The 72,089-nt window shown below is 31.1% G+C and overlaps 2 protein-coding genes across 3 annotated transcripts; one reads left to right on the top strand and one right to left on the bottom strand.

Moving 5' to 3' along the window:
- Positions 1-19,372: 19,372 nt before the first annotated feature.
- On the bottom strand, positions 19,373-57,005 carry LOC122502973 (cyclin-dependent-like kinase 5). 2 transcript variants are annotated; one of them, XM_043613341.1, is made up of 7 exons: positions 56,839-57,005; positions 50,543-50,631; positions 37,686-37,879; positions 37,525-37,612; positions 37,236-37,407; positions 20,131-20,342; positions 19,373-19,721 (listed from the first exon to the last, which is right to left on the bottom strand). In XM_043613341.1, exons 1-7 carry the CDS (start codon positions 56,873-56,875, stop codon positions 19,617-19,619), a joined length of 897 nt encoding a protein of 298 aa, XP_043469276.1. In that variant the 5' UTR covers positions 56,876-57,005; the 3' UTR covers positions 19,373-19,616. The 2 variants fall into 2 exon arrangements, with proteins under 2 accessions (XP_043469276.1, XP_043469277.1); XM_043613342.1 differs by lacking the exon at positions 56,839-57,005 and adding an exon at positions 51,745-51,781.
- A 2,214-nt stretch (positions 57,006-59,219) lies between these two features.
- LOC122502971 (T-cell immunomodulatory protein) lies at positions 59,220-67,889 on the top strand. The gene is made up of 3 exons (XM_043613338.1): positions 59,220-59,742; positions 65,845-67,382; positions 67,570-67,889. Exons 2-3 carry the CDS (start codon positions 65,865-65,867, stop codon positions 67,831-67,833), a joined length of 1,782 nt encoding a protein of 593 aa, XP_043469273.1. The 5' UTR covers positions 59,220-59,742; positions 65,845-65,864; the 3' UTR covers positions 67,834-67,889.
- Positions 67,890-72,089: the final 4,200 nt, after the last annotated feature.

Here is a 72,089-nt window from a genome sequence, read left to right as displayed (position 1 = left end):
ATTTTATTTTCATTTTATTATTACTTTGAAACAAATAAAGATAATTAAGTAATTTTTTTTTAAATTAAAGCTTAAAGTCTATACTTTAAAGATGAAATAAAGCGATTGCTAAAAAATGAAAATTTATAATTGTTATTAACAATTCTTTTAAACAATTGCAAATTGTAGAATGTTCTCAATGTTTTTGAAAGATTAAATTACGATATATTGATGCGCAAAACTATAAGGATTCATTTAAAAAAAAGAAAAATGAGTAACTTCCAATATTATAGAAATTATGTAAATTTTGCTGACAAAATGCAAGCAAAAATTGACTCAAGTTCCTGGAAAAAGATAAAATTGCAAACGAATAAATAAGATCTTCTTTTGTTTTGTTAGAAACTTCACGCTTTCAAGCGGATTTTTAAGATTAAAAATAGATTTTGGCCTGCATTTTGGCAGAAAAATCTACACAATTTCTATAATATTGGAGGTTACTCATTTTTCTTTTTTTTAAATGAATCCTTATAGTTTTGCGCATCAATATATCGTAATTTAATCTTTCAAAAACATTGAGAACATTCTTCAATTTGCAATTGTTTAAAAGAATTGTTAATAACAATTATAAATTTTCATTTTTTAGCAATCGCTTTATTTCATCTTTAAAGTATAGACTTTAAGCTTTAATTTAAAAAAAAAATTACTTAATTATCTTTATTTGTTTCAAAGTAATAATAAAATGAAAATAAAATGACCTAAAACTTCAATACCTGATTACTTCAAAAATAAAATTTTTTTTTGAAAAATATTTTAGGGGGAAAAAGTGTACTCATATATCTACTAAAAATCATAGATAACTTAAAAATTGGAGATAAAAATTTTTCAAGTGGCCGGTTTCACTTATTTTGACCCTTTATTTTACAATTACCTGCATTCAGCTATATACCCAGGAACAACGACGTGGACGTAGGAGGCTTCTGTTACCATTGGGGTGCTTGTTTATAGTGAGTCCCCTTGCCTCTCACTATTCTTAAAGGGGGATTGACTAGGTCCTTCGTGGAGGATTGGTCAACAAAAAGGCTGATTCGCTTGTATTAATTTATTTATTTAATAGTAGCGAGTTTTTTTAGTTTCAAATGATCTTCGTAGTGCTTTTCTTTTATGTGGATTTGAAGTCTCTCTTTTTAGTGACCAACAGTAATCTGCTAGCATGTGGTCATTCCATACCCCCTGATATCTCTTTTCCATCTCTTGTAAATCCTGGTGGAATCTTTCGCCCTGCTCTTCACTAGTCACCCAAATTTTCAGGAAAATATTCGACGTGTGAATGAAGAAAGTGCAGTTTTAGATTCATTAGGCATCCCAATTTTTCATAATTCTTTAACATTTTCTTGACAATATTTGCGTAATTAGGATCTTTTGTATTCCCCAAAAATTTTTGTGTCACTTCTCTGAAACTTTGTCAGGCTTTTTTTCCACCGTAGTCATTCTTTTTTCAAATTCAGTATCCTTCAAAAGCTCTCTTATCTGTGAACCATTCAAAACGCCTTCTTTTATTTTTGCTTCTGACAATTTGGGAAACTTTTTGAAGAGGTACATATAAGCTTTGCTTTGCGCATTTTTTATTGCTTTAATAAATTGTTTTACAAGACCCAGTTTTACATGGAGTGGTGGTACTAAGATTTTACGTCTTGGAATTAGACTCTCCTTTATAACTGTCGCGTCACAGGTTATATTTTACGTAAATTTCCGTTGGATTCACTAATAACCAATGGCTGGATTCTTTTTACTGTTATAACCGATTGAAAGCGGGCACTGAATTTAAATTTGAATTTATTATTCAGATTAAAGGTGGGATAAATAAATGTACACTTATAATTGATTGGAAAAACCCCTTTCGGGTAAAAAACCAATTTTATTTAAGTTCAAATATTGTTTCTTTTAAATATACACTTCACAATTCTGTTTTACAAATAATTGTTTTTATTGTTAAATATTAATTTAACAATTAAATATTGTCTAATTTAGTTATTCACAAATTATAAGATTCGCTGATTTAACAATAATACTTTTAAAGATATGCACTACTAATTAGTGGTCTCTTCTCAAGTCTTGAAAATTGTCTGTGTCTTTGGGTCTCAGGCGCTCTCTTTATATACCCAACTAAAAGGGGGGAGGTTTACCCTCCCCTCTTTGTTTAACCAATCAGAGCGCTGATGACGTGGCACTTGACCAATAAGCGTTGAACATTCAAGGTCAAGTTATTGCGCATTTTCCAAATGACCAAAATAATGACACGTGTCAAGGTTAAATTATTACGCATTTAACAGATCTCAAGGTCAGATTATTACGCATCCTACAAATGACTCATTATTGTCATTTATTCTACTGCGCAATAAAATAATCGTCATACGAAGATTTACAATATAATTTCACAGTTTTTCTTGTCAATAATAAGAAGTACAATTTCAGTATTTCATAATCATAATTTCGTTTGATTTTTAAATTATAAGTAAAATATTTAATGCATATTCCTTAATTAATTAAACACTAATAAACTTAAATTAATATTAATATTATATCTAATTACAGTTTTATATAATTATTTATAATAATAGTTTTACAATATCTTTAAATAATACGATGATTACACGATAGAGAGAGAGAAAATAAAATTAAATGTCGATATTAAAGTTTTCCTATATTTTAAGAATATTAATAATATTATTATCAATATTGTATAATGTATTATTTATATTTAAATTTAAATCTCTCAAGATTACAATAGAAAAATTTAGTTTATTTATTAAGGATTTAAAATTCCCTGGAAAATTTACTAGGCACTGATGCCAGATGCCACAATAACATTTTTAGAGCCTGGAATTAATTTTTTCCTTAATGGCCAATCCTTTTGCACATACACAAGAAAAAAAAAAGTCTGACTCCGTTTACACCTTAAATTCAGCCTCAAAAATAGGCTGAAAGTAAAACTTTTTTTTAGTGTGTAATGCTTATCACGCGCTGGACTGTCCCACTCACATAAAAAGCATGGGTATTTTATAAAACCGCTTTGTTGACCCAGTAAAATTGTTATTATCTTCAAATCACCACACAATTGCCACTGATGTTTATTATATTGTAGTTTTTCTAGTAAGAAATGGAGGTTGTAGTATTCCTCATTTAACACTACAGAATGAGCAACTGGTAACGAAGCATAAGGGAAGTGTTCCATTTGTGGGCACCCTTTTGTTTTTGCCTCATAACATTTGTCCATGTGCATATTATACAAATATATGTGTACGAATTTAAAGCTAGAGGTCTAAGGTGACTGTCAGTGAAGGAATTAAATTGATTCCTTTAAATAAAAAAGTTTTATTAGAAATTTAGTGAAATGGGAATTTTTTGACAAAAAAAATTTTGTACCCGGTTGTGGGCACCCTTGAAAAATCCGCTAAAAATGGAAAAATATTAAAGGAAACCAACACAAATAAAGAAGAAATGAAAGTTTCTTTATTTTAAGAGAATTTGCCGGGATAAAGAACAAAAATGATGACACGTTTTCACACTATGCTCATCGCTAACAAAAGCATAATGCTTGCATGTGAAGTAGCTAGTTTGCATACCATAACGCACTTCTAATGCACTGAACGACTATATTCAGCGCATTTAATGGAGTTTGCGTCTGTCACTTTCCTTGGCAGAAAGTTTAGATAGATGAGACAGTAGTCCTCATCATTGTCAGATGGTAAAGCCTCCTTAACATAAAGGTGCCCACAACCGGGAATGACAGTCATTTTTTAGAAAGACCAACACATTTTGTGATGCAGGATTTTGGTTAAACACGAAGGTAAATCACAAAATATAATGACAATACTGCAAAAAAAAATTAAACCCCTTTTTTCTGAACGAATCTACACCCATATGTTGCTCTTCGAAAACAATACAAAATTACTTTTTTATTCATTTAATGCAAATTTTTTTTATTATGCTCACAGCTATTACACAAATGCATATATTTGTTTCGTTATCAATACGAAAAGTCCGTATTGTCAACGAACACGACTTGCAATACTTAGATCAGTAAAATCTGCTTGCTATCAAAGTTTACGTAGGGGTGCCCACAACCGGCGCACTTCCCCTACTGGTTACCATTGTGCAGTAAGACTGCTTTTAAACTTCGTGTCGAAAGTCAATAAATAGGCGCCAGTCGCTAGTTTCATATGGAATATCATATTCGTTTATTAGTCCTTCAATATCGCTGCAGTACACTAAATCATCAATGTTTGTAAAATACTTCCTAAATTCAATGTCTCGATTGCGATAGTAACTTATATGAGTCCCTGGAGCTAGACAATTTTTTTCTTTCAATCTTGACGCTATTAGCTCAGAAATTTCTTTCGAAAGTCCTGCGTCTCGGACCAGGTCATTTAACTCTGCCTGAGTGAAACCTTCAGGATTTTTATCAGTCTCAGCATCTGATTCTTCTGAGGCATCTTCATCCATCTCTATATCCTCAGTGTCAGCAGAAACTAGATCTTCGCCAATAGAAATATTGCTTTCATCATTCTGTTCAGGAGAAAGAAGGATGGAAAAAGTCACAGAATTGACAGAAGGACAAGAGATGGCAGATTTTGTTTTAGAGTTGTGCCCAAAAACACTCGTTAAACAAAAATAGCAATCCCTCTCATGATTTGTTGGTCTGCGCCAGATCATTGGAGAAGCAAACGTTTGTTTCTTGCGTTTCTTCAGTTGCAATGAACATCTTAGGCATATCTCTTTTGGAGTCCAATCATTGACGATGTCACTAGTTTCTATGCCGAAAACTTCCGTATAGCTAGATTTTAGTGTATCTGTAAAATATTTTCGGATCTTACTTACAACGTATTCTCCACAAACGACACAGAAATTGTCTTTCATTTTGCAAAATATTTTTCTTGTAGCATTATACTCATCAAAGGCCAAGTCACCCACCAATGTAGAGCTGCGGTTGCTTGATGACGATGCCTGCGGGCCCGCTTTCTTACCCTGTCCAGCCGCCGATACTGGGGTTCCGACTCCCTGCATCGTGCTTTTTTTCGTGTGCCTACCATGACGGCGTAAAGGTGAGTCTAAAATGAGATTAGGGTCACGTACACGTACAACTAAACCCATTGCAGACTCACCTTAAGTCCCTGGAGCGTGATCCAGGGACTCTGCCGGATCACGGAACAACTCCGTTGCCCGCCGTCACCACGTGGAGGTGCCCTGGATGCAGGCACACGATATAATTTGTGGGCAGCGGCCCTAAAAACTTCTAGATATGACGGGTTCCACGTTAAGTGACCCAGGTCAAAATTTTAAATGTTTGGGATCGGGTTAAAATTTTGCAGAAACAGTAGTCCTATTAGATACAATTAAAAATACCAAATATTATTAATTTATTTAAACAAATATTAAAACTGGAGGGGGTCAAAGTTTAAATTTTTGGTCTAACATGGAATATTTGAAAAATTTGTAGTTTCTTTAAAACAAAACGAAAATACGTTTTCTATTTTGGGTTTTTCTGCTGTTTTTCAACACTCTCTAATGGTGTAAACAAATGTAGAGAAAAAAAATGTTAGACCTTGAAAAATTAAATTAAAAAATAAAATTTCATTTTTTCATCAAATGGACAGTTTTTATTTTTTAAAAAAAAATTTTATCATAAAGGTGACGTTTTTTCCTAAAAAAAATGTATTGAAAATCGAATTTTGAAAAACTGACATCGGATTCGTAATCAGCGACCCTACAAATTCCCGAGTAACGATTTTTAAGTTAATTAATTAATTTCTTAAAAAAGTCGTTCGCCATTTTGAATCTGCCATTTTGAAGTTTGAAAAACTAACATCAAATTTGTAATCTGCCACCTCAAAAACCCCTGAGTAACATGTTTCAAACAAATTAATTCATAATTAAAAATTTTTTTACCCCTATTTTTGACCAATTTTTTTATACAAAACCCTTATTATTTAGGGGTTAATATGCTCCAAAACCCATCATTTATAAATGATGCGGCTTTTTTATTGCGAACGAGTGACGCTATTGGTGATTATAAAAAAACAAATTTCTAACGCATAAATATCGTAAGAAATAAACGGGTTATAGGAATTGGTGGCTGTAGGAGAAAAGAAATGCCTAATACAAAACCTAATTCAAAAACAAGTGACAAGCTATGATTGACAATCAAACAAGAAACAAAAGCCTAACGGAAAAATAGAATTATAAACGAACGAGTGACGCTATTGGCGACTACAGAAAGAAACTAATTGCTAACGCTAAAATATCGTCAGAAACGAAAAAGTGATTGTGAGAAAAAAAATACCTTGTGAGAAATCTTGTTCAGAAACAAGTGACAAGCTAATATTGACATTCAAAAACTGAAAGAAAAGACACAAAACTTTCTGAGTAGTAAGCAAAAAACAGTGCCTAGCTTAATTTTCAAATTTTCCCGTCCGCCATTTTGAATTTTGAAAAACGAATATCAAATTCGTAATCAGCTACCCCAAAAACCCCCAATGGTAATTTTCATGAGTCTAGCTCAATTTTCAAATATTTTCGTCCGCCATAGTGGATCCGCCATTTTGAGTTTTTAAAAAATAACATCAGATTCGTAATCAGCGACTCCGAAAACCCCTGAGTAGTCATTTTTATGAGCCTCGTTCAATTTTCAAATTTGTCCGTCCGCCATATTGGATCCGCCATTTTGAATTTTGACAAAATAACATCAGATTCGTAATCAGCGACCCCGAAAACCCCCGAGTAGTCATTTTCATGAGATTTACTTGAAGTGATTTAACAATTTTTAATTTCTTTAACAACCCTTAGCAAAAACATTTTTTTTAATATAGTTATAATTATAAGATTGTTGTAAATTTATTGCACTATAATTTTTTTTAAAAAGTAATATATATTCGTGGAGCTTTGGCGTTTAGAACTGAAAAATTGATTAATTTTTGACAAAGTTATGAATGTTTGAACACAAAAGTGGTTTCAATCGAAACCGCTGGGCCTTAAAGGGTCCTTCGGAGAACACACCTCTTTTTTAGGTCATTTTTTAATGCTCAACCAATTTTGAACTGTTCATCTGCTTAACCTAAGGATTTTTTTAAAATATAGTTTAAACTCTGTAAAATAAGCCTGTGTATTTTAAAATCCTTATAAAAAATATTAAACAATAGATAAAAAGCTTTTCGCAAAAAATCGTGGGGTCAAAATGACCCCATGTGTTCAGGGACCCGTCAAAACCCCTCTATCCCAAAATTAAGCTAAATCCGTTAATATTTTTAAATTTTTTTCTGTCACGCAAAATCCGACATGTATTTTGAGGTTAGGAAAAAATCCTGACGTGATTAAGCAAAACGGACTTCAGATTCGGTTTCAGCGGCCCAAAATACATATAATACACCATGTTTGGTCAAAGGAACCTTTCATCGATTTTTTTTGTGGACCTGTGTAATTAATATATGTAACTTGTATAATTATTTTTTTATTAACATTCACTAAATTGTCCGGACTAATTTTTGACAGTTTCGGACTAATTCCGGATTCACTAGTTAAAATTAACTGATTCATTTCGGACTTCATCGGACCAACTCCGGTTTTACTATGTAGTTGTTCACAAACCGTATAGAGTTCCGATTTTTCCGGATTAATTTCGGGTGACAAAAACCTGACCATAAACCGCATTGTTTCGGACAAATTTCGAATTAGTCCGAAGTCTGCCCGGTTTCTTAACCAGGGGTCCTTCTAAAATAAATTTTGAATGGGTAATGGAAATCTACTTGTATATTCTCTCCCATTATATCTGAGGGTTAAAAGTTGCACAGAAAATGTGTACGATCTGATGCGCGCGAACTTATTTTTGTGACATTTTAATATGTACAGTAGAACCCGGTTAAACGCTCCCGTTTAATACGATTTCCCGTTTAAAACGCTCATTTATAGTGGTCCCTGCAATTAAAGACATACATTTTATTTCCCGCTTAATACGTTTTCCCGCATAAGACGCATTCTTAGCGCGGTCCCTACAGAATCGTATTAACCGGGTTCTACTGTATATTGTTCGCCATATTGGATCCGCCATTTTGAATTTTGATAAACTAACACCGTGTGGCGGTAGGCTTAAAGTTCGCCTTTGCCCACGTTGAAATCGGGCTTTAGTTTTTGTTCCCCCTCTCGTGAGTATGAGAATGCGAGCTGGAGAGTGCATGAGTTGAGCGACGACGGACACTTGAGATCCGTACTCGAAAAGAAATACATGTAAAGTTGGGTGGTCAGCCAGATGGCAATTTATTAAATAAATATTGTTAAAAGTTATTGATGCCTTATTTAATTTTATTTGGTAAATGGGAAAACGCCAACCTAAATTTCCCACACTGGTGACTACTGACGCGAGTTATTTTAGTCACATTTTTCTGTGATTCTAAAACACGCAATTAATGGCATCATTTTATATCCAACAAAATCGGATTTTTATAAATGCATCCGATGTGTATTTTAAATAATTTCGAACGAGAAAATTTTTTCTCACTTTATTCCGTGAAAAGTTCGCGATTTTAAACATTTTTCGCCGACTTATGGATTATTTCCATGCCACCACGTTTTTCGCACGTGTTGACGCCATTTTCAACACACCGACATTGTGCCACCCCGAGTAATTTTCAACCGCAATTTCTACACTGACTTTGATGGATGCGGCTTTCCTTACCGGATCTCAACCACTCAACAATTTTGCTGCTTCTGACGATGATCTTGGTGTGACGTCAACGCAGGCAACAGATTCCAGAGACAACTTTGAAATTAAACGCTTCTTTTTGTATGCATGGGCCCATTAATTTGAGCTCATGCAACAGGTATGTTATTTTTTCATGCCTAGTTAATATAAATTTTTACCGTTTCAATCTGAAACTTTTTCCTCGCCTAATGAGAGCCCCTTTTTTCATGCTCTCAACCTGCGGAGAAATTGTCTGGTGTCGAGCTTTCCGTCCAATTCAAGGATTATTACGGGATATTTTGCTGTTCAACGCCTTCTTTTTCTACGAAACGAGTATAAGAGTTTAATTCAACATTCGAGTGACCTGTCATGGATTCCTGCATCTACGAGTTTTCAACGTTCATCACACTTCGCATCGTCGTCGAGAGAAGACTTATTGCATACGGTATATTCGTGTTTAGTCTATGCGTGATAACTTATATTTTATCATAATTCAGAATACTTTTTACTTTTTTGACAAAAATTTTTTTTTTTGTGAAATAACGGATACTTTTCGAGAAAACTTATTATTATTATAATATTAAGGGTAAACCTACAAGGTCAAAATTCTAAACATTCTCTATCCAAAACAAGTTTTATTTTGATTGCGGATTTTACGTTTATTTATCAGCTTGTCGTGTCTTGGGAGAGTTCGACCGGATTTTGAATGTTAAGATTTATTATTAAAATTAAATTTTCCTTTTCGCATTATTCGTTTAAAAATTTTTACGATAATATTTCTCAATTTTCGTTTTTGGTGAGTGACAGGTGCCCCGTTTCTTTCGATTTTTCTTTGTAAATTCTTTTTTATTATTTTCTTTTTTTTTTTTTTACATCTTGTTGAATAACATGGATACTTCCTCGGGCACACACACCTCCGACGAACGATTGGATCAGTTGCAACAGCAACTTAATCGCGTTTCTGAGGGCGTAAATAACCTGCAGGATTTGCCCCGGGTCGATAGTTTGCGAAAGTTACCTCGTTTTGTTTCGAACGATCCCGCTTTTTGGTTTATGCAGATTGAGTCAGTTTTTAATAATCATCGTATAACTACGGAAATAACCAAAGCTCATCATGTCATTGCTAACCTCGATCCTGAGATTTTGATTTGCGCTCGCGACATTATTTCAGCTGACCCTGCACCTGCGAATATTTTTACCAAAATTAAAGATCGGCTAATTTCGACTTATTCTGTTTCAACGGAAACTCGTCTTCGACAACTCCTTAAGGGAGAAATCTCGACCGATGGTAAACCATCTTTGATTTTAACTCGGTTACGAAGTTTGGGCGACGCGCATTGTAGCGTGGAAGTACTTAAATCGGTTTTTCTCGATCAATTACCTGCTTCATCGCGCGCCATTTTGGCTGCTTCTAACGTAACGGATCTTCAAGATCTGGCAAATCTTGCCGATAAAGTTTTCGAGGCTTCTAATATTGCTAGTTCTTGTTCTGCTGTCAATATGACATCCGCTACATCGAATTTTCAAACTGCTTCAGTTTTCGAATCTCAAATCAGGGAACTTTCCGCTCAGGTTAGTGCATTGAGTACACAATTGTCGCATAGCAAGAATGATCGTTCTCGGTCTAGATCTCGTAACAATCGAAACAATGATAGAGGTCGTTCTTCTTCTTCTTCGGGTGCAAAACCCAATTGCTGGTATCATCACAAATTTGGTGAAAAAGCAACTAAATGCAAACAACCATGTTCATTTTCGACTAAAACAAATCATCACAATAACAAAAATTCGGGAAACTAGATACGCCTCCCCGTTCGGAGACCATCGGTTTCGGCGTAAGTTCCAGACGTCTCCACATTCGCGATCGCAGATCAGGACTCCTCTTTTTGATTGATACTGGCTCTGACGTGTCCCTTCTTCCCGTTCAGCTAAATTCTAAACTCAAACCAACTAAAACTTTTTTATATGCTGCTAATAATTCGAAAATTCCAACATTCGGAGAAAAACGCATGATGTTGGATATCGGACTCAGACGAGATATCAATTGGAATTTTTATTTGGCTGCAGTGCCTTACCCTATTATCGGGGCAGATCTGCTCGCCAATAATGGTATCCTTGTTGACCTTTCCAAACGTAAATTGGTAGACTCAATGACCAACTTGATAGCGGGATGCGAGATTCACAAAGTGTCTTCATGCAGCGTGAGTACTGTCAATCATCAAGTTCCTTTTGCTGAGATTTTGGCTAAATACCCGGAAGTTACCGGACCTGAGCAGGGCATTTTAAATAAAACTCGTGACGTTTATCATCACATTTTGACCATTGGCCCTCCCCTTGCCGAACGCGCTCGTCGCCTCTCCCCAGAGAAATTAGTTGCTGCAAAAGCTAAATTCCAAACATGGATGGAGCTCGGAGTATGTCGACCTTCTAATAGTTCTTGGGCAGCGCCACTTAACATGGTCCTCAAAAAGAATGGCGAATGGCGTCCTTGTGGCGACTTTCGCCGTCTTAATTCCGTCACCGAACCCGATCGATACCCGGTTCCTCATTTGCACGATTTTTCCGCGAATCTTGCTGGTAAGACAATTTTTAGTAAATTAGATCTATACATGGCTTATAATCAAATCCCTGTCGCTCCTGAAGACATCGCTAAAACGGCCATTATAACTCCCTTCGGGTTGTTCGAGTTCCCGATGATGATTTTCGGCTTGCGAAATGCCAGTCAGACGTTTCAGCGATACATATCTCAAGCACTTCACGGCTTGGATTATGTATTCGCTTACATTGACGATGTTCTTATCGCCTCAAGGAACCCTTTGGAGCATGAGGAGCATCTCAATGAGGTTTTATCCCGTCTGAGGGATTTCGGATTGCGTGTTAACGTCGGGAAGTGCGAATTCGGACGAAGTGAGTTAGAGTTCCTTGGTCATATTATTAACAGTCAGGGTACTCGACCTACACCCGAAAAAGTCCAAGCGATCCTTACCTATCCTAAGCCTCAAACAATAACCGAAATGCGACGATTTCTGGGATTTCCGAATTTTTACCGGCGAAGTATTCGTAACGCTGCCGAGATTTTAGCCCCTCTAAATAAATTTCTTACCAGCTCCAAAAAAAACGACAAAACTCCAATCATCTGGGATCCGGAAGCGGACTCAGCTTTCGAACAAATAAAAAACGAAATAACAAACGCGATTCTTCTTTCGCATCCTGAACCCAACGCCACCACCCGGCTTGTTACCGATGCTTCGAATTTTGCAATGGGTGCTGCTCTCGAACAATATATTTCTGGTTCATGGAAGCCCTTAGCTTTTTTCTCTAGAAAGTTGACACCTGCTCAAAGAAATTATAGCACATACGATCGTGAGTTGACCGCCATTTTCGAATCAATTAAATATTTCAAGTATTTTCTCGGAGATCGTAACTTTCGGATCGTTACCGATCATAAACCCTTGATTTTCGCATTCAAACAAAAGTCCGAAAAGGCATCACCTCGTCAACAAAATCAACTTTCTTTTATCTCGCAATATTCTACGGCAATCGAATATTTGCCCGGTCCCGAGAACATCGTCGCTGACGCACTGTCAAGAATCGAATCAGTATCGCTCTCTTCCGAAATTGATCTTGTTGAACTATCTAATGCACAGATAGCAGACGAAAGTCTAAAGAAAGCAATCTTAAATTCTGAATGGTCCATTCGCCTAAAAAAAATCGTTTTCGGTCCGGAAAATATCGAATTATACTGTGACACATCTGGTGACAATTTACGTCCTTTCATTCCGAGTTCTCTTCGAGAAAAAGTAATGAAATCGTTTCATTTATTGTCTCACCCGAGTGCACGTATTATGGATCGAACCATCCGAAAGCGATACATTTGGCCTGAAATGCATAAGCAAATCTCTCAGTTTTGTAAAACTTGCATCAACTGCCAAAAGTCAAAAATTTCGAGACACAACATCCTTTTTCCTGCTCAGTTTGTATGTCCTGAATCTCGTTTCGATCATATTCACATGGACATAGTTGGTCCCTTGCCTGTCGATCAAGAATACCGATACTGTTTGACCATGATAGACCGTTTTTCTCGCTGGCCCGAGGCGGTCCCTATCATAAACATCGAAGCCATAACTGTTGCTCGTGCATTTGTCGATACATGGATTTCTCGATTTGGAACGCCCCAAACGGTGACGACCGATCAAGGCACACAATTCGAGTCCAGGTTGTTTTCCGCCTTGCTTCAGTTATCAGGATCCTATAGAGTCCGGTCCTCCGCCTATCATCCCGCATCCAACGGTATGGTAGAACGTTGGCACAGGACTCTAAAGGCATCAATCATGTGTCATTCCGACTCAAATTGGACTCGTGTTCTTTCCACAGTTCTTTTGGGACTTAGGACCGCTGTTATGGATTGTGGGGCTTCTTCTGCAGAGTTTGTGTATGGGAAGGTTTTGCGTATACCGGGTGAGTTTGTGTTGCCGGAGAATTTAGTTCCTGAGCCTTGTTCATTTTTAAGTGAATTTAAAAATCACATGCGCGAAGTTAAACCGGTTCCTGTCGCTCACCATCACAAGCGAAAAGTTTTTGTGTATAAAGATATGTTAACTTGTTCTCATGTTTTTGTCAGAATTGTCAGAGTATTAAAAAAACCCTTGCAGTGTCCGTATCTCGGACCTTACAAAATTATTAATCGAACTTCTGATCGCGTTTACGAAATCGATGTCGACGGGATACACAAGCAAATTTCTGTTGAAAATCTCAAACCGGCATATATTGCACGTGATCCCTCCGAAATTAATAAACTCGAGTTACCTTTGACAATTCCTACAAATATTGAATTTAAATCTGGAAATCCACCAGTTTTGCAAAAATCTCAAGATTCGGCAGCTCCCTCGCGATTTGATGAGCCTGTCGGTATTTGCAAGCAATCTAAGCTGGTAGTCAATTTAGAAAACGATTTTCTCGAACAAACAAAAGTTTCGACTCATGTTGAACCTCCAGTCGTGGAGCCAACTTCCGTGATTCCTACTAGACGTAAGAAATTTATTCCTAATATTTTAAAACGTAAAAAAGTATCATTTAATATTTAAGTGTATATATATTTTTTTCTTATCAGAAAGAAAAGTATTATATCGAAGGAAAAGTATTATATTAAAAGAAAAGTATGATATCAAAGATAGAAGTATTATATTAAAAGAAAAGTATTATATCAAAAAGAAAAAATATTATATGTATTTTTTTTATTAAACTGTATGCAGTGTGTATGACTTTACTCTATAAAATAATTAGACTATTTTATCACAACCGTCGCTCAAAAAATTATTTTATTGTTAAATCAAATATATATGTAGTTAATTTTTCTTTTTATTTTATTTTATTTTATTTTATCGTTAACACTAGGAGGGGAGTGTGTGGCGGTAGGCTTAAAGTTCGCCTTTGCCCACGTTGAAATCGGGCTTTAGTTTTTGTTCCCCCTCTCGTGAGTATGAGAATGCGAGCTGGAGAGTGCATGAGTTGAGCGACGACGGACACTTGAGATCCGTACTCGAAAAGAAATACATGTAAAGTTGGGTGGTCAGCCAGATGGCAATTTATTAAATAAATATTGTTAAAAGTTATTGATGCCTTATTTAATTTTATTTGGTAAATGGGAAAACGCCAACCTAAATTTCCCACAACCGGCTTCGTAATCAGCAGTCATAAAAACACCTAAGTTGTAACTTTCATGAGCTTACATAATTTTTATTGCGCTGTGAATTGTATCATTTGTTTGTTTGGAATCTTAGATGTGTTTTTGAGGTTAGGTTCGATATATTTAATATTTTATATAAATTTTCAATTGAAAAGCTTATGGAATAGTTTATTTAAATTAAGGAATCTGAGAAAATTATCAATATGCGGTTAGATTCAATTTTGATAATTCAAAAGTGACCATTTTAACGATTTTAGGGTATTTTTTGAGGTTAGGGCGAAACCAGGACCCATTGGCCAAATTCTGAGGGCGGATTCGGATTCAGCGCATCGAAATACATCGAAATACATATGTCTCGACCCCAGATCAAGACACGTTATTTTTTTTGTGTGGCTGTGTAATTAATTCTCCGCCCTAAAGATATTTTCGTGAAACTCTGGAAAATTTCTAAAGAGTTAATTCCTTAAAATTTTTCAAGGAATCCCTGAATTCCCGAAAATCACCTTTTTTTGGTACTTTTCCGGAAATCAGTCATGGAAAAATTCCCTATGATTACAACACATTTTTCATAGTTAATTAGTCTCCAATTTAGATTTTACAGTTCAAATAGTTTTAAAATTCAAAAAAATTTAATATTTTATTTCAGATACAAACATTAGGATTCATGAGTGGAAGGAATTCCAAAAGCGATTTATCATTCACGCTAAATGCTTTTTAAAAAAAATTGTTTATTTTATATAATACGTTAGGAATGAAGCCATGACCAGCAAGTCGATCACCTGAATCTTACAGAATCGATAATAATTAGCGACATAAATTTATAGTTAAAATTTCTAATTGTGAATTAGTAGATTTCCAATAATTATATAATTAACAGGGAGCTATTAAATTTACTTTAGTTGATTTTTAATAAAAATCACAGTTTCTTTGAAAAAGGATTTCAAAATACAATCTTCTTTGTAAAAATTCTGTAATATTTCAACAATGTATAAAAATAATATTTCAACAATATTTCACTGTAACATTCCTGAGACATTTAAGTAATTTGTTTTGTAAAGTTTTATTGAAATATTGCTGGAATATTATTTTGTAATATTCCATGAGTCGGACATAACAATATTCCTGAAATATTATTGCAATGTTACATGGGAATATTTTAAATGTTGCAAAAAAATGTAAAAAAAATGTAAAAAAAAGAAATTTTAATTTAAAATTTAAAAAATTTAAAATTTAAAGAAAATTTAAAAAAAAATGTTTTTAAAATTTTTTAATGTTGCTGCAATATTATGTGTTATGTGGACAGGAGTTAAACCAAAGAGAACGAGGAAAACAGCCATAATTTAAATTATAACTCGCATAATCCATTTTTCTCCTTGCAATTCAAAATAAATTTGAATTATAATTAACCAAGAGTTTAATTGATATCTAATAGATGTCACAATTAGCTGGTAAAGTCAGAATCTTCTTTCATTATTATAATTCTCAATCAGTTAAATATTCTAACATTACAAAAAATAAGAAATACAAGTATTTTTTCTCTTGCGCTTGACACAAACTAAGTTGAGTTTCGGCGTTTAAATATCGTTGATTTTGAGGTTGTCCAATAAATAGTTCATTTATATTTCAGGATAAACTGTAGTGACTCATCATAATCTATAAATAATTAGAAATAAAAGTTGCTTCGCAATTGAGTAAATAGGAGGGAAATAATTCACACAGGGTGTGTCTTTTACAGTGCCCTTCCTTGCTTTCTTGTAACGTCAAAAGAACTTTGACAAACATACTTCATACTCTAACCACATAAGCCAATCAGTCATTTAAAAAATATAACTAAATTAGTGTACATTACTTGTCACAATTTTTTTTGAGTAGTCAAATACGTCAAAGAGTTGACGAATTATAAACGAACTTATATGTCACTAACTAACAACAGTTTGATAGATATGTTACGACTTTTTAAAACGCCGACAAAACCAAAAGGAAGGCATTAAAGCATCAGGGTGTACTTAAATTTGTTACACTAATTGTGTATACTTCAAGTCATTGTACAATTTAAAGTGATATTAAAATGAAAATAAAAGTAATCATCCATATAGTATTAATTCTGTTTCACGTTACGAAAATCAAATGCAGTGACATAAAATGGATCGAGAGTCTAAAGGAAAGTATTGATACTGATGGACACATCTATCAGGTAATATTTATGATGGATAAATCTATCGAGGATTCTGTAGCCTACAATCTAATACAGTAGAACCCGGTTAATACGATTCTGTAGGGACCGCGCTAAGAATTCGTCTTATGCGGGAAAACGTATTAAGCGGGAAATAAAATGTATGTCTTTAATTGCAGGGACCACTATAAATGAGCGTTTTAAACGGGAAATCGTATTAAACGGGAGCGTATTAACCGGGTTCTACTGTATTCAAAGAGATACTCAAGGAACTATCGAGCAGTATTCCAGTTAACAAGATTATCTTACCTCATCATGATGAACCCACAAAGTCGGATTTCATTACCTACAATCCTCGAATTTCGCTATTTGTTCTCATGAGCACTGACAGCAATAGCAAAATTACTAGATCATTTGAATTCTTAACCCGACTTTCAGAATCAAGGCGTCGACCAAAATGTTTGCTACTACTTGCCAAGAGACTTTTAAACTATCGACAATTTTTCAAAAAACTCTGGAGTCAACAATTTCTTGATGTTACTGTTATCGAAATAGGAAGAGATAAGGCAAGTTTAAATAATAGTAAAGAAGATTTTAAGGTAATTCAGTACAATCCTTTTCTTGATTTGATTACTAATGCTTCAGCCTCTTCGAAAACAATTTGGTTTCCTAAGAAACTCGAATCTCTGCATAGTTATCCATTGGTAGCAAGTTTTCTTCACTCACCTCCAGATGTATTTGTTCCAGAGAATAAATCAGAAAAGATATTTGGATTCGCAATCAACAAAATTGAAAGTATGAAAGACGTTATAAATTTTTCTATTGTGGAATCAACAACTAAGAGTTGGGGAATAATTCAATGCACGAAGGAGAATAGTTCAGGAATCCTCAAAGATCTCTTCGCCAACCAAATTCAGATAATAAGTAAGGAAATAGGGATGGAAACTTGTTCAAGGCCAAATTGGGAAATAAGTAAAGGTTTACAAAAACTTCAATTCGGATTGATAGTGCCACTTATCAGTAAGGATGTAAAGTCCTTAACATTTAAGTTGCAAGTGATTAATTTGGCTATGATAATACTTCTACCCATCTTCATTTGGATTGTTTTACGACTCATGCACTTCAACAAAGACAATTGGAAAATCGACTACCTGCTCCGAATTAATTTAGGATCAGTTGTTCCTAAAGAGCCCAAAAGAATTCCGGAGCGAGTAATGTTTCAAACTTTCCTTCTCGTATGCTTTATGTTTACCTCACAGATTTACACTTCGATTACTAGTGCTCAACTGCAAACAAAAAAAGAATTCAAATACGAAACTTTGGAAGATGTTGTCTCCTCTAATTTACAAATATTCATTAGACATTATGGATTTTTAACTTTGAAAAACACAACCCATCCTCTTGTGCGAAAAATTGTATGGAAAGCCAATTTGACGGTTATGAAGCATGAAGATTGTTTAGACAGTATATTAAAATCCAAAAACGTGTAATGTATTTTGGAAATACCAAGAGCAGAATTATTCCTGTCAAATAAACGAGATAAATGTGGACATTTACCTGTCAAAATTTTCACCGACAATTTTGAAAGTGGTACAAGTATAACACTTCTTGGTGTAGGTGTTCCTTACGCAAAGCGATTTGATCAAGTATTGCAAAGAATTATCGAATCAGGACTCTCAAAAAAATGGATGGAACCTTATTCTATAAAGAAAACGTCTTCTATGCAAGCTGATAAAACCTGCAGTTCTAGAGATTTCAAAGTAGTGTTGACGATTCACCAACTAATTTTCGTTGCAATCACTGGATTTCTTTGTTCATTTTGTGTTTTTCTTTTGGAATTATTTATTTACCGTTTTAAAAATTGGAGAAGAATCGGGCAACAACTTAAAGACATACAGTATCGTCATCTGTACTACAGCATACGACGTAAACTTAATAACTTGTTGAGAAAACAATAATAATTATTTAAAGAAATACACCTTTTAATTTTGTGTAAAATGTTTCGAAATTGAATATAAAACTTAAATATCTGTACTGAGTTGATATGCATTAAGAAATCAAATATTTTATAGATTATATAAACACTAGTTAATGCACAAAGAAATGTTCTGTGGTACTCATTTTTACTTTATAATATTGAAAAAAATTCAAATTACAAAACTGACAAAAATAAATACATATTTAAGATTTCTTAAAAATTGTAAGTCCAAAATAAAGCTAAAATATTACGAAAAAAGAATTTTAATAAATGTTTATCTTATCTTTATGCAAGCTCTAATGAAAAATTGTAGAATTATATTAACCCCTTAAGGACGGGAAGGTCAGATTTTTTAATGAAGATTGAATGTCACCGTTCCCTGAATTCACGTATGGCAAAAATTTTATCAGTATTATTCCTTATGGCTTTTTTCGGCATCTTTCAGAATCTGACATTTGAATTGCAAAAAAATACAAATTTCAAGTGCTATTATAATTATAATAATTATCAATAGTTTTACATTCGTAAAAAATTGTTTCAATTCCTTGAAAATTTCTAAAGACTTAATTATGAAAATTATTACAAATAATATTTTAAATGAAATTATGATGTAGAATTATTAAAACATTTTTGAAGTAATTTATAAAACACTAATACGGTTAATTTTAGAGAAAATTACTGTAATCGAAGGATAATCCATAATTATAAGGTGTAAATTATGAGTTGTGTCAATGCTTCTAATCCAATCATTAAAAGGGCCTCCTGAAAATACTCTGCCTTTTAGGATATAAACGAGAAGTCGATAAATGAAAATTCGTTTAAACAAGATTTTAATGTAATTAAATTATTATTCTTGCTTAATCATCAGACAATTTCAAGAAATATGTAGATACATAAACTGTCGTAAAAGTACAGAATAACTATAAAAAGAGATTGACTCAAAAATTAATACTATTAATTAGAACTTGAAATATCATATATTTATCCAGATAAAGAAGAAGAATATGTTTCTCTTTAATAAATAATAAAATTCTTGTCCAGTAATAATAGTACACTTTTAATATTATAAATATTAATATCTATCGTTTTTAATTGTAGGACTTAAATCATTAAAATAAGAATGCAGCATGGCTTCCTCCGCTGAAATCCGAAGTACTGGATTGCATACTAGTAACCTCTGAAAACGATAAATAAACTACATTAAGAACAACATAAAAATAAACAAAAAATTTATCAAATTAAATTTTTATTAATGTTATCACTAAAAAGCTTTAAATAATTCGAGTCTAAAATCTCATTTTTGACACTTTTTACTGCACTATAAAAAAACGCAACGTGATAAACAGCTCAATGTGGTTGAAATGAAAACTCATTTTTGCTCTACGGCAAAAATTGTATAAAAATAACTATCGTTTACTTTTTTTACAAAAAAATCTAATTTTTGGAGACCAGTGTAGGTAAGTACTTTTTAAAAAATATTACCTACTTTATTCTTGATCTTCAAAAAAGGGATCGAAGGTCCCTTTTAACTTACTAGGTGATATGATATATGAATACATGTGTACTATAAATTTGAATAAACGTACTTGTAGCAAATCTTTGCCTCTAGCTGTGAGTTTTGGAGTAACTTGAGGTAAGCCTTGAGTCGGGTGATACTGAGGAAATGGTTTATAGTCAGGAAGAGTTGTAAGATCTGGCCACGTTTCCTCTGTGGGTGTACCCAACATTTTAAATATTCGTTTTAGTTGGTCATCTACATCTGATCCTGGAAACAGTGGTCTACCTGCATTCGCTAACTCTATAAAGAGAATACAAACTTATATAACTTCCGTATCAATATCGAAGAATTATAATTAATTAGTATGATTATTGTTTTTATTATTTTATATTTTCATACACACGGGAAGAAAAGACATAGTTGTATCAGGGGAAGAGCTTCCTTGTGCATATATGCGGATGTGATTTCCGAAAATGCAAGAGCAACAGAAAGACAAAAAGTATTCTTTGTTGTGGTCTTGCCAAAACACTGCAAGCGACCATATTGAATTAAAGGCCCGATAAGAAGTGATTGCGACTGTGGATAAGTTGCACTAATCTATATACTACCTGGATGGTGTACGTCATGCAATGTCGAATCCACTGTCTGTGATTATTAGAGCGTTATTATCGTTAATCACGACTGTACTTCGTAAACTTGCTCGGCAATCACGGTGATGAAAATAAAATAGTAGAATATGGGCCAGTTTCACCAATTCCGATTAAAAATTAATCAATGATTATATCCTTAACCGACCAATCATGGGCGGTTAAACTGACTTTAACCATTGATTAACTTTTAATCAGATTTGGTGAATCTGGCCCTATATTTAATACCAGGAGTCAAGTAATAAACTGAATAATATAGAATTTTGTACCCTTCACAATTTAGCGGTATGTACAGCCGCTGAGGACTGAAACGAATGTTTCTGAACACTCACGAACAATTTTTGGCAGCCCATCCGCCATCCAGTTAATATATAGATCAGTGATAAGTTGGCGTACCGACGCGTTCATTCTCGTATTGATAGTATTAAGCAGCATACCACGCTAATGTTAAATTAATCTTTTTTACTTAACCCCTTGGCTGTCAACGAGATTTCCACTGTTTGGGCCAAACAATAAGGGTCGCTGATTACGAATCTAACATTAGTTTTCCAAAATTCAAAATGGCGGATCCAATATGGTTATTTGGGGGTTTATAGGATCGCTAATAACGAATCTGACATTAGTTAATGTAGGAAATTATTTGCTGATTAAGAATTTTTAATTATGAAAGATTTCGACTATATCAGCAATTAGTGACATCTATTAGATGTCGATTAAACTCTTTGGTTTAGAGTTAGGTGTTTTTCTTAAGATAATTATTCCGATATGGTTATCGGTAAATAATTATATTTTTGAATTTAATTTTTGATCTAAAAAATACCTAGTTAATAGCTGCCTATAGCGGGACTTAAGCCTATCAATAACTATACAGCTCTTCCACTAGTGTATGGGCTTGATTTGAGAATATAAGAAACGTGTATGTCCAGGCTGTGTTGGCAAGGTGCATTGATAGGCTTAAGTCCCGCGATAGGCAGATATTAACTGGGGTTCGAGTCCTCACAGATGCATAGTGCAGTCGTTCACGCAGCTTATTTTTTCAGATCAAAAAGTTAAATTCAAAAAAATAATTATTTACCGACAACCATATCGGAATAATTACCTTAAGAAAAACACCTAACTCTAAACCAAAGAGTTCAATCGACGTCTAATAGATGTCACTAATTGCTGATATAGTCGAAATCTTTCATAATTAAAGAATCTGACATTAGTTTTCCAAAATTCGAAATGGCGGACAACGAAATAAAAAAAAGATCAGTTTGACTTGAAATTGAATACTTGGGGATTTTCAGGGTTGCTGATAACGAATCTGAAATCAGTTTTTTAAAATTTTAAATATCTGATTCAACATGGCGGAAATTTTATAAAAATTTATTGATTTTGTTTGAAACTGGTTAATCTGACATCAGTATAATAATTTTTGGTAAATTCAAATTTCGTTAAATACCCTGACAATAGCAGGTGAATTTAATTTTTATAGTTAATTACATTTTTTAAATTCACGACCCCTGAATGTACCACAAGGAGGCTAGGATTTTACATTCCACACTGAGAAAACTGGAGAGTCAAATTCAGAGGTTCAAAAGGGTATGTTTCCTTAGCTTATTAAGTAACTTTCAAGCCAATCCAATTAATTTTTTATTTTGTCGTCCGCCATATTGTATCAGCCATTTTGAATTTTTAAAAACTGATTTCAGTTTCGTAATAAGCAACCCTGAAAATTCCCGAGTATTCAGTTTCAAGTCAATCTGATCAATTTTTCTATTTTGTCGTCCGCGATATTGGATCCACCATTTAAAATTTTTAAAAACTAATGTCAGATTCGGAATCAGCGACCCCATAAACCCCCGAGTAACCGGTTTCAGGAACATTTAAGAAGTTTTTAATCACCCTTTTTAAGTTGCCCATATATGCGTCATGAACACTTTTGTCCAGTCTTAGTTTTGCGAATATATGGGAGATTTTACGCCAAGTGATCCAGGCCTCATACGTTTGCACGTCATACTTTGGTGACTTGTATTTCTCTTTAAAAAAATATGTGAATTTCACTAAATATGTTTTGGAATGGTTTTTATGTGTACTTTTCAATGGCTATGTTAGTTTAAAAAAATGTTTTTTGACCTTGAAAATTAAAAATTAAGTTTAATTTTCATTTTTCTGTAAAATCGGTATTGTTTTAAAACTTCTTTTTATTTAGAAAAAAAGCTGAGCTTTTTTCCTATCGGAAACGTTTCTTCTCAAAGTGGGACTAAAATTATTAATATATAAAAAATGACATTTTCTTTCAGGGTAAAATAATGACGCGCCGCGCTCTCACGTGAAACGTTATAAATTTTATAATTTTCACCTGCAAACTCATCACATCAATGCTTAAATTCAAGTAAATAAATTGGAAAAATTAATCGTTCCAATTCTTTGTTTTCATTGAAAATAATCGCGAGAGTAAAGACTCTCGCCTCTCGTCAACTCCACATTCAACTCACGGAAAAGGCAGACAACTGAAGTCGTCGTGGGAAGTGCTTCCTGGCATAAGTAGTCGGAAATGATTCCCGATTATCCAAGAGTGCCAGGAAGACGAATTCGGAGACAGCGACAAGTCACCTGTCAAAACATTTAGTGCAGCCATATTGGATCGGTGGCGTAACATCGGCTTGTACGCAGCGCTCATGTGGCGCCGTGTGTTACTTATTACCGACAGTTGAGAGACAGTTATCGACGAGTGATAATTGACCAACGAACTTTAGCTTAATAATTCCTGTGGGACTCACCTCGAGAAACAAAACGAAGCGCGGAGGAAGCGACGCATTCGTGGCTAGGAAGACGGCCATTTTTTTGATATTCATTCTCGTTCTGTCTGTCATAGTGTGTGCGTCACAATTGTGACATTTCAAATAAAATAAAAATAAAATATATTTGTGTGAAAAATGAGGGTGGAGTCCCATGACAGCGTTTTGCGTTGCGTCGTAATGGGAGAGAAAAAGACGCAAATATACGTTTGCTGCATTCTCTCTCATTACAACGTGTGGCATCTGGCATCAGTGCCTAGTAAATTTTATAGGGAATTTTAAATTCTATATAGATGAACTAGGAATTTTCGATTGTCATCTTGGAAGATTCAAATTTAAAAATCTAAAGTTATATTTATATTACAATTAAACATCATTATTATTATTGTTATTATTGTTGTTATTATTATTATTATTATTAATATTATTATTATTATTTGATCCAGAAATTGAAAAGACCTTTTATTTGACATTTGTTCTTTCTCTTTCTCTCTCTATCGTATAATCATTGTATTATTATAGGTTATTATAAAATTATTGTAATTATTTTAGAAAACTGTAATTAAATATAGTATTAATTGTATTAATATTAATTTAAATTTATTATTATTATTAGTGTTTAATTAATTAAGGAATATGCATTAAATATTTTATTTATATTTGAAAAATAGAACGAAACTATGATTATGAAATACTGAATTTGTACTTCTTATTTTAGATAAGAAAAACTGCAAAATTATATTGTAAATCTTCGTATGACGGTTATTTTATTGCGCAGATAAAAACTGCGCAGTAAAATATATGACAATAATGAGTCATTTGTAGGATGCGTAATAATCTGACCTTGAGATCTGTTAAATGCGTAATAATTTAACCTTGACACGTGTCATTATTTTGGTCATTTGGAAAATGCGCAATAACTTGACCTTGAATGTTCAACGCTTATTGGTCAAGTGCCACGTTATCAGCGCTCTGATTGGTTAAACAAAGAGGGAAGGGTAAACCTCCCCCCTTTTAGTTGGGTATATAAAGAGAGCGCCTGAGACCCAAAGTTTGAGACAATTTTCGAAACATGAAAAGAAACCACTACTTGTTAGTGCATATCTTTAAAAGTATTACATTGTTAAATCAACGAATCTCATAAAGTGTGAATAAACTAAATCAAACCTTCGACAAACAATTAAAATTGTTAAATTAATATTTAACAATAAAACAATTATTTGTAAAATCGAATTGTGAAGTGTATATTTAAAAGAAACAATATTTGAACTTAAATAAAATTGGTTTTTTACCCGAAAGGGGTTTTTCCAATTAATTATAAGTGTATATTTATTTATCCCACCTTTAATCTGAATAATAAATTCAAATTTAAATTCAGTGCCCGCTTTCAAGCGGTTATAACAGTAAAAAGAATCTAGCCATTGGTTATTTGTGAATCCAACGGAAATATACGTAAAATCCAACCTGTGATGCGACATATTCAAATTTTTGGTGACAGCGGTGGGATACTGGACTGAACATTAATAAATAAAAATAAATAAACTGTGATAAGAAAAGTACATCATCATCGAAAATACTGACATCGCTGGACCTTGAGAAGTGGAGCCTTGCGCATGCGCGCTTGAAAGACTTTACCAGAGGAGGAAGCAGCGACATCTCTATCATCATAGTGAAACCCGAGGATCACCCCACTTCCCACATTTCTGCTGGAAGGTGCTACGAAACGAAGAAGAAGAATTTGAATTTCAACTGGAATCTGCACATCAATCAAACCATAGAAATTGTGAGGTATTTTAGTAATAAATCATATTTAAACCTTTGCTGTAAGAAAATTTTTCTTTTCTTAAAATGGGTCGTTCACGAAAAACAGATAAAACAAAAAGACCAAGTGCTGATAAAAACCCAAATATTGAAAATAATACGAATGATGTTAATGATACCTCTGACACAGGTCAGAATAATTCAAATGAAAATCATAGAGAAATTGCTCGTTCTAATGATGACTCAATTCATTTAGATAGTACAGAAACCACATCAGAACAAACCAATTTAATTTCCTCAAATTTAAATCTTGTACCAGTTCCGTTTAGGACTTTTAACCCTGAAATGTCACGCTCTTTTTCGTGCCGAGAAAAATAAAGAATACAAAAGAAATAAAAATAACAACCTAGACATGTCAAAAATACAATGTTACAATTGTCTTCGGTTTGGTCATAAGAAATTTAATTGTAAATCTAAATTAAGTGAAGAAAATAGAGAGAGAAAGTGCCAATATTGCTCAAAGTCTAATCATACAATTGAAATGTGTTTTCTAAAGAAAAAGCATGAAAAAGAAATAGATTTACAAAAAAATTTAAAAAGAAAAAGAAGATGGACTCGATTCAAAAAACTTGACTTGGGATCAGCAAGTAAGAGAATTGCTGACCCCAAGGACGAAGAATCTCCACAAAGGCGAATCAATCTCCAATTTAGAGAAACAGAAAGAAAGAGAGAAGTTCCCTCAATAGATTTAGAAAATACAGTAGAACCTCGGTTATCCGAGCCTCGATTATCCGAGATTCCGGATTATCCGAGGCACAAAACATGCTCGGATAATGCGGAATAACTCGGATAAAACGAATCGAGCGACTAAATTTGGAAAATAAATTTTACAAAACCACTATTTGTGATCATTGCATTTAAAATTTCGTCCATTTTTGTCATTTAATATTATTCTAACACTTTAAACACATAAAAAATAATTTAAAATTTTGAAATTTTCATTGGTTCCGTGTTATCCGAGTTTTCGATTATCCGAGGTACCTCTTCCCCACATTACCTCGGATAATCGAGGTTCTACTGTACCTCATTTCTTAATAAAAGAGCACACTTTTTAATAGACACCGGTTCCTCAGTCAATTTAATTAAAATTAATACTTTGAAAACTGAAACATTCATTGACAAAACAAAAATTTTTAATTTAGTTGGAATTAATCCAAATATGACAAAAACTTTAGAAGAAACAAAAATTTATATTTTTGGAATTGAGACCTTATTTCAGGTTGTCACACCAGATATTCCTATTAAATATCAGGGTGTTTTGGGAATAACTTTTCTAAACCAACACAGAACTACTTTAAACTTTATTGATAATTATATAAGAATGAATAATGTAGATATGCCTTTTAAAGAAAATAAAAGAATTCAATTATCTCCACGATCAAAAACATTGGTTGAATTACCCATAAAGTCTACTTGCTTAACTGAAGGATATATTCCGAGGATTTCTTGTGGTCCTGGAATATTTTCGGGAGAGGTATTGGTTAATAATAATAATGTTTTAGTTAAATTATTCATGGTTAATTCGACTAGTGAAAATGTGGAACTGACAGTACCAGCATTGGAATTGCAGGAATTTTCAACCCCTTTAAATTCTTCAATACTAAAACCCCCTGATGAGATTAAAAAACATGCTGAAAGATTAGCTTTATTATTACAAAATTTAGATTTGAATGGTTTCAATGATGAAGAGAAGGAAAGTTTAATAAAGATTTTTAATGATTTTCCGAATCAATTTTATTTACCAGGAGATACATTGGGTTCTACAAATGTCCTGAAACATAAAATTATTACAAATACTGAGAATCCAATTTTTGTTAAACAATATAGATATCCACGTATTCATAACGATGAAATCAATAAACAATTAAATAATCTTTTGTCAGCAAATATTATTAAGCCGTCTACATCCCCTTATAATTCGCCCCTCTGGATTGTACCCAAAAGTCCAGATTCTAAGGGTAATAAGCGTTGGAGAATGGTAATTGATTACCGAAAATTAAATGAAATCACAGTGGGAGTCGTTTATCTGATACCTAGCATTATCGATATAATCGATCAATGTGGTGGCGCTAAATATTTTTGTTTTGGATCTAGCTTTAGGATTCCATCAAATTCCTCTTGATCCAGAAAGTGAACAGAAAACCGCCTTTAGTGCTCCTTTTGGTCATTATCAATATACCCGCATGCCTTTTGGATTGAAAACAGCCCCAAGTACCTTCCAGAGATTGATGGATCACGTTTTGTCAGGTTTACATGGAATTGAAATGTTCGTCTATATGGATGATATTGTTATATATGCATCCAGTTTGAAGGTACATTCTCAAAAATTAAGGAAATTGTTAGGAAGACTTAGTTCTGCTGGTCTTAGGCCGCAGTCTTATGGCAGCGTTTTGCGTTGCGTTGTAATAAGAGAGAATGCAGCAAACGTATATTTGCGTCTTTTTCTCTCCCATTACGACGCAACGCAAAACGCTGTCATGGGACTCCACCCTTACTCTGCAACCAGATAAATGCAATTTTCTTCGTAAAGAAATCACTTATTTAGGGCATTTAGTTACTGAAAAGGGAGTGAAACCAGATCCTCGAAAATTGGAGGCAGTCCAAAAATTTCCTATACCAAAAACAAAGAAAAACATTAAACAATTTCTAGGTCTTACGGGTTATTATAGAAGGTGTATTAATGAATATTCCAAAATATCTAAACCACTTACCTTATTGTTAAAGAAGGATATTTCATTTGTTTGGACTTCTTTGCATCAAAAATCATTTGAATTATTAAGGGATCAGATTTGCAGACCTCCTATTCTGCAATACCCAGATTTTTCGAAACCAATCGTTTTAACCACAGATGCTTCTGAATATGCTATTGGAGGAATTCTTAGTCAAGGACCAATTGGACGGGATCTTCCTATAGCATATGCTTCCAGAGTCCTGCAAATGGCTGAAATTAATTATTCGACCATTGAGAAAGAATTATTGGCTATTGTGTTTTGTGTAAAACATTTCCGTCCGTATTTATATGGCAGGGAATTTACACTTGTTACAGACCATAGACCTCTAGTTTGGTTAAATGGATTAAAGGACCCAATTTCTAGATTAGCAAGATGGCGTATAAAATTGAGTGAATACGATTACAAAATTATTTACAAGCCTGGTAGAATTAATGCTAATGCTGATGCTTTGTCGAGAAATCCTGTGAACAATGATGAGGTTGGAATGGAAACAGTAAAAATTATTAATGTACATTGTCTGGTTGATCGCGCTTTTGGATTGTATGGTTGTGATTTTCTCTTAACGAGTTACCAGGAGAATTGTTTGGGGACTAAGGCCGCAGTCCCATGGCAGCGTTTTGCGTTGCGTTGTAATGAGAGAGAAAGCAGCAAACGTATATTTGCGTCTTTTTCTCTCCCATTACGACGCAACGCAAAACGCTGCCATGGGACTCCACCCTAAGGGAACTGTATCCAATATTATATCTGCGGAGGGTAATGGTTCTCTTGGAACGCAGACATTCGGCCTGGGATCGGAGAATTGGGATTGTCCATTGAATTATAGAATCCCTGTTGTGTCTTTGCACCGCTTAATGGGTGACAGTGAAAATGTCCTTAGCCAAGATGAATGTTGTATTCCTGATTCGTGTCGGATGATCAACCTTGAAGACATGTTTGATAAGATGATTGGACATGTGTTCCAGATTGATAATGCTTGTATAATTTATAGTAAAGATATGTTGTCCATGGGAACTGGTCATATTGTTCACTTTGTCACGGAGGATTGCATTTTTGATTCTGATATGAGTAAAGAATTAATAGAAAGAAATTTGTTAAATGTTAATACAATAAAAAATGATGATTTTAAGGTTGGAAATGTAATCGTTATCCCTTAAGGAAATCGCTATATCTTTCATGTTGTAGTAAAAGAAAAATTTGAAGGCAAAGCATATCTGAATAAAGTATCCAGTGCTATTCTTGGACTGAGAAATGCTATGGAGCCACTTGATGTAAATTTTGCTAGAGTTTCAAAAGTCGGAAATAAGCTAGACGAAATTTCCTGGTTTTCTATTGAGAAAATGTTTTGTCAACATTTTTCTAATTCACAAATAAAAATTATGGTCTGTTCAGGTGAAATAATAATCCCAAAATTAGAAGAAAGACATCCAATTATCAAAGAATTTCATAAGTCAACTGTAGGAGGTCACAAAGGTGTTTCAAAAACCTATTCTAGAATTCGATCAAAATATTTTTGGCCTAACATGAAAATTGAAATACAAAAATTCATTAAAGCCTGTAAAAATTGTCAAAGAAATGAAATTATAAATTTACGAACAAAATAACCTATGAAAATTACGGATACTCCAAAAGAACCTTTTGATAAATTACAAATAGATATAGTTGGCCCTTTGCCAATTACTCCTCGTGAAAATAGGTATATTTTGACTATACAATGTGTATTTTCAAAGTATGCTGACGCAATTCCATTAAAAAATATAGATTCGGTTACAATAGCCCAAGCTCTTGCTGAAAAATTTATTTCTCGCTACGGTTGTCCTAAAATAATTCATACTGATCAAGGGAGAAATTTCATGAGTAAAGTTATGAAACTCTTCTGTAAAATTTTTGATATTGAAAAAATAGAATCAACGGCCTATCATCCTCAATCTTTAGGATCATTGAAACGAAGTCACCAAGATTTAATTCAATACCTCCGTCAATTTAGTAACGCTCAATCTTGGGACGAAAAGTTGCGATTTGCTTTATTTTCTTATAATACTTCTATTCATGAATCAACGGGATTCGCACCTTATACTTTAGTCTTTGGTAAGGAAGCTATAATTCCGTCAAGTTTTCCCCAAGAATTACCCGATAAAACTTATCAACAATATTTACAAGAACTTTTTTATAAATTGGATAACGTCCAATCCCTGGCTCGCGAAAACATGGAAAAATCTAAAAGAAAAAACAAACATTATTATGACAAAAATGTTCATCCTGTTAATTATAAAGTTAACGATATAGTAAACGTAAAAATAAACATTCGAAATGATAAAAAATTTGACCCCTTTTTGAAGGACCTTACAAAATAATCGAATTAATCGGTGAATTTAATGTTAAAATAAAGAAAATTAGTAATAATAAGACTAGAATAGTACATCGAGACTAGTTACAGTTGACCGACCTTTAATTTAAAGGACATTAATTACCATTTTTACGTAAAGATACACAATTTCAAGTTATTGAGCTTCCCAGCTCTGATCCTATTCATGGTAATTCAGCCCTTTGTTTACTAAAAGTCACGTAGACATTGTTGACACTCTCCTCCTCTCGTTCGCTACACTGGTAAATTAAAAAGTTAAAAATGGCAAATAATCTACCTGATTATTATCACCGGTGCGAACCGCATTATTTGGGGCGCATGATTATTCCCCAAATGTCATTTTTCCGAAATGTCATTTTACCGAAGTGCACTTTTGCGAATACTCATTTTTGCGAAAAGCCAATTTTGCGAAATGCCACTTTTGCGAATTGTCACTTTTGCGAATTGCCATTTTTGCGAATTGTCATTTTTGAGAAATGTCATTTTTGCGAATTGTCACTTTTGCGAATCGCCATTTTTACGAATTGTCATTTTTGCGAATAGTCATTTTTGCGAAAAGTTATTTTTACGAATTGTTATTTTTGCGAATTGTCATCTTTGCGAATCGACATTTTTACGAATTGTCAATTTTCTGAAAAGTCATTTTTGCGAATCGACATTTTTACGAATTGTCAAATTTCCGAAAAGTCATTTTTGCGAATTGTCATTTTTGCGAAAAATACAATAGAAAACTTGTAGGTCTATAAATTCACTATTGTATTTTTCGCAAAAATGACAATTCGCAAAAATGACTTTTTGGAAAATTGACAATTCGTAAAAATGGCGATTCGCAAAAATGACTTTTCGGAAAATTGACAATTCGTAAAAATGTCGATATGCAAAAATGACAATTCGCAAAAATAGCTTTTCGCAAAAATGATAATTCGTAAAAATGACTTTTCGCAAAAATGACTATTTGCAAAAATGACAATTCGTAAAAATAGCGATTCGCAAAAGTGACAATTCGCAAAAATGTCATTTCTTTAAAATGACTATTCGCAAAAATGGCAATTCGTAAAAATGACTTTTCGCAAAAATGGCTTCTCGCAAATATGACTATTCGCAAAAGTGCAGTTCGGTAAAATGACATTTTGGAAAAATTACATTTGGGGAATAATAATGCGTCCCCATTATTTTATAACGAAGGAAGAATGGGAAAACAGGCCATTCACTAAAATTAATCTTCCGGTTGTAAGTATTTATGATAATAGAAACTGGAGAAAATGAAGTGTAATGGATTCCTTCTTCTCTTTAACCGGATCATCACTGAAGATTTCTCACTAATAAAACGTTTAAAATTCTGTTTTCCTTTTCCCTTTCTTATTTTTCCTAACCCTTTAACAACTTTTCTTTTATGCGAGTTGTATGGGTGCCTCTATGAAGAAATATATATATGCATATTCGTATGTATAAATACATAAGTCCTTTTTTTATGTAGAGCACATTAAATAGCCTATCGGAGGCCAATTCAGACCATCAACACTTGAGCGGGTTGATGTGGGTCCCACATAACCCGGAAGTTCGTACATGGCGGTGTTCGGTTTGTTACTTCCAGGAGAGATTGCCAGCTGATCAACCTGGAACCGTCGTCGAGCGCCACTTTTTGACGACAACTGTTGAAATGGCAATCAAGCGAGGATGTCCGGGATGCAATAGAGACAACATTTTTAATTGTCAACCGGCAGGACAGTGCTGGCAGTGTCTGTGGGCATTCCAGTCGCTAAATTTAGTGATTGGTCACCCTAGACATTTGCTAGTGCAAATTATCGAAAGCATGAATGTCCCCTATCTCTGCTGCTTGTTTCCGGATGACAGCACGTACCCTCCTGCAAGCCAAATCTTTTTAATAAAAATAAATATTATAAATAATGAAATCTTTGACGAACCTGATGAGCAGGAAGAAAATATTGTCGCCAACAATGAAAACATTGCCCCGGTACTTTTGATTGGTGAGGATATTTGATGGCGAGATATTTTCCAAAAAACTTCCTAACATATTAATGAACATTTTTGTCGCTGAAAGTTTTCCGAAAACGAGGTGACTTTTAAAGCATTTTTATTAATGTAACACTATTTTAAAGTAAATGTAGATAATAGAAATGAATTTTCAAAGCACACTTCATTTCCCTTATAAATTTAGCATTGTTTTACTTTGAAAATTAATTTCTATTATCTACATTTACTTTAAAATAGTGTTACATTAATAAAAATGCTTTAAAAGTCACCTCGTATACAAGCATCTATTTACTTCTCATTACGGAAAAGGCTCGTATGAGAGATTTCTCATATTTCTCATACGAGCTACCGAGCTCGTATACGAACTCCACGGTCCAAGTATCGAATTCTTTTTACTGGGTCCCCTTAATATTTGAATGAGCTGTTCCTCTGACCAGTCATAATAAAAATAAATCAGCGTTGTTCAGTGATCATTCTTACTCCCCCTCCTCTCCGCGGTTATGAGTAATTTAATTAACGATAAATGAGCAGTCGGCATAATATGTTAATCTCTTGGTGTGGTCATTCTGTGTCAAAATGGCCTGGCGCCATGGGCAAATCCATACTCTATGAATAATCAAAATAGATAACAGGTTTTCTATTAACCAAATTTAATTTCTTCGTTTTAGAAAAGAAAAATAAATAATTCCAAATTAAAAATAATATTAAATTAAAATTCGATTAAAAATTAATTCAATAATAGTAAAAACCTGTTACAGTATAATGTCCCAAAATTTATTATTGCGATTTTCTTTGTTAACTGCAGATTTAAAATTTTGTTTCGCTTGCAGAAAAGAACTTAACAAAGTTCAAGAACTAACTTCTAATTGCTTGCAAACCTGTGATTCTGTAGATGTTTTGAATAGCACAGATGAAAAGAAAGAAAAGTTAACGGAGACGTTAAAAACTAACATAGCCATTGAAAAGTACAGATAAAAAACTTTCCAAAACATATTTTGTGAAATTCACATCTTTTTCTTTAAAAGAATTACAAATCACCAAAGTATGACATGTAAACGCATGAGGCCTGGATCACTTCGCGTAAAATCCCCCATATGCGTCATCGACAGTCAACGGGTTAAATTGTGTGAATCGTTTAAATCTCAGGACGAGGAGCGATCAGGGGTCGGTGTCGCATTGATGGTGATTCCCAGTAAATTATTATTGGGGTTTTCTCTCAGGTTTATCAATTACATTTATTATTGAAATGTTATTAAGAATGATATTTGTTTGCCGCATTGTAATGCGATATCATGTTAAAATACAATTTTTTATTCCACACATTTTCTTCCTCAATTGACTATTTTTCGAAAAATTGTAAAAATTAAAAATACCTTAATAACGATTTATGAAAGAAGGGTTTCTTTATGAAAGAATTTATTTGGGTTTTATTTAATATAGAAAGGGAGTCAAATTGACCTTCTAGTTGATATTAGAAGGTACCAAACCCTGACCCGACCCCCTCCAACGTGTCTTCACAAAAAATCATTTTTTAAGCTGCCTTGAGAAGAGACCACATGGAGGTAGATTACTACAATGTAATTTAAAAAATTGTTATTTGCTCAGATGATAAAACTCATGCAACTTTTAATGCTTATGATTTTTTGTAGTTGTCAAAGAAAAAGTAAAATAAAAAGCGTGAAACAGACATTTGAGAAGAAGAGTAATTTTAAATTGTCTGTGAAAACTGACACATGGTTTCAACGATCTGCTCTTTTCTTTGAATACTGCTTGCAAGTTAACCGCATTGTACATTCTCTTGTCAGCTCTCCGACAAAATATTATAGTTAATAATAAAATAGTAGAAATTGATAAAGCTAAATTTCAAAAAAAAATGTACCACCGCAGTCAATAGTACTAGCGGTCGAGTAATTGTCGGGATTTGGCTTTTCGGAGGTTTTTGTCGTGAAACAAGGGACATTTTTATTGTTCCCGTGCCTGACAAAACAAGTAAAGCTCTTCTGTTTGTGATTAAACCCATGTGGGTATACCAGTATTGGGAGGTCCTGCACGTTAAACTCAAAAGGCGATGTCTGTGATTAAAGACAGGATTGTTGAAGAGAAAACAATAGTCTCTGACTGCTGGCAAGAATACAACACTGTTGATTAACATGAGTTTGAGCATCTTACAGTCAACCATTCTTGCAATTTTGTTGACCCTGATACTGATTCTCACACTCAACACATTAAGTGAACCTAGCGCGAAACAAGAGCTGCAATTTCGACTTATGGTCGACGGGAGGAACACATGGACGGCTATAATTCTCAAGGCAATTTAAAAAAAGGTTATTTGTGGATACACGTTGGACAGGGGGTCGGGTCTGGGTTTAATACATTCTAGTACCAACTAGAAAGTTCATTTGACTCCCTTTCTAATTTTAAAATGGTCAGGAAAGAAGATGCAGCATGCATCGTCCGCTTCTGTAGTATGGTAGATTATGAAGTAGGGTGTTGTGAAGTGATGTGCAACGTTTTTTTTCGTTGGACAAAAAACATTTCAAATAATTAAATTTTTAAATATTTTAACATTGAATGACTTAGAGGCATTATAATAGAATATTTCTGCATTATTAGATTTTCAGAATTTAAAATTTTTCGCTTTTTCAAAAACGTCTGTTTTGGCATTTTCCAAAAAAGTTGGGGTGATGTGCAACACCAGTAAAATTCAGGTTTGTAATGCATAAATATCGATGAAAATCTCTTTAATTATTAATTTTAGGCTTTTTCAATGCAAACTAATCGAAATCTGACCAAAAAAAATTTACTAAGGTATAGTTCACCTCTGAAAAGTGGAGATTTCACCAAAGAAAAAAAATTTTTTTGTAGGGGCACACCTAGTGTGAGTGACTGAAAAAAACGTCGAATTTTAAGAATTTTTTCCAGGGAAATTATTGCATCTAATTTTTTTTAAAGTTTTGTACATGTATATTTGTATAAATAGTGAACATTTTGTAATTTCTTCAAAGAAAAATATCTTTTTTTAAAGAGTTATTCGCTATGTCAAAAAAAACCAGTTTTTCCACTGCTGCAGTGATTGCGGCCTTCTGAGTGACTGAAATAAAAAAAACCAAAATGATTATTAAACTAGAAGATATTTGCCGTATAATGAGGCTCTAGTTTTTTGATTGGAAGAAAAATAAAATTTTGGGATGCCAAGAACCATCGGATTTTTTTGGCGAAATTGAAAAGCTTTTTTCAAAACTCCGCCACTTTGTTGCAATTCAATATTTTTTGACATCCGAGGGACATTGTACGGCAAATATCTTCTAGTTTAATAATCTTTTTGGTTTTTTTGATTTAGGTCACTGAGAAGGCCGCAATCACTACAGCAGTGGGAGAACTTTTTTTTGGATACTTAGGAGATAGCGAATAACTTTTTTAAAAAAAGATATTTGTCTTTGAAAAAATTACAAAATGTTCACTATTTATACAAATATACATGTACAAAACTTTAAAAAAATTAGATGCAATAATTTCCCTGAAAAAAATTCCTAAAAATCACCGTTTTTTTCAGTCACTCACACTAGGTGTGCCCTTTAATTTTTTATTTATTTATAACTGAATAAGAAATATAATTAAAGGAAAATAACTCAGAATTTTTTATTCATCATGTGAATCGCAGTTATGGCACGTAAAGTATAAAAAAGAAAAAACTGTTGCACATCACCCCAAATATGATAACACATTCTTATCTATAAAATAAATTAAAACCCTTCACGAAACGATTAGAAATGTAAGGCGCGAGAAATATTTCCTGCTCGAGAAATTTAAGTCAACTTACGTACAGCAAACCTAGCTGCGAGCTGTCTCGTGAGTTTTATATAAAAAACAAGCTACTGAAGACTCAAACAAATGGCAATACTTGGCTCTGTTCAATATCGAACTGTAGATCAGAAATCGGCGGTTTGGAACATCCCCCCATGTTTCACATCACCCCACAACACCCTAGTAATTTTAAACGCATGTGCCGAAGTGTTTCCTGATGCTGACATCTCTTATTGCTTCTTCCATCTTTGTCAATCGGTATACCGCCGAATCCAAGCTAAAGGGCTTCAAAAATCTTACAACCACGTAAATCACGATATAAAAGATTTAACGCATGTAATGATGGCCCTAGCTTTTGTCCCCTGATCGAGTAAAAACTACGTTTCAGCTTCTCGCTGAAAAAGTTCTTCAGGAACTTCTTCTGTTTTCAATTATTTCGACGAAAACTACATAAATGGAAGACCAGCTCAAGGACGAAAAAGGGCAGTTCTTCCTCGATATCCCATTAACATTTGGAACCAATTCCTAAATGCAAATAAGTACTTTTTTCATATAAATAATATTAAACATGATGATTTATATAAAACTTCACTTACCTTTAAAACAATTATATATAACGAATAAATACTATATAACAGGAACTTTCTTCTGACAAATATATAAAATGTGTGTCTCTTATGGTTTAGAGAAGAAAATATTTACGGGAAGGTTACATAGAAATTTTTTAACAAGTTTTCAATGTAAGTTCGCAACAATTTCGCATCATCAGTTTTCGACAAAGCGATGCAAACTTATCACTAAGAGAACATTTTTGTACAATTGAAAAGTTTGCAGCACATAGCAAGATATCTTCTTGAAAGCTTTTCCGGAAAATCTGTTAGGTGCTACAGAAGCTTCCCTTGAGGTTCCAATTGATAATTCCTTTTGAACTTCCTGGATGCCTCTACAAAGCTTCCTTTAACATCTAACCGATCTTCCCAGAAAGACATCAGGAAGACATCGTGCTTTGTGAGAATATTGAAACTTTTCTTAAGCAAAATTATTCTTACCTGCAAAAATACAACCAGCGCTCCACATATCAATGGATGTTGTGTAAAGTTTAGCTCCAAATAAAACATCTGGTGGACGGTACCATAAAGTTACAACTTCTGCAGAATAACATTTAACTGGAATTCCAAAAGCTCTCGCAAGTCCAAAATCAGCTAGTTTTAACTCCCCATTCTGATAAACGTGTATAAATAGTATTTTATAATCCAAGAAAGTAAATTTGTTTAATTATTAAAATATTTTTATGCAGATTTATAATTATTTGAAAAAGAATTACATCTTGTTACTTACTTTATTAATGAGAAGATTTTGAGGCTTCAAATCTCTATGTAAAACATTTCTACTGTGGCAAAATGCTAATCCTCGTAATAATTGATATCTGATAAAATAAATCTATTTTATTGAAGTTCTAACCAAGAAGTTAATTTTTTTAATATCAAAATTTTACTTACAAAAATGATTTAACTACATCCAAATCTATTTCACCATTAAGACTATCAAAATATTTTTTTAGATCTTGGTCACAATGCTCAAATACTAGAGTCAATTTTTTATCATTGTGTAGTACATCATATAAGCGAACTATATTTTTATGTTTTAATTCCTTAAGTAAACAAATTTCTCTAAGAGCAGAAGATGGCACACCCTAAAAATAACCAAGGAATTTGTTTAAAAACAAATTTTTTTATAATTGGTTATAATTATTGAGTTCAATTAAATAAATAGAAATATTGTTAATTGAGCAGTTTTTTATCTTTCGAAATATATTATATTATCAGCTAAGGGTAATATGCGATGAATATTACAACTCATATGAGGATTCGAGCGAAAAATCAATTGGCGAAATTTACAAGAGTCAAGGTTCAAGTATAATTATTAGAATGGACGATGATCAATATTTTGATGTTGACGATGAACAAGATATTAATATTGTCACTGGAACTGCTGTAGACGACTCTTCGGTTTACGTGATATTCACGAGGCACCGGCGAGGTGAAGCCATTCTAGTGCCGTACGCTCAAGTGTAAAGACTAAATTATTGTCGACGATTATATTATAACATAATTTCGAATAACTATTATTGTGACTGAACCTGGCCAGGGAAAGACGTCTGAGTATATTAGCAGATTGTACAGTAAGTGAAGACAATACAAATATTCATCAACACGTTATTATTCTTATTCTTGGTTCGCCCAACACACCCTCCTTCTGATAGTTTCATAACGAAAATTGTTATATTAATATTATAAATTAATTAAAGAAGTTTCTGTTAATTAACTTTCTTTGAACAAAAGATTCTGTTTCACTGTTTTTTATTTGCTGCCACCCTGCTAAAAATAAAATTAAGAATAATAAGTAAACGTCAGAAAATTTGATGTTTTGTGACTACTTTGACGTTTCCTGAAACTTTTGGTTAATTCTGATTAAAGGGTTTATTTGCTCCAGTTGAATCCTGATGTTTATAGATTGTGATTATTTCTCACTGAATTCATCTTTTTTATTTACAGCCCCCCACCAAAATATAGTAGGTAAATGTAAAGTACCGTTAAAACTTCAAATTTGTGCGTAGACCTTTTTCACAATAGAATCGCTGGTCTATTGTTACGATCTTTGGGTCTCTAACCTGATTTTTATTGCTCAAAAGTTTTGCAATTTTTTTTTCTTTTTTTATAAGAGAAATAAATATAAATTTAGAATCTATAAATCTCCACGATTACGAATATCTAAAATTTATCATAAAAACATTTTTTCATCAACATTTTTTCAACATTTGTCATCAAAAAGACAACTAAAAGACGTTCTATGTCTGCTCTAAAAGACGTCTAAAAGATATAAGAAAGGACGTCTAAAGCACGTCTTAAAGACGTCTTAGGACGTCCTTTTTACATTCCTTCAGGTCTTAAATAGACATTTCTTTTATAACATTTTCTAAGTTGAAACTCAGTAATATTGTATTAAATTTATTTTAAGTTTAATTTTCTTTTTTCTAAAATGTGGAAAAATAATGAAAAAATTCATACGAAGCTGGGATCGAACTCGGATACCTTGGGCTTGAAGCACTGCGTCTTAAGCACCTCAGCCGTTCAAGACAGATATGAACCTCTACAAAGTTAACGATCTCACTTGTCAATGAAATGAATTTAACTTAGAAAAATTCCAATGAATTTCACATTCATGAATTTCTAAGTCCAAGTTGAACTTAAAACATAATATTTTCTATTTATAAAAATTTTTCTATTTTCAAATGTTGACTGAAAAAGACGTCTTTTAGACATCTTAAAGACATCTAATGGCCAAGACATAGAACATTTTGTACATGTCCAAAAGACGTCCGCAAAAAGACATCCTTAGGACGTCTTTTGAACAAATGTGCCCACTGGGCTGTAACGTATCTCGAAAACCGTAATTAATAAATAAAAAAGGATATCAGTTTTGAATTTAAGTTTTAAAGGATAAATTGTATACATAATAAGGACATATTGTTAGATAAATTCTAAGTCTATGAAAAACAAGTATAATGTTTAAATAAATATGAACATAAACAAATAAAAAGATTTCCCTTCAAATTTATGACGGTCTGTTGACCTTTTTGCAGGTAAAAGAGGGTGTCGACTTTGTATAAAAAACCTGAATACTTTTAAAGTTTTCTGACATAACATGACTCAAGCTGATGTTCTGTGACTGCAATCGTAACAAAAGCAGTCTATAATCATCAGAAATTCTGATTAAATTTCTGTCGTTTTGTGATTTTATTTTTAGTAGGGCAAATAGTACTCTTGAGCTGTAGAGTGCCGTATGTCAAATTATTAAAGATATGTATATTAGTTTATGTCCATCTGTTTATATTGTCACTGGTGATTTCAATATGCCATTTGCAATATGGCATCGTACTCCTAGTAATTTTTTAATATGCTCTCCTATGTATGGATCATCTAGAATGCAGTGTCAAATTGTCGACGTAGTATAGAAAACTGTTAACTTTTTGAAACTATCGCAAATAAATAATTTTTTTAATGTGCATAATTCTCTTTTGGATTTATTGTTTACTAAAGATTAAAATATTGTACTTTGCCTTTAATGAACAGCATGGTTTTATGAGGGGTAGATCTACGGCAACTAATCTTTCTACTTTTACTAATTTTCTTTCTTGTAGATTAGAATTGGGTTCTTAGGTGGACACAGTTTATACAGATTTTTCAAAGGCGTTTAATAAAGTTGACCATGACCTATTACTAACTAAATTGAAACTTTTGGACGTGGGGTCGAATTTTATTGATTGGTTTAAGGGCTATTTAATTGGTCAATATCGTGTGGTTTGTGTTAATAAATCATATTCATCTAAGTTCTTTCTTTTTAAAGTAATTAATGGAATTATAATATGTCCTTTTGTATTCTGCCGTCCAGAGGAAAAAGATACATAAGCGACATTTTTGAAAAAATTGAGTTTTTGGTATCATTGGATTCATAAAAAACTGTATTTAACTGTGTAAAAAAAATTTTTTTAATTTAATTATTTATTGCAAAAAAAGATTGTTTAAAAATGACAAAAATGGAAAAAGTGACGAAATACAGAGTTAAAATGATACATAAAGCACTTTGTGGGTTCATATTTCGGTAATCAACGCTGCATACGTCACCAACTTACAGGACAAAATGATACACAAAGTCGCTTATGTATCTTTTTACTCGGTAAAGGAGCCTGAGAGTGAGCTGACTTTACAGACTAAAGGAAGCGACTGTCTTTTTGTATGTTTTTCCTTTGTAAAATAGTCTGAGATTGAGCCGAGTTTACGGAAGAATAAAAGCGATTATTTTGCAGCGCAAGCGCAGTTGCGTTTGGAAATGGTCGTTGGCATCTCTGCACTTGAAAGCATGTACAGTAAAAAAATAATCGCTATTATTTATTATTATTCATTTATTATTACCATTATTTTAATAAAATGCGCCATAATCTTATTTAATTAAGATTTAATTATAAGGAATTAATTTCTTCCGGTTACGTTCAGCGCATCGTTTTTCCATTGACTTTCGATGCGCAGCTGAACTTAACCGGAAAGAAAGCATTAAAGCATAGGGTGTAACAAAAACTTTTTCTCTAAGCGCAATTGCGCCATCTCTGGGAACTTTCACGAACCCTTACATCGCAAGTGAGACACTGCAAACATGTGCTTAACACGTGCTCTTTGTGACTGACATGTGCAGCTACTGACATGAAACTTCTCTAATAAGTGACACTGAGGTGGAAAAAAGTGAAAAAAAACTATTATTGTAAGTATTATATTACTCATTATTATCCTAATTTTATCGTACCTTACTTTACAGTTTAATGACTTGATTAAATCTATATAAATATTGTAGAATAAGTTCATATTTTCCATTAAAATTTAACTTTGACAAAACATAACCTAAAAGATAGGTTTCCAAAAAAATTGTATTTTTCTTTGGTTTAATGTTTTATTCTGTAAACTATTGCATTTAATCTACTGTTAGCATATGTATATACTTATTTGAGGTTAATTAAAACAGCTGATTTTCTAGTGTAGAATTATTGAAATTGACATGATGAACATGAAGATTTACAAAAATTTGGGGAACAGACAGATTTTTTAGATATAGTACAATATCATCAAAAAATTCCAAGTGTTAATTAACGACTTTGCATTAGGTATTTACAATAAACTTGTTGAAAATTATATTTCCCCTGATATCTATGGTTATTCAGTTTTGTTTTAAATAGTTCTATTCTTTATTAGATTTTCAACAAAGGACTCTGGATGAAAAAAGGCAGCCATGTGTCAGGATCCATATCAAACCAATAATTGTGAGTAAAATTGATTTAATAATTGAATTATTAAAAAATACTTATTATAATAATCGTAAGTTTCCTTTCCGTTAGCAAATTCTCTGCATTCATTTGTTTGTTTTAAAAATTAATTTTTGTCGGTTATTGGAATTTCTTTTTAATGTCAAAAAAAACTCGTTTTATTCACTTCACAAAATTGACAAAAATTCCATTCCATATTTTTTTATTTTTCTGACTTTTTCCTCATTTTCATCAAAAATATTTACTTTTTTCTTATCCTGCTAATAAAATGAATTCCTGCTACAAATTTTATTATTCATGAAAGATTTTTAAATATATTTATAAAAAATAATTTAATTCTTGCGAAGAATTTTATAAAAATTTTAAATAATTCATTTATCTCGAATAATTTTATACAAATTGTAATTTAAATAATTGAATTGATGATAATCTTTATTATTCATGAAAAGTATTAAATTCTGACGAAAATTTTTACAAATCATTTTTAATATAATAGAATTTTGTTTGGAAATTTTATGAAAATGGTAGATATTGAAAATCATTGAATTGCGAAAATATTTTAAAGATAATTAAATATTACAAAGAATTCTATTAAAAAATTTGGCAATAATTGAATGTCTGTGGGAAATTTTATTTAATTTTTTTGAAAATAATTGAATTCCTAAAAAACATTTTATTATTTATGAAAATAATTGAATTCGTTCGAACAATTTATTAAAATTTTTTAAATTAATGGAATTTCCAAGAAGAAATTTATTTCTTTAAATAATAAGTGAATTATTGTGATGAATATTGTTATTTATAAAAATAATTGAATTTTGAAAAGAGTTTTATTAAAATACCTCAAAATAATTGAATTTTCTTATTTATCGACATAATTGAATTCTTTCGAAAAATTATTTGTGTAAATAATTTTATTCTTAGAAAAATTTGTATTAAAATTTAAAAAATATTTTAAAAACATTTTTCTAAATAATTGATTTTTTCGAGAAACTGCAATTAAATTTTTAAGAATAATTACATTTTTCGAAGAATTTATTTAAAATTGTATATTAAAAATAATTGAAATCCTGCTATGAATTTTATTATTTATGAAAATAATTGAACAGTTGCTAGGAATTTTATTATAATTCTCAAAAATAATTGAATTTTTTACGAAGAACTTTATTAAATTTTTGAAAAATAATTGAATTATCGCGGAAAATTTTATTAAAATGTTTGAAAAGAATTGAATTTCTGTGAAGAATTTTATTATTTTTGAAAGTAATTGAATTCTTCATAAGAATTTTATGAACATTGTTTTAAATAATTAATTTCTTCGAAATATAATAAATATTATGAAAATTTTATTAGTTTAAATAATTGAATTATTGTAGTAAACTTTATTTGTAAAAATAACAGAATATAAGTACTCGCCCCAGTAGCACGTAATATTACAGCGATATTGGGAACATTGCCTTAACTTTACCAATATTGCCTCAATGTTGTGGCATATTGCTGGAATGTTCCCAATATTACGTGCTACTTGGGCGAAGTATAAGTACTCAAAATTTTCGAGTACTCGGGTAAATTCGAGTACTCGAATGGATTCAAGTTTTTAACTTATTAAAAAAAATATTCATAAGTAGAAAATTTTATTTATAATTATTTTTATTTTTTAATTATTTTATAAGTCTTCAAAATTCGAGTACTTAAAACGTTTATTTATAATTATTTTTATTTTTTAATTATTTTATAAGTCTTCAAAATTCGAGTACTTAAAACGTTCAACACGGAGAAAAATTATTTTTAACTACCCAGTAAAAAAAATTCGATACACGGACCGCGGAGTTCGTATACGAGCTCGGTAGCTCGTATGAGAAATATGAGAAATCTCTCATACGAGCCTTTTCCGTAATGAGAAGTGTATAGATGCTTGTATACGAGGTCACTCTTAAAGCATTTTTATTAATGTAACACTATTTTAAAGTAAATGTAGATAATAGAAATTAATTTTCTCATCTAAAACAAAGCTAAATTCATAAAGGAAATGAAGTTTTAAGAAAAAAAGGATAATTTTGTTCAAAAAATTTATTCACACTGAAAAAAGATTGGAATTTGATAATTCCTTGTTACTCGTACTTACCGACATTAGATATTTCTCGGATGCAGTAAGCACGATTTTGTATTAAATTTAATTATTTTATATAAGAACATTTATATAATAAATAAATAATAATATATTATTAATTAGTAATGAAGAAAAACTAATTGATTCTACCGCTAATACAAAATCGTGCTTACTGCATCCGAGAAATATCTAATGTCGGTAAGTAAGAGTAACAAGGAATTATCAAATTCTAACCTTTTTTCAGTGTGAATAAATTTTTTGAACAAAATTATCCTTTTTTTCTTAAAACTTCATTTCCTTTATGAATTTAGCTTTGTTTTACTTTGAAAATTCATTTCTATTATCTACATTCACTTTAAAATAGTGTTACATTAATCAAAATGCTTTAAAAGTCACCTCGTATACAAGCATCTATACACTTCTTATTACGGAAAAGGCTCGTATGAGAGATTTCTCATATTTCTCATACGAGCTGCCGAGCTCGTATACGAACTCCGCGGTCCGTGTATCGAATTTTTTTACTGGGTAATTCAGACGTGAAGAGTGTCATTTTTTCTTTTTCTTTGAGAAAAACAGTGTGCAATGTTATAATGAAACTGTAATTATTTCAGATACTGGAGATGACAATTATTCAACAAGCGAAATGATTGCAAGAGGTTTAACTTTTGGACATGAATCTTCAAATCTTTATTATAAAAATAATTCAGATGCATATATTTTGCAACAAATTGGACAGATGTCAACTTCCTCTAATTTTATGCCTGAAACTGTATGTAACAGCGTTTCGACAGAAAATTTTTTCAACTATTCAACTGTTTCCCAACAATCAACTAGCTGTGCAACATTTCATGAAAATAATATAAATTATTATTCATCTGATATAAATAGAAGTAATCAACCAGTTGTTTATACCGATCGTAATTTTGATGCAATGGTACTTGATTTGCTAGTGCCCCAGAAGGATGATGAGAATGGGAAAACTTTGAATATCGAAAACAATACTCAGCATAATCTTATTACTACAGATTTATCTGAAGTCGCCCATGAAGTCAATAATAGTGATATATCGCAGTCAGTAAATGAAAATGAACCTAATGAAATAATTCCGACTTCTTCTCAACAAGAACATCACTTCGTCTTACCCCCTTGCAAAAAATGTCGATTAGAATGCAGTAAGCACTTCAGTCCTGACTATCGAGAGAAACAAAATAATGCTTTTTGGAAATTAAATTGGATGGAGAAAAGATTTTATATAACGAACCACGTAAAAAAAGAAGAAATAAAACGCAGAAGAGTTAGTGTAGTCAAATTTCAACGGAATAACCAATATAGTTACAATATGATCTGTGATGATGGTACAAAAAGGCAAGTATGTAAACTTTTCTTTCTTGCCACTTTGGGATTTAAACTTTCAAAGGACTCAATTATAAGAAATACGATGAAGGATATAGATCCTCTTACTTTAATGCCCAAACCAGATACTCGAGGAAAAAAAAGAATGCATCTTTGGAAAAAGAAGTACGAAATTCGAAAATTGAAGAACACATCGAATCTTTTAATCCGTCAGTTTCCCACTATCGCAGATCGCATGCTCCAAAAAGAAGGTATTTACCAAATACTTTGTCAATTACGGTTATGTACAACGACTTTAAAGAAAAAAATATCTATGAATTATTTTCTTATGAAACATATCGCACTGTTTTCGAAAAACTGAATATATCATTCACAAAATTGGGACACGAGGAGTGCGAATGTTGTGAAAAATTCAATGTTCATGAACATAACAAAGAAAATCTCAATCCTGATTGCGATATTTGTAACGAATGGTCATCACATAACACTCGAGCAACACAAGCCCGCGAGATATATAAAAAGCATAAAGATGATTTGATAAATTTTCCTGATACAGCTTATTATGCTGCTGACTTACAAAAAGTCATTATGCTACCTCGAATGGATTCTTTTAAAACTTGCGTTTTTACAAAGAGGATTGTAGCTTTTAATGAAAGCATAGTACCAATTGGATCCTTTAAAGGAAGTCGTGTACCATTCGCTGCACTTTGGCATGAAGGCATTGCAGGCCGAAAAAAAGAACAAATTATAAGCGCGTTTCATGCTTTTTTTCTTGCATATCGTGATGTAAAACGATTTGTAATTTGGCTCGATAATTGTTCTGGCCAAAATAAAAATTGGTGTTTTTTTTCTTTTCTAATCTATCTTGTTAATTCTGAGAAAGTGGATACTAATTTCATCGAGATAAATTACTTTGAAAGTGGTCATACATTTATGGCAGCTGATTCATTCCATCATAGAGTCGAAGAATCGATGAAAAATATGGGAAAAATATGTGATTTCAGAGACTTTGAAGAAGCCGTACAAAATTCTGTAGCAGGAAAAGTAATTGTTAAATCGTTAAATTTTTCCGATTTTTCTGTGTGGGCTGATCATTCTTCTAAGCAAAAGTTAAAATCATTAGGTGATGCAAGACCATATTTGCATGACATAAAGCAGATAAGAGTGGTTCGAGGGAGTTCAAAAATTCAGTACAATTTGACCTATGATGATATTGAAAACTTGGAAGAATTGGATTTCTTAACGACCCGAGTAATTAAAACTGGCATTCCTACACCTGCTGTTCACAATGAATCTCGTGGTATACCGTTAAGGAAAAAACAAGACATAATAAAAAATCTTGTTGCATTGATGAAACCGAATAGACGACGTTTTTGGAACAATTTGAAGGTTACAGATGTCGCTGATTTAATAGATGAATATGATAATGAAAATTGAAAAAGGCATAAAGGTTTAGTGGTATAAAAAATTTGTTTACATATGTACCTGAACAATTTATACATCTACAAAAATTAAGATTTAGTTTGTCAATCATTAAAGTTATTTTCATCTTAAAAGGATTTGAAATTATTATAATAATAAACATTTGAAATCTTTAATTATTTTATTAAATGACCAAAAAAATGTGATTTTATTTTTAAGTAACGAATATTCCTTTAATTATCTAAATATATAATTGAAAAATAAATTTAAAGCTATTTAAAGCTATATTCTGGGAAAATTCAAAACTAAATATATAAATTTCTCATGGTATTAAATAATCATTAAAAAATAATTCTAGTAAAAAAAATTGTATCAATTAAACAGCAATCAATAAATGTGATTTTAAGTTTAATTAATAAAATATTATTAAGTTAAATTATTATAAAAATTGATTATTTTCCCTACATATTTCCAATATTGTTAAGTCTTTTCAGGATTATACTTCTTATTTTTGAAAACAAATTATGTAAATATATGCAACTATAATTTTTAACACGAATTTGCTAATTTTCAAGATTTAAAATTATTTTTATACGCATTATATTTTTTGTGACAAATCTTTAAAATCATAATTTTAAAAAAAAATGTCTTTCATTTTATTCTTTAATTTTTAAGATGAATTTATCATTCGGTGGTATATATAATTAAAGGTGGTGAATTTAACAATCTTTCCGAATCAACTTCTCACACAGCACCTAATTTCATGTATCGACAGCGCAGCTGTCCTAAATACAGAAACCTGCCTTCTTGAAAAATATTTTTCGAAATTAATTAATAATTTCTGAAATATCAAAGAATTAGGAAAAAATCGGGGGCATGGTGGGATACGAACCCACGACCTTTCTATTGCCGGTAGACTACTCTAACCAACTGAGCTACATGCACCTCCGAGATCTTCCCAACTCTTTGATACTTTTATACCTCTACTTTATTTCATGGTAGAGCAGTCTACCGGCAATAGAAAGGTCGTGGGTTCGTATCCCACCATGCCCCCGATTTTTTCCTAATTCTTTGATATTTCAGAAATTATTAATTAATTTCGAAAAATATTTTTCAAGAAGGCAGGTTTCTGTATTTAGGACAGCTGCGCTGTCGATACATGAAATTAGGTGCTGTGTGAGAAGTTGATTCGGAAAGATTGTTAAATTCACCACCTTTAATTATTCTTTAATTATTATTTTATTTTTTAGGGTTCCGTACACCTACGGTGTATCGGCGGAACCCTATTGGTGAGACTCTGTTGTCCGTAGCCAAATCGTGCCCCCCCCCCCTAGCGGCTAAACTATTTGACCTAAAGAGCGCAAATTTGGTCCAGATATGTATTTTCACTCGTAGATTACAGGAAAAATATAGCGAATGTGATTGGACGTGATGGGCATAGCGTTGTCAAAGAAATAACAAGATTTTTGGCCAAAAATGCATAAAAAGTGACCATTCCCACTTGATATGTAATGATGGCCATCGCGTTGTCAAGGAAAAACTAAAAAATTTAAAAAAAAAATTTTTTTTTCCTAACTTTTACATTATTTGACCTAATGAGCTGAAAATTGGTATCCTAGTGTATTATTACAGTCTGACAACAAAAAATTTATTTAAGAAACTTTTTTAAAAAAAAATTTTTTTTTTCAAAAAAAAAATTTTTTTAATTTTCTTTAGTTTAAACACGTGGCATTAAATATTTTAAGGAAGAGTGAAATTTTAAGAGAATAAATGAGAGATTGTTTTCTGACTTTAATTTCTTAACTAAAAATAAAAAAAAATTGGACAAGTGCGAGTTGTACTCGCACTGCAATGGCGGGTTCCGTACACAAATATTAAAACAATACTTGCAACATTTATCGGTAATTAGTAGAATTAAAATAAACAATTAAAAAAATATATTAAAATCATTTGATAAGAAGAAATAACTAAAAAAAATTAAAGTATTGTATATCTAATATTGTAAACAATAATAAGCAGAGGAACAAAATTTTCAAAATTTATTATAGTTCCTCTGCTTATTATTGTTTACAATATTAGATATACAATACTTTAATTTTTTTTTAGTTTTTTTTTTTATCAAATGATTTTAATATATTTTTATAATTGTTTATTTTAATTCTACCAATTACCGATCAATGTTGCAAGTATTGTTTTAATATTTGTGTACGGAACCCGCCATTGCAGTGCGAGTACAACTCGCACTTGTCCAATTTTTTATTTTATTTATTTTATTTATTTTATTTATTTTATTTATTTTATTTATTTTATTTATTTTATTTATTTTATTTATTTTATTTATTTTATTTATTTTATTTATTTTATTTATTTTATTTATTTTATAATAATATATTTTTACTGAATATTAATTAAACAAAGAATTTAAATAAGAGATTTTAGGACGAGTTTTCTTTTATATAATGTCGCTTACGTATCTTTTTCTTCTGGACGGCAGGGTTGAGCTCGAGCAAGTTTACCGAGAAATAAAACACAAGCGAGTTTGTGTTCTTATTCGTCTGTATTTATCACTACTAAAAACCCGTATATCCATTTTACAATAGAAATTGTTTTAAAAAATAATTTTTTTTACATAATGAGAAGCAGAATATTTTTTTATTAAATATTGGTCAAAAAATTTTTAAAAAAAGTTAATTTGAATTAAAGTTCTGGAGGCAAACAGTTTTCTTTGATTTTCTCAGTTTAATGGTAATGTCGCTTATGTATCTTTTTCTTTTGGACGCCAGTATTATCTCTAATCAATTTATCTGCTCCTACACGGAAAAAAATAGTCGCAGAAATTTTCAGCGACTAATCGAAGACTCTATCTCGGATATGAACGAATCTTTTATAGACTTTTAGAAATGTTCTACGATTTTAGCAGAAATTCTCCAAAAAAAGTCGAGGACTTTCTAGAAACCTAGTAGCGGAAAACAGTCTCGGAATTATTCTAACACTTCATAGAAGGTTTCGTCGACGAATCGCGGAAAATGGTGCGCACAAAAGTTGCGCGCGTTAAAACCAATAAACACTGTTTTTTTAACATTCTTTTTTAACAATTTATGACAATTGATTGTCAAGATTATTATTATTTTTATTATTCAATGTGTCGATATTAATATATACATTAAAAAATTCTAAATAATTTCCGCGACTGTCAATTAAAAATTAGAACGCTGTAGAGTAAATTCAGGTTTGTAATTTTCCGCGACTGTGGCGGAATCGGTTACATGCGCGTGGAGTCTTCATTTTCTTCGACAGTCGCGGAAAGTTTCTTCAAATGTAGTCTATTTCTTCAAAAACTGTGAATATGATTTTTAAAACACTTTCCACTAAATCCGGCAATAACTCTGTATTTAGTAGACTTTGTTTTGAGGGTAACTTATACTCAGAAAGATTGGATTTTTTTAATAATAATGTTTTATCTTTTGTTACTAACCTGCGCACATTGCTTTATACTGAAAATGGTCTTAATTGTAACCCGTTTATGTCATGAATTAATAAAATAAATTCATTTTTAATAGGCACTGTATAAGGTTTTGAATTTTTTATAGTAAACTTACTTCGTCGTCGTCATCCAGTCGAACTCGTTTTAAAGCTACAATTTCGTGAGTTTCCCGATTTTTTGCTTTAAAAACTGTACCATATGTACCTGAAAATTAATACAATTAAAATAAAATTTTATAGGCGTTACAAATAAAATTAATTTTTTACATAATTTACAGTCTATTACTTTTGTTTAATGTTAATAAACGAAGAAATAGTATATTGTGCATCTTGGGAGGAAAATGGTTGATTTCCAACGAGTGTAATTTGCAATTTGAGACATAGCGTAAAACACAAGTTGGAACACGACTGGTGGTGGTATAGTTACTACTGGTGTTTCTAACTGTGCTAGGTTTTCAGCAGACCAAGAAGATATTCGGATATTTAAAAGCTATTTACCGTTAACAAGTACTCAAGAAGTTGCTATTAGCGGAAGATACCTCTGAAAACGATATAGTTTTCTTCTCGAAAACTTATAATTTAAAACAGTGTTCTTTCATGTTATAGCGGATTTTTGAGAATTGCTAACGGAAGAAAATTTAAAAAGAGCATAGAATAAACTTTAGCCTGTTGATACAGAAGCGACAATCATGACGCTGAAACTGCCGTAGAATTTGCTGAATTGTTCAACGACATCTTGGGGTTTACAGATTGAGAAGCCGACGACGCTATCGATTGGATAAATAGCGATGTAAATGATCCTGGTTTCCAACTTCTATACAGAAAGAAGACATTATATCTTTTGTAATGGGGACTTCGAAAACAGAAGCAAAGAAGAATGTTCCACTGTACATACAAATGAATGAATTAAGCGGTAGAGAGATGGCAAATAAAGTAATTTTGTCGGGTTCCCCAACATACAATGATGTAGACTTGTGTGAAATGAAAACTTTCATCGGACTTCTGAATTATCAGGTCTACGAAAGCGTCCAATGAAAATATAGAAGATTTGTGATCCAAGGAAATTGATTGTATTTTATATCAAGCTACGATGTCAGTAAAGAGATTCCAATTTTTGCTGAGAATAATTCGTGATGATAAATTACAGGGCTGCCAGCGTACTTAGAGGTTAAAAGTATTGAAAAAAGTGAGTAAATAGTGAATTTACAAGTAAAATAGTGAGTAAAAAGTGAGGTTATTTTTGGCATATTTTTGAAAATTTAAATTAATAATTAATCTGTAATATCAATTTCTTCTCAATTTAATAAATAATACCTACAGACATTTAATACTTTTACCATCCATTTTTATTTTTTTAGACTTTCTTAACAAAAATCGCAAAATTGAGCGTCAAAGTCTGCCATGAATCCATATTTGACTATGAGTATTCCTACACAGCACCAAAACTTTCCTAAAAATTTATTAAAGATTTACATACTTGCAAACTTTGAAAAATTTACTTGCAAAGTTTAGTGAAAATTGTGCAAAGATTTAAGGGGACTTTCTGGTTTAGGATTTTAAAAAAATCGATTTTTCTTTTTTTGCTTTAAAATGTTCCTTAGTATCATAAAATTACTTTCCCAAAACAATTCTGAAAAAATATGCGAAAGAAAAAAGTTATAGCAATTTTTATGTCCGCTTCTTAACGGACTGTATAGTAGGTACAATACATTACACGAAAACTTTAAACGGGGAGTAACTTTTCTCGAAATCTACCAAACCGATTTCACAGTTAAACCCCCTTTTTTATGCGGGGGTAAATTGACCCTAAAACGTAGCGGTTTTGCGATTTTTTAAGTAAAATGTTTATAAAATATTAAAAAATACATTTAAAAATCGTTTTTTAGGTTTGTTACCTAGAACAAATACTTATGAACAGAATCCAGTTTGAATTATTAATTTATGAGTTACTGGTCATTCGGAAAGTTACTCCCCAAAAAGGTACCTTTTGGAAGACCCCAATCAGCACATAGGCTTGCCACAAGCTTGCATTAAACTTGCTGTGCAAGGTGTGCAAGCTTACAGAGCAAGTTTGTGACAAGTAACAAAATGTCCTATTCCTGCAATCTTGCTTTAAGATTATGATATAATCTTGCTGCAAGCTTGTGAGGCAAGTTTTCGACAAGCTTATTTGTCAAACTTGCTGCAAGTTTGCCGGATAAACTTGCTACAAAGTTGCTGCAAGCTGCCGGATAAATTAAAAAACTTGACACGATGCGCAGTTGAATTCTATGGCATTCACGGCTGCGCACTAAATTTCTTTGCCACATCGATATGTTGCTGAGTGTATATTTTGAAATTTATAAGAAAATCTCCAGAAAAAATTAAAATTGATTCAATTAAATTGTATATACTTGTGCAGCATGCTTGCAATAAGCTTACTGCAAACTTACACTACAAACTTGTAGCAAGTTTACCAACTAAGCTTGTCGTACACTTACCTCAAAAGCTTGCAGCAAGCTTATATCATAATCTTGTAGCAAGATTGCAATGCAATACTTTTTTCACAATAAGTTTAAAAAAGAGTATTCTTTGTCTATTCCAAACCAGAAAGTCCTCTCAAATGTCCCACTTCAATGAATGTTTATAGTCAAATTTTACCAAAAATTTAGCTTTAAACTTTCCTGATGATTTAAATTACATTTTCAACAACTCTATTATAAGCGAAAATGTAGCGTAAAACTTTCCTGAACATTTTATTTTTCATATTTTTCTGATATTCTACTTATGATTGAATCGTATAATAATCACAACCAACAATAAAAGCTAAAAGTAATTTATAAAAAATATTATCTAAAGTTTTAGTAACATTTGTTACTCTTATTTTATTTTAAGAGATGTAAGTACATCTCTTTTAGAATTTATAATAAATCTTAAATTTTAAAACTAAAATTTAATAACGTGGTTAACAGTTTAAAAACTTACCTATTTATTATTTTATTTAAAAAATAAAGAAATTGAAAAAATTTTTTACATTGCTTAGTTAAAAAAAGCACTATTTTGGAAATTTTGAGCCTATTATGCGATCATTATGCAAAAAGAGTAAAATTATGCAATCAGTGAAAATTATGAAGTATTGTGCGCTCTAGGAACATGTTGTTAACGGTTTAAAACATGAATTAACATAATATTATAATGTTTCTACTCGATTTTAAAAAATTATGCAGTCGCATAATCTACCTTTCTCTACTCATACTCTCTAAATCTGAATATGTGAAATTTCACTTATTGTACGTTATAAGTCGTCCTCTCGATCAATAAGTGCATATACACTTATAAATAAGTGAATTTTTCACTTATTCTGAGTGAAATTTCACTTATTATAAGTGTATATGCACTTATTGATCGAGAAGACGACTTATAACGTACAAATATGTGAATTTTCACATATTCAGATTTAGAGAGTAGTCAAAAATGTGGTTTCATTGAAAACTTTGACACTCTAATTTACCATTTTTGTATTGAAAGTGTAAAAATGTTAATTTTTATGGGAATATAAATGCTCCCAAACAATTGCGATTTTAGTGTTTGGTTTGTTTACTGTTTTGTTTGTTTACATTTTTCAACTTGGACTTGCCCTTAAATAAAATTTATTTTTTTTAAATGGAGAAATAAGGTATTTTACAAAAAATAGTGAGAAAAGTGAGTTTTTTTTAAAAAAGTGAGTAATAGTGAGTGACTTGAAAAAAAGTGAGTAAAAGTGAGAAAAGTGAGTCACTGGCAGCCCTGACTGATAAATTGACTAGGCCTAAAATTTTTGACAAAATGCTATCGCAGGAGTTCATCATAATGGTACATTAAGAGAAAATAAGCGTCAACTTTCTCCAAGCTTCAAACAAGCATTGCCTTTAATTCGTCACAAAAAATCGTGCTGGTTCTGTGTACTTTGCACTCAAAGGCAAACATTGATGAAGCTAAACAATCACAATCTCAGGAACAATTTTTTTTCAAAAATTAAAGAAAATTTTGAGGGTGGAGTATTTATTGCAAATTTAGATTTTTCGGAAAATTTTACTTGACAAATTCAGAATTCCGTTCAATCCAGTTACTGGTCTGACGTTCAAATTACTCTCCATCCATACCTAATATATTACCGTAAAAATAATTAATTAAAGCATTTGAAATATGTTCCGATATCCGAAAATTTATTTTTTTAAAACTGACTTCAAATTCGTAATCAGCGATAGCGAAAACTCCCGAGTAGCGAGTAATCTAATTAATAAGATTAAGCGAATCCGATGAATTTTACAAAAAAGTGTCCGTCATATTGGATCCAACATTTTGAATTTTTAAAAACTGACTTTAAATTTATAATCAGCAACACCGAAAACCCCCGAGTAGCAAGTTTTAAGCGAATCCAATGAATTTTCCAAAAAAGTGTCCGACATATTGGATCCGCCATTTTGAATTTTTGAAAACTGACTTTAAATTCATAATCAGCAACACCGAAAACCCCCGAGTAGCAAGTTTTAAGCGAATCCAATGAATTTTCCAAAAAAGTGTCCGACATATTGGATCCGCCATTTTGAATTTTTGAAAACTGACTTCAAATTCGTAATCAGCGACACCGAAAACCCTCGAGTAACGAGTTTCAAGGGAATCCAATAAATTTTTCTAAAAGGTGTCCGCCATATTGGTTTTTGGAGGTTATGTCAAAACCCTGATCTGATGGGGTTAAGTGGACCTCGGATTCGGATTCAGCGACCCAAAAAAGCATAAGGTACACCTATAGTGAGACCTCCAGATCAGAACCAAAAAAATTTTTTGTGTGGCTGTTTATTCAATAAATAAATAATAAAAAAACAAATAAATAAGAATAAACACAATCTAATAAAATAAATAAATCTATCGAGACTAGTTTCTTAACTATCCCGATGAAGGCCACGCCTCCAAGGCGATTTCAGGGATGTGTGAAGCATATCCTCGAGGAGAGCATCAACATTGAAATCGTCTTCATATAAGGAATTAGACTTTATTGTACAGTGAAAAAGTTTTAAAAATAATTATTTTCAACCGAAAAATTCACATTATAATGTGAATTTTTCGGTTTTAATTATGAAACTGAAGTTACCAACGGGATATTCAACGAAAAAATTAAAAGAAAATGTTCTCTAAAAAGTTTAGGATACTAATTCTTCTTAATAAAATTTATTTATTTTTAACCCAAGTAAACCCTGTAAGCCCTATAAAATAAAAGAAAGATGCGGAAACAGTTGTTCTCATTGTTTTGTCACGAATTTTCCAATAATCTCGGAATTTCAACTAAAAAAATCAAAATCACTGCTTTCTCCGACTTGGCAACCTCTTTAATTTTTTAACGGGCGCTTGGCATTAAAATAAATAATTATCAAAAGAAAAAATTGCTTTCTAGTCGAGGAATTAACAATTTACATGAAATTTCGTGATTACTGAAAATCAATGACAAAAAAATGAGAACTACTACTTTCCCACCTTTCTTTTTATTTTGGGGTTTGGAGTGTTTACTAGGGTTAAAAATAAACAAATTTTATTCAGAATAATTTGTATTCTGAACTATTTAGAGAAAAATATTTTTTTAATTTTTCGTTGAATCAATATTGGTAACTTCAGCTTAATCTTTAATTCCTAAATTTTAATACAATTTATACTTTTTGTAGATTAATCGATTCGTCTGGATGCAAAGAATAAGATTTTATTATATGTGACGCTCAACGAGAAAAGAGACCTTATGACAAGAGTAAATAAGGTCCCTTTTCTCGTGGAGCGTCACATATATTAACTTCAATATTCAAAATAAAAAAAAATTTTGAAAAGAGTTCAAAATAAAAATTTTTCTGAGGATTTTTAAAAATTCTTCCTTAAAAATCATTTTTTTAAAAATATTATATAATTAAGTCTCAGATTTTAAGAGCTACAAGCTAAAAGAAAATAATAGAAATGATTAAAAAATTGTTATTATTAAAGAAATTAATTTTATTCTACAAGAAAATATTTACATTTACTAAAATACTATTTAATTCAATTCGTCAATATGATTATACTTGTAAACAAATACGTTCTAAAATATTAAAAACTATCGTTAACCTTTCATAACATTGATTGAAAAAGTAAACACACAACATAATCACTGAACCGCAAACTATCATATCTGTCATATCTAACTTATAAATGGAAATAGCACACTTAAATAAGATAAACTACAGATGTCAACAGAATAAACAAGTGAATGAATGAAAAAATAATACGATTTTTAAAAAACAACAGTAAAATAACAAGTGCTTTTTGGTATAAATGAATAAATATATTATTATTATACACAATATTACTTTATGTCTATTAAAAAGATTCTACTAAACAAACTTATATTAGTAAATTATGAAATTTAATAAAATACCTTCGCCTATTTTTTCTAGTTTTTCATATTTTTGCATATTTTAATCTTCAAAACGCAAAGTTACAGTATAAATGAACTTATACTAAATTTTGAATTGTTTACAAATATAATCACTATTGTTGTGCAGACGATTTGTTCTACTTAAAGGTCTTCACACATTATTCACTTCACTTTTCTTCAGCTCTATGCACAAGGTTTACGTTGGCAGGTTGGCACTTTGGCACTGTTCTGTCCATTAAGGTGCGTACATATAGCCATTACCTGGTGGAAACTTTGAATTTGAATTTATCTATATTCTTTTTTAAAACAGTTATTAAATTTTTAAGGCCAACGCAGAATAGATCTGTAACCGGACCGCAATCGTAAGCGTAACCGTAAGAATGAGTTAAAGAAGGATAGGTATATTGTTTATCCTTCTCTAACTCATTCTTACGCTTACGGTTACGATTGCGGTTCCGGTTACAGATCTATTCTGCGTTGGCCTTTAATGTCGCATGCGACTCTGAAAGTCTATTCTCAATATGTATGTTATATGTATGTTGTTCGAGATAGGTTGTTTGAAAATTTCCGTGTGCGATATTCATACATTGTTGCCGTCGTTTCCAAATACTTATCTGCACGGAAAAGTTTTGGGGCGAGCAACTCTATTTGCTCTAGTAACGCTGCGCAACTTCACTTTGGTGCAGCAATAGTCGCAAAAAGATAGCGCAGCAGGCCAGCATTGGACGAGCTGCTCTACCAGTCGTGTATCTACCACTGACTTTCAGCGCAGCTCGTCCAACACTGGGTGAGCAGCGTTCCCAGTAGAGAGAGAAGCTCACCCATTTACAAGGCGATATGCCTTCTCTCTTTTAGGAAACCTTCTCTACGCGCGGAGAACGCAGCTCGCCCGAAAACTTTTCCGTGTGCCAATCATAATTAAAGAGGAAGAGAACTTGACATATGAAAAAAATACAAATAGTTATCCGTTCATTTAAATATTTCAAAATCAATTCAATTTTGCGTTTACAATTTTTATAACCAAATCAACTTTAAGCTGTTTCAATTAAAAATTTTATAAAATTTTAATTATTAATGAATTTAATTTAAAATTTTATAAAATTTTAGATTTTTGAAAAATTTTGATAATTCAAATTCGTTTGAAATTAGTTAAATTTGGCCGGTTCCTCTCTACGTGCCGCACAACACGAGTGAGTGCCGCATGGTGGCGCGTAGAAGCTTCCGTATACAATAGAAAAGGACAGAAGATGTCTGTATCCTTTTCTTTCGCATGCTCTGTTCCCGTATCCGTATTCATTCAGCGTTGGCCTTTAGGGACTTCTGCTTTGGCATTGGGATCCGAAATCATGTGAAACTGACCCACCTCTGTACCCACTTGCGTCCGACATCTTGGTTTTTTATCTCTTTTTTTTACATATGTTAGAGAGAGACGAAATGAAAAGACAACTACCGCAAGTGGGTCGACACCAGAGGGCCTACGCAGCTCTGCGGTTCCCAATTTTGTACATAACTAGGCCATGAGTGTGAGATAAGGCCAACGCAGAATAGATCTGTAACCGGAACCGCAATCGTAACCGTAAGCGTAAAAATGAGTTAGAGAAGGATAATTAATATACCTATCCTTCTTTCGTATCCTTCTTATCGTAACCGTAAGCGTAAAAATGAGTTAGAGAAGGATAATTAATATACCTATCCTTCTTTAACTCATTCTTACGGTTACGCTTACGATTGCGGTTCCGGTTACAGATCTATTCTGCGTTGGCCTATAGATGCAGATATATGTTTGCCATATTTGCACTCATCGCCTAGTTACAAAACGCAATGCAAAACTGCCATAATTTCAGCCTTAGGTTGAGTCCACAATAGCGCTCTTGAACAGAAGAAGGTATATTGTTTTATTAAGGTCTACGCAGAATAGAATCTTTAACCGGAACCGCAATCGTAACCGTAGCGTAAGAATGAGCTAGAGAAGGATAAACAATATACCTATCCTTCTTTAACTCATTCTTACGGTTACGCTTACGATTGCGGTTCCGGTTACAGATCTAATCTGCGTTGGCCTTTAGCGTAAGCGTGAGAATGAGTTAAAGAAGGATAGGTATATTGTTTATCCTTCTCTAACTCAATTCTTACGCTTACGGTTACGATTGCGGTAAAAATTTCCAGAGCGGAAAATTTACATTGGAGTAAGAGAGACAGATATATAGTCTGTCTCTCTTATTCCAATATAGATTTTCCATTCTGGGCATGAGAAAAAAAAAGACACAGACAGCTTCTGTCATTTTTCCTTTAAATGCCCTGTTCCCGTAACCGTTTTCATTCTGCGTTGGCCTTGTGGAACTACCATTGTACTAACTTACAATTGTACCAGGACCTTTATGTATTTACATATGTCACTTGTCAGAACTGTCAAAAAGACGTAGAACGTTTTTATAAGCAATAAATTTAATAAAAATTAATAATATTGGTACCTACGAATTTTTTATCCCAAAATTATCGATTCACAAAAATATGACTAAGATTTATTTAACATTTAGTCGAATTTCTTTTTTAAAGTCAATGCTTATAATTTAAAGGTTACCTTTGTGTCAATTTTTAATTGTTTTTACAGTATTCATTTTAAAAATATTTGCCAATATCAATTACATTTCATGTGCACTTTAAAAATAAACTTGTGAATTATTGATATTTGTGTCGTTGGAAATGTTATTAAAGCTACTACGAAATTAATGAAGTGACTAATATAAAGAATGGACATGTGAGGCAGAAAAATGAATACTTTTTAATAACTTGAAGAAATTTTATCTGTTTATAAGTACGAGATAGAAATATCTGGATTAAGTAAATGAAATAAACTTTTTCCTTCTACGTTGAGGAAACGGTACCTATTATTTTTTCTTTGCCGTAAGTAAATTCTGATACTAAAGTTTTACCTTTTTTTAAATAATATGTAATTTTTCGTACATCTTATTTTTTGAATAAGTGAAACAATAGTTTTTCTACTTTTATACAATTTCATAAACAGAAATTTTAATTTCAATTCTTAAGAAAGACATTTTAAATAAATTTGTATTAGATGATGTCACCTTATGCTTTTTGCTCCTTTTCTTATTAGTGTCTTATCTATTAAAACCTACTAAGGTAAAAGCACCAGTACCTGGTCATTGCAAAAAATGGAACCAATAGATGGACAGTAACAAAAAGAATTAAAACTGCTTTCAATGTAAATGAAAAAATAATATATGCTGTTTTTTAATATTAGCTTTTGGATCTCTCTTGGTTATAATTCAATATTTTAATTTCTAAGCACAAAATTTATCAAAAAAAAATTATAAGTCTCGAACTACTCAAAATGAGTGTCCAAGTTTACCTTCTGCTTCATAACCTCAAAAACCAGCAGCACCAGTAGTTGGACAAAAACTTAACAGGCTTTAATCTAATTAAATAATAAATTAATTAACATAAAATGACTAACTAATAAATTTAATAGCTGACAATATTAACTAATATACAAATGCAAACATTGTATGTAAATAAATATCATGCGTATTTTCTTATAATGTCCAACTATTGGTCCTTATCGTGTCCAACTACTGGACCAACTGGACCCTCTAAAAAGCCATGTCCAACTATTGCGGTAAAGAAGCAATTAGTTATTTTCTAGATTTATATTTAACTAAAGTAAAAATTTAAACTAATTTTTTTAATTTGAATTCTTTAATCATAATACAAACGAAATATAAAAAGTTTGGCAAGTAAAACTATACTATTTTTTTAAAAATCGTTGCTAAATTTGCTTCTATCTTAAAAGTGTCCAAGTATTGGTGCTTTTACCTTATTTACTACAAAGTTTAACTTTGTCAATCCAAATTAATCTATGTAATCTAATCAAATTTTGCTCAATGCAAATTTTAAACTATTAAGGCTTTAACTATTGATAAAAAACTACAATTAATTAATGTTACAACACATTGATTAATTTTATTTTTGAAATTGAATTAACATTGAAAATTTTAATTGGTCTTGAAATATATTAATGTGTCATTCCATTATATTTCGACTAAAGTCGTTGCCGACTAATTTTAAAATATTATAATATTTTGCAAGAATGATTTTAATGATATTATTATTATTACTGAACAAAAAGAATTTTTTAAATATTCTTAATATTTATTGTAAAATAAGCATCTAAAGTATATGAGGTCGTAAAAACTGTCACTTTTTCATTTATTAGAAAATATTAAACGAAAATACATAATTTACAATGGAAATGTAAAAAAATTATTAGAGTTTATTAAGGAGTTAGTTTATTACATATTATAAATAGATAGAAACAATTAATAATATGAAATATTAAATAAAAAATTATTTTAAAGTTCACCTGGCAAATGACCTAATTTTGCAAATTTCATTCACTAAATGTGAGAAAAAGTAATTATTAAATTGAATATAATCTAACCAAATATAACAAGTTTCATTTTTATCCAAGAAAATTATTTACATTTAAAAATCGTGAAAATAAGCAAAGTGCCAATTTTAACTTAAATAATAATACCTATATTTTAATATTTCTTATAATTAATTGTTTCTGTCAATATTATCTATTTATAATAATAAATTAAGTAAGTCTTAATAAATTCCAATAATTTTTTTACATTTTCATAGTAAATTATGTGATTTCTTTATATTAATATTTCCTAATAGATGAAAAAGTGACAATATTTTTTATACCTCATATACTTTAGATGCTTATTTTACAATAAATATTAAGAATATTTAAAAAATTCTTTTTGTTCAGTAATAATAATAATATCTTTAAAATCATTCCTGCAAAATATTATAATAATTAAAATTAGTCGGCAACGCCTTTAGTCGAAATATAATGGAATTATTCTAATACTTAAATATTCATGGATATCTGCATGAAAAGGGCAGATTTACAGTTTTTGCTGTTATAACACATAAAAGTAGTAAATTTACAGAAATGTTGTGATTTTTACAGTAAAACCTTAAAAATAGAGCAAAAGTTCATTGGAAAACTTAAAGAATTTTACAGATATATTCATTTTATAATTTAAATGAGATTTGTCTTACATTACAACTAGTTTTGACTGAATTTTAGACTTGAGAACGTGATTTTAAATCCTAAAACTAGCTCAATCAATTTTTAAACTTAAAAATAATTAAAATTTCAATTAAAAAACACATTTTTCAATTATTTTGCTTTTAGTTGTGAATAATTTCAGACTGTTTTGTCTGTGATGTATTTAACTACAAAAATTACTTGGAAAAGTTACAAATACAATGATTTTTTTTATCAACAAATTAAGAACTAAATCACAAATAAGAGTGTAAAATAACCTGAGAAGTGTCATCTTTTTCAAGTTTTACACTCCTCAGGGTAAGTTTAATTAATTATTCTTCTTTCTCCGTATAATCTTCTTTAATCTGATATATAATTATACTATTTTTTTGTTTTTTATTAGGTACTGTTTATTATTGTTTATAAAAGAAATATTGTCGGAAATGAAAGTAAATTTTTGCAAGGGTCCGACGTGTTAAAAAAATTTTTTCTTTAAAATTAATAAATTGGAATTATCTCAAGAAATAGAATCGACAAAACAGGCCTTTTTATTGTTTTCAAAAGTAATAAAATGCTTCGCAGAAATTCAATTATATTCAAAAATTTTAAGAAGTTCTCGACAAAACTTAAATTCTCTTTATAAATAACTAGCTGTCGTACCCGTCTTCGACGGGTTTTAGTTTCTACCAATACATTTAAGTTTCTACCAATCTGGAAAATCAGGAAATAGCTAGGGAATTTAATTTGACCGGAAAAAAATAATAATTAGTTACCATTATAGCTATTTTAGTAGGAAAATATTACTATTTGAATCAGTGATTGACTTTTTGTTATCAAATTAGTTATTTTAACCAATTCAAATGCAGAGAACAATATTTATCAATTTGTAGTACTTTAATTAATGTATTAAAAAAATTAAATTTTCCATACAGTTTTTGGAGTTATAGTAGAGTCTAATTGGAACTAATTGTATCGCAAGTAGACCCTACGTTACGACTGCTAAAACCTAACATAAGACCTAAATTTTAGGCTGAAAGTAGGGCTTAAATTTTGACTCGGGTCTGTTTTCATAAATATTATACATCAATAAAAATTGAAGTAAAAAGCAATTTTTTAAAAGCGAATTAATATAATGAAACTTTTTCTTAATTTGATAGGAAAATTCCCGGTTCGGCATATTCCCAGCTTTTTACAGTTTTTCCCGTTTGGTAGATACCCAGTTAAATGTATTAGTATAAACAGAAAACTGTACGACAGCAAGTAATACAATCTATATTTATATGAACTTAAGAAACAGTATTTTCATAAAATAAGTAAATTTTTATAGCCATTTGTAGATTTATTTATGGATAAAATCAAGTAAATTTAAATTTGACAAAAAAGAGATAAACCGTGAAAAGTTTGGACAAAGCAGGGAATTTTGTTAAACAAAAATAGACACCGTGTTAACTTTTGTCTTTACATTGCTCAAAACATCTCTTAAAGTTAAATCTAGAGTTAAAATGAAAAAACGTTTTAACATGTAAGTTTTTGCCTAGTGGCATAATATGCTTGTATTGTATCACAGGTGACTTACAATTCTTGACATCCTGCGAAATCATTTTAATCATAAAAAATTTCCATTTTCAATATTTCTGAACTTCTTGAAAATATTAGATTGATTTGATAAATAATTTTGAATTGCACTATTTTGACATCAAAATATTAATCAGAGACTCCAAAAATACTACTGAATTATACTTTATACTTCATATAGTAATTAGTATCGATTTTTTGATATATTGAAAATTTTTTTATATTTCTTGTAGGATAGTATTTTTTGCAAAATTATGATAAAATCTGACTAAATAACATATAATATTCATTTTTAGAAAGTTTAAAAGCTATCCATTAAAAATTGTGAAATTTGGAAATTTTCCATTTTTCAAGTTTTTGAAAATATTTTTATATTTACATCTTAGTTGTAGAATAGTATTTTTTGAAAAATTATGCTAAAATGTGACCAAATAACATGTAATACTCAAATATAGAAAGTTTAAAAGCAATCCATAAAAAAATGTAAAATTTTGAAATTTTCGATTTTTTGAAAACATTTTTATACTTACATATTAGTTATAGGACTTTATTTTTTGCAAAGTTATGCTATAATGTGACTAAATAACATATAATACTCAAGTATATAAACTTCAAAAGCAATCCATGAAAAATAAAAAATTTTGAAATTTTCGATTTTTTGAATTTTTTGAAAAAATTGAATATCTCCCGTTCTAATTAATATTTTTTAAATCTGTAAATTTATAAACCTTCCTTGGGTCAATACCTAATAACCTACCAAGTTGGACTTAAATCGATTCACATGTTTTTGTGTGATTGGGGTACAAAGTTTTTGTGACAGACAAACATACATACATACATACATACATACATACATACATACATACATACATACATACATACATTAAATTTTTTAAGAACATTTTTGGAATCTCTGATGTCCATAATAACTAATCATGTTAACATTTTGAAGTTTTAAGCAATGTACAGACAGACATCTGATTTTATTAATAAGGATAAAATTCTTCTCCGAAATTCAATTATTTTGAAAAATTTTCCTCTACTGAATGATTTTCAATATTTACTATTTTAATAAAATTTTCTAAAATAATTGAATTGTTTAAAAAAAAATTTAATAAAATTCGTCGAAAACCATTAATTTATTATTTTGATAAATAATAAAGATTTCACAGGAATTCTATAATTTACAAATTTTTTTTATAAATTTCTTTGCAATAATTCAATTATTTTCATAAATAATAAAACTTCTCGCAGAATTTTAATTATTTTTAAAACAATTTTAAATGAATTCCTCGACAAATGCAATTATTTTTTAAAATTTTATTAAAATTCTTCGAAAATGTTCAATTATTTTAAGAAATTTTGATAAAATTCTTTATAAGAATTCAATTTTAAGAAAGATTTAGGTTTATTTTTGTATTTAAATAATTGAATTCTGGTAGAATTTTCTGATAGAAAAAAAATTTTAAAGTGAATTTCAGTTAAAATTTTACATAATAATTGAATATTAAAAGCATTATAGCATGAATTTCTAAAAATAATTGAATTTTGATAAAAGTTTCAAATTGAAATCTTTGAACATCTGAAAACATCAAACATCATTTGAATTAAAAATTCTATGGAACTAATTTTTTCAAAAAGTTTAATTGATTTTTTTTAAATTATTCGAACTTTTTATTTTCTAATATATATTTAATTGAAGAATTTCCGAATAATCGAAATTTCGTAAAGTTGAATTGTAAACAAATGCATTTGAAAATTCTCAACAAATTTTTTTTTAAATTATTAAAAATAATTGATTTAAAGGAGAATTTTAGTTAAAAATTCTAGAAAATAATAATTGAATTGAAATGATGAAAATCATTTGGAAGAAGTTACAGTAAAAATATTCTTATAGTACAAAATAATGATCTTATTATTCGGTTATCTTTAATTATTATAACTTGTTGAATTTCAAAAAGGTTTGAATTTAAAATTTTTGAAAATCTTAATTTCTATGGAAAAGAAATAATGATTAAATATTTATTAAAAAAAGAAGTTATTGCTGTTTTGGAATAATTTTACAATTAAAGAAATTTGTAAATAAATGTAATAGAACATTTTATTGAGTATCTAATCATTTTGAGACAGACCGAAACCAATTAAATTTGACAAATATTTTTTTGATTACACAAAAAAATGTTTATAATAAATAAGTTCTTTTACAGGGACCTAGCTTTAAACTTTGATTATAGAAAAATTGAATTAGTGAAATATTACCCTAAATAGAAACAAATGAATTGCCCTTTATACAATTTTAAAAATAAATATTTATTTTCATCATTAACTCGCATTATTTACATTTTCAGGTAAATGAAGAACATTCGCTATGAGGATTTTAAACTGTGTGATAATTTTGTCACTTTTTCTGGCATCAATAAATTGTAGTGACATCACTACTGCTGTTTTTGGAAATGTATTGGATGGAATGCCAGCTGCATTTGGTGACTTCAATTCCGATGAACTCACCGATGTCTTTGTAATTCGAAATAATGGCAAAACCGTGCAAGTTATGCTAGCTGCTGAACAAGAGCCGCTTTTACGCATATCGAAAAACCTTACTTGCAGTTTTCACGATGAGCAAATTACAAACGTTGTTCCCGGAGATTTCGATGGAGATGTATTCATGGATGTTCTGGTGACAACTCTCAACAAAGATGATCAGCTGACAAATGTATACATTCTTTGGGGCAGCAACGGTGAATGGAGTTGCAGCAATGTCACAAATCCGACTATAAAAATAAAGGGCCAACCTTTGTCCATTGATTATAATCATGACATGATAATCGATTTATTTGGTGTGGACACCAATGACAAGAGAATGTTCTGGACATTTAACAGGAACAGAACCAAGCCCACAGCTATTGAGATGAGCAATACGGATAACAAGTTGTCTGAAATAAGCAGTCCTCACTCTAATGCATTTCTGGACATCAATAATGATTTTATTCCCGATCTTCTCTTGACCACAAAAAAGAATTTTGAAGTTTGGTTGGGAAATGTATCTGAAGGCTTCCACTTTGATCACAAAATAGATTATCCTTACAATTTTTCAAAAGATCATTTTTCTGGGCATATAGGTCAATCTCTGTATTTTGACGCAGAATCAACGGGAAAAATTGATCTCGTCTTACCATTGTGCTTTGATCGTCTTTGCAAAAATAGTACTATTATGATATACTCCGATGAATGGTACGACTTGCACATTAATTTTAAAGACGACAATAATAATGTGTGGGGCTTTGTTCCTGAAAAGAGTGGTATGTATACGGAAACAATAACTCTTCGCGGTGGAGATTTCAATATGGACGGTTATCCGGATTTACTTGCTACTTTGGGTTCGAATTCCCAATCGAACAGAGCATTTTTATTACTGAATGTCCACTGCAGCAAGTGTGGTAAATTTAAACGAACCTTTGAAGTTCAGTGGAATGCATTGAGTCCATTTTACAATAACAGCGTTATGGCTGTGTTTTATGATTTTTACCAAGACGGCTTTCTGGATGTGATTCTCGTAACGAATGATAATGCCAAAAAAGAATATCGCACGGCTGCTTTTAAAAATAGTATCGATTACGATGCCAACTTTGTTAAAGTAATGGTTCTCACTGGTCTTACAAACAGTATGTATCCGATTTCACCTGGTACGCTAGGCAAAAAGAAGAGGACTTATGGAACTAATTTACCTGGTCCATCGATTGCGTACAAGACAACAACCCAAGATGGAAGTCCACGAAATGGGATAGCTGCGCAGTTGCCACAGAGTGCATATCACTCATTAAATTTACCGTACACTACCTTTGGCTTAGGAAGAACTCCGAACTTTGTGGATTCTCTTATAATTGGCGTAAGTGTGACTACAATCTACATATTTCTAATTTTAAAATAAGCTCCAAATTCCTTCCACTAAAACTTCCTAAGTTCTGACTCATCGCCATCCGACGACAACAACTGATCTAGCTAACTCTATATGTGCTAAAGAAAATTATAAATTAATATAATATTTTAAAAACTAATCTTCTTTATAATTTCAGGTAAATGGAGAGTATAAGGAATGGCCACAAATAATTCCTAATTCTCAAATGGTTGTGATTCCTAACCCGATTTCCGAACCAAATAGATGGAAAGCACAGCTATTCGTAACGCCCAGCAAACTAATTCAGTTGAGTGCTGTAGCACTTACGGGAACTTGCGGTTTAATAACAGCAATTATTCTTATTCTGTATTGGAAGGAAAGGCGAGAAGATAAAATTGAAAAACTTCAAGAGGCACATAGATTTCATTTTGATGCTATGTAAATATTTAATGTTAAGTTGTAAATAATTTATTTAATAAAACAATAATAAATTTATAATTCAGTTATATTCATAATTGCAACAAGTATACATTAATAGATGTTCACCTCTTAAGTGTCAGGCTAAAATACCCTCCGAGTAACCAATTGAACCGCCGGATCGTAGAAGGGCATTTGTGCATACGCGTGAAACTCAGTGCTTCAAGTTGGCCCCTGACATGATTTTTTTTTAATTTTGATATTTTAATTACATATCCTTGAAGAGAATAAAATTACGCAACTTTTTTCTTAAAATGAATTGTTTTCAAAATAATAGTAAAGAAAAACTTTATTTTTTCTTAACATAAAATTTCAATCACTTTTAAGTTCAACTCGTCATGAATCCAAAGTTTTTTTTAAACATTTTGACTTCCAATTCGTAAAATTTACTCATCAAAGTCTCCAGAAAATGTTGGTTAAACAATAAATAAATCAAAACTAAAACTTAAATTTTTATTACTTTATTTTTAAAAAAGTCAGGAACATTATTCAAAACTTCCAAACAAAAAAAGTCTGTGGGAAACTTTTGATTTGGAAAAGCTTTCAGTTGACCGAATAGAAAAGGTTAAATGTTAAAGAAACATATGACAATAAATTAAATTATAAATTGACTATAATAAAAGCAAGAATAATTATTACAAACATAATAAAGATGTGAATAAATTAACACCGACTTATAATCATTTATTTTTAACAAATTCATTTCCTTAAATGCATTATTCACTTTATTCACTGTCTTAATCGGAAGAACTATAATTTGCTGTAAGACTTGGAGCAATAGAATTAAAATATTTATTAAAAAAAACTCTTTTCCTTCCTTAGAAAGATAGGACATTAAACTTTTAATTTTAATTCTGCTTGGCTAATTCTAACACAAAGTGTTTTGGTAGATTAGAAAGTTTTTTATCTGCTAAATTTTGAAAAACCAACGGATTTTCATTTTTATAATTTTTGAAAATTTCAACTTTTCCGTTAGGATGATAACCAATTATTCGAGATCGAGCTTCAGTAATTTTCATTTGCTTAGGTTCTCGTAAAATGCCAGTTAACATCATATATCGAAGTTCAGTAAAAGTTGTGAATATTATATTACATGAAAACTGATAACAGCGAAAACTACGAAACAGTGTATTTCTTTCGTGTACTTGTTTTTAAGTTAGAATGGTAAGAAATTGGAAGAGAGAAACCAAAAAAAAATCCTCCAATTAACAAATTAATTTTTATATTTTTTTAGTATTATATCATTAATAGCTGCAAGAATAGTTACGCCCCTCGTTTTTTTCGACATCAAAAAAAATTTTTTTCGTAAAATCGCTGTAGTTCGGAACAGCTGTTCCGAAATATATATATCTATAACTTTTCTTGAATCGAGTTACAGCAAAATAATTCATGGCAAAATTGTAGCTAAGAAGTCAAGTTTTCAAACGGTCCTACTCATTTTTTTATTTTCTTTTAAATAAATTTTGTAGACTCAAAAATCCAAACAAGAATAGTAATGCCCCACCCTACCCTAATAAATATGTGAAGATGGTATAATTTTGATTCTGGTCCCTGCAAGCAAAAAATAGAATTATTTTTGAGTGACGTGTGCGATCAAACTCAGTATTTATTACCAAGTCTAAGAAATTACAAAATGTGTACTTGCACCTTTTTTTGCCAACCCTTCCATATAAGGAAACACATAACTATCCTAAGAATATTGAAAAGATATAACCAAATTAATCTATTGTAAAATTGATCACCGACAGCTAATTTGGGCAAAGGTAAATTCTGCGCGTAATCAAATTCGCCTCATAAGTAATTTTTTCCATTAAAAAATACTTTTTTAATAGTGAATATTCTTCGACCATTTTTAATGGTTTAAAGATTAATTACTTCAATCGATACTGTTTCACTTTTTTTCATTTGCAAAACATTCGTTGCATATATCTGTTCTGGGCATTTTAAAAGTGAACGGAATAATTCTATTAAAATATTTACAATATGTAGACAAACTTATTGAATAATCAAATTCTTGAGTTACACTTTTATAAAAATCGCAAAAACTCGAAGCGCTGAGTTTCACGCGTATGTCCTTCTATGATCCGGCGGTTCAATTTCAAGCGATCTATGAACCTAGTTACACTGTAGAGGATAAAGTAGGGAAGGGCAAATGATGCTGAGAAAACAGAGAAATGGTTTAATTTACGCATGCGCAGTACAATATTTCATTGCTGCAAATAGTGCTGCGCATACGCGAATATAACTTTTCTTCTGTTTCTCCAGTTTAATATACCCTTCCCTACTTAACCCTCTACGGTGTAAATAGGTTCTACAAAACAGAAATAAGATTTTGGTTAAAGGTGTCACATAAAACTCCTGATCAGTATTTGGATGACGCCTGTAGGCGTCAGTGACAATGACAGTATTATGAATTAATCTAGACATCTACAGAAACAAAATCAAAATACATATATCCCAAAATGTGTAACACTAAAATTGATTCGCTTGAGAAATTGTGCGAGGAATTTGTAACTTTTTTAGCCTTAAATTTGGAAGTTTTTAAAAAAATTTGCTACTTATAAGTTTTAAAATATAATTGATCAAAAGTCTTTACATGTCATTGTTTATGTTAAGAAGTCTTAAAAAAAGAATTTCAGATTGGAAAAAATATAAATATCTTCTTTCTACAGAGGGCACCTTGTCCACTGGTAAAAATTACTGGTTGTCATATTGTAGCTGATCGCAGAATCATTTAAAATAAAGAAATCAAATATCATTTCAAAATAGAAGACTTAATACAGATCCTAAATCTCTGATTCACTACTAATATTTAAATTGATCTTTTTTATGAATCATTTATGGTCAGAAAAATAGTGTTTTTTTAGATTTTGTGATTCAAAAGCTTGCCATTTTCTTCATTTTTAATGTTTTTGGGTATTTCGAGGTTTAGGACCTGCATACCAATCGTTGAGTGCAGAAAGTGCATAAAAATACAAACAGCAAATTCTAAGTAGTTTCTGGTAGTTTGAAGGCTCTACAATAAATAATGTCAAAGTTTGAAGAATGTGGGTTTTTAATGACAGTTTTACATTTTAGGAAAAAACTTGTGATTAAAAGATATAGAGCTTTAGAATAGTTGACAAATGACGGGTGTTAAGTTATAAAAGGTTAATTTGATCAGTTGCAAATGAATTTAAACCATTAAAAATAGCACATTTTTAATTTTCTAATAACTTTATTAATAATTATTGCATTTGTTTATAACTTCTCATTTTTCAACGGAATTTTCCTACTTTTTGACCTCCCGATTACATTTTTTCTTCTTATAAAGCAGACTTTAATTGCATAATAGCGGGCGTTAAAAAAGGGTATATGTTTTTTTGTCATAAACAAATGAAATTACTTAATGCTAGTTCCGTATATAAAAATTATTAAACAACTAACACATTGTCTGAAATTTATCAGATATACTTTAAATATTCCATTTTCAACTTTGAAAATCTGACATCAGATTGGTAAACAGCGAACCCGAAAACCACCTGGTAACATTTGGCACTTAAATATTTTAAAACTGTTTAAAGATAGTGTTTTCATTTTCTATAGTGCGCAAGTTTTCCCATCGTATATAGTATTTAAAAAGTAAAATTGTAATATGTAAAATTATTTTTCAATTGTCAATGCAGCATAGAATTTCAGCCTGAGAAGATCTGCAATCTCAAGTTGAATCGCAAATTTATGCAAGATTATTCTTTATCAATCTTTATACTGCAAGATAATAATATTTCAAAATTCAATACAATAAAATGACTAGTGAATAAAAGATTCAATATGATTCACTTGTCATTTTATTATATTGAATTTTGAAATATCACTGTCTTGCACTGGAGATTAATTAAGAATTATCTTCCACAAATTTGTAAATCAATTGCATATTATACTTGTTTTCTGAGACACAATTAAAATGCATTTTCGCTTAAAAAACTATGTAATTAAAGGATGACGTTAAAATATGTGGTTCGAAGAATTTTTATATTTTTCAAAAGATGCGTCATTTTTTGGGTGGAGTAAAAAAAAGCTGTGTTGGAATGTTTATGGAATGAATCCAGGAGCAGTTCCCGGAAAAGTCTCTAAGTGTCAAATCGATCACAGATTATTTTTCCTACACTTGTTACTTAAAGTTATAAGATAATGATGAATGTCGAGACATTATTAGGTGTCATCCGTTTTTTGTGAAACAAT

The sequence above is a fragment of the Leptopilina heterotoma genome, unplaced genomic scaffold, assembly GCF_015476425.1.
Source record: "Leptopilina heterotoma isolate Lh14 unplaced genomic scaffold, ASM1547642v1 Lhet_24, whole genome shotgun sequence".
NCBI classification, from domain to species: domain Eukaryota; kingdom Metazoa; phylum Arthropoda; class Insecta; order Hymenoptera; family Figitidae; genus Leptopilina; species Leptopilina heterotoma.
Note: the sequence above shows the minus strand (reverse complement) of the source record. Positions and strands in the feature narration are given on the sequence as shown.

Bases quoted from the DNA above. Each gene is read 5' to 3' on its own strand.
- LOC122502973 (XM_043613341.1), bottom strand. From the start codon at position 56,875: ATGCAAAAATATGAAAAACTAGAAAAAATAGGCGAAG. The intron at 20,343-37,235 runs GTAAGAATAATT...TTCTCTTTATAG, and splicing joins CGCTGGTTGTATTTTTGCAG to AGTTAGCGAATGCAGGTAGA. The intron at 19,722-20,130 runs GTACGTTTATTC...TATCGTTTTCAG, and splicing joins GAGGCAAAGATTTGCTACAA to AGGTTACTAGTATGCAATCC.
- LOC122502971 (XM_043613338.1), top strand. From the start codon at position 65,865: ATGAGGATTTTAAACTGTGTGATAATTTTGTCACTTTTTCTGGCATCA. The intron at 67,383-67,569 runs GTAAGTGTGACT...TTATAATTTCAG, and splicing joins TGGATTCTCTTATAATTGGC to GTAAATGGAGAGTATAAGGA.